Genomic DNA, 72,089 nt, shown 5'->3' with positions numbered 1-72,089 from the left:
ACGTTAAACCGAGGCCCTCTAAGGTTGACATAAAAGATCCCACGGCACTTTAACAGCAGGGGAGTTCTCCCTGGTGTCCTGGCTAACATTTATCCCTGAAACCAACATCGCTAAAGACGGATGGTCTGGTCATCATCACATTGCTGTTTGTGGGATCTTGCTGTGCGCAAATTGGCTGTTGCATTTTCCTACATTACAACAGTGACTACACTTCAAAAAAAGTACTTCATTGGCTGTGAAGCGCCTTTGGGACGTCCCGAGGTTGTGAAAGGCGCTATATGAATGCAAGTTCCTTCTTTTTTTAAAAAAATATTTGAAACCGGTTTGGGGCTTAGCGGGTGTTGCAGGGACATCGGAGGTAAAGGCAAACTGCCGACCTGGGTTATCAGGTACAAGCGGAGAGATCAAAGTTTCCCACCTCCCTTTCAGGAGTGGATCAGAACCTTCCCTTTTAGTTGTGATGAGTGGGGGGGGAAAGAAATTTGCTGAAGCCTTTTACGCTTGCAGTACCAGCTACACCCAGCAGAGGACGATCTGCCACCACGGTAAGGTCTGTGAATAGCCGAGGATAAAGCTTTTTGTTATATGTGTGCAATACATTTATAATGAAGACCTCGGGTTTTTTTTGCTCCAATTTTCTTCCCTTCTTTTTTTTTATTCGTTCACGGGATGTGGGCGTCGCTGGCAAGGCCGGCATTTATTGCCCGTCCCTAATTGGTGGTGAGCCGCATTCTTGAACCGCTGCAGTCCGTGTGGTGACGGTTCTCCCACAGTGCTGTTAGGAAGGGAGTTCCAGGATTTTGACCCAGCGACAATGAAGGAACGGCGATATATTTCCAAGTCGGGATGGTGTGTGACTTGGAGGGGAACGTGCAGGTGGTGTTGTTCCCATGTGCCTGCTGCCCTTGTCCTTCTAGGTGGTAGAGGTCGCGGGTTTGGGAGGTGCTGTCAAAGAAGCCTTGGCGAGTTGCTGCAGTGCATCCTGTGGATGGTACACACTGCAGCCACGGTGCGCCGGTGGTGAAGGGAGTGAATGTTTAGGGTGGTGGATGGGGTGCCAATCAAGCGGGCTGCTTTGTCCTGGATGGTGTCGAGCTTCTTGAGTGTTGTTGGAGCTGCACTCATCCAGGCAAGTGGAGAGTATTCTATCACACTCCTGACTTGTGCCTTGTAGATGGTGGAAAGGCTTTGGGGAGTCAGGAGGTGAGTCACTCGCCGCAGAATACCCAGCCTCTGACCTGCTCTCGTAGCCACAGTATTTATATGGCTGGTCCAGTTAAGTTTCTGGTCAATGGTGACCCCCAGGATGTTGATGGTGGGGGATTCGGCGATGGTAATGCCATTGAATGTCAAGGGGAGGTGGTTAGACTCTCTCTTGTTGGAGATGGTCATTGCCTGGCACTTATCTGGCGCGAATGTTACTTGCCACTTATCAGCCCAATCCTGGATGTTGTCCAGGTCTTGCTGCATGCGGGCACGGACTGCTTCATTATTTGAGGGGTTGCGAATGGAACTGAACACTGTGCAGTCATCAGCGAACATCCCCATTTCTGACCTTATGGTGGAGGGAAGGTCATTGATGAAGCAGCTGAAGATGGTTGGGCCTAGGACATTGCCCTGAGGAACTCCTGCAGCAATGTCCTGGGGCTGAGATGATTGGCCTCCAACAACCATTACCATCTTCCTTTGTGCTAGGTATGACTCCAGCCACTGGAGAGTTTTCCCCCTGATTCCCATGGACTTCAATTTTATTCGGGCTCCTTGGTGACACACTCGGTCAAATGCTGCCTTGATGTCAAGTGCAATTACTCTCACCTCACCTCTGGAATTCAGCTCTTTTGTCCATGTTTGGACCAAGGCTGTAATGAGATCTGGAGGCAGTGACACACACTGAGATATGGTTTCATGGATGGGCAATCCGTAGAAAGAACACTCGGGATCTTTGCCTGCAAAGTCAGGAGTCTTGCATCCCGACCTCAGCAGAGATGGGGATCGAACCTGCGACCTTTTTGGTCTATAGGACTCCGTATCACACCACACTTCTATTTCATTCATGTTTTTAGTCTCCTGTATCGAGTGAAAACTGCCTGACCGCCCCCGCCCCCCATCCCGGGGTAAAATTTGTACGTGTAGTTCACCAGTCGAAAACTCCAATTGCGTCAACCCGTTTAAAGGGACCCTCACTTTTTCCATGACAGTGTTAGGGAATCATGCAGCACAGAAGGAGGTCATTCGGCCCATCGTGCCCGTGCCAGCTCTTGGAAAGAGCTATCCTATTAGTCTCACTCCCCTTTGCTCTTTCCCCAAAGCCCTGGAATTTATTTTTCTTTTCAGATATTTATCCAATTTCCTTCCGGAAGTTGCTATTCCACCATTCTTTCAGGCACCGCGTTCCAGACCATAACAGCTCGATGTGTTAAAAAAAAAAATTCTCCTCATCTCCTCTCCGGTTCTTTTGCCAATTATCTTGAAAGGCGTTGTGCAAATGTTTCTCTCCTGTGCTTGCCAGACACTGCATCTCACAATGGCTCATTCCATTCTGATTCTGAAGTGGTGATATCCTGAGGATCAGGCTGTTCGCCCCTCGTTCGTTCTTCCGTCCCACCCTGGGCACAGATTGGGGAGAACTCTGAATCATAGGATCCTACAGCATAGAAGGAGGCCATTCAGCCCATCGTGCCTGTGCCGGCTCTTTGAAAGCGCTATCCAATTAGTCCCACTCTCCCCCCCTGCTCTTTCCCCGTTGACCTGCAAATTTTTCCCCTTCGAGTATTTATCCAATTAAGAACATAAGAAATAGGAGCAGGAGTAGGCCATTCGGCCCCTCGAGCCTGCTCCGCCATTCAATCTTCGACCTCAACTCCATTTTCCCTCCCGATCCCCATATCCCTTGATTCCCCTGGAGTCCAAAAATCTATCGATCTCAGTCTTGAATATACTCAACGACTGAGCATCCACAGCCCTCTGGGGTCGAGAATTCCAAAGATTCACAACCCTCTGAGTGAAGAAATTTCTCCTCATCTCAGTCCTAAATGGCCGACCCCTTATCCTGAGACTATGCCCCCTAGTTCTAGACTCTCCAGACAGGGGAAACAACCTCTCAGCATCTACCCTGTCAAGCCCCGTCAGAATCTTGTATGATTCAACTCACATTCTTCTAAACTCCAGAGAGAATAGGCCCATTCTACCCAATCTCTCCTCATAGGACAACCCTCTCATTCCAGGAATTAATGTAGTGAACGTTTATTGAACTGCTTACAAGGCAAGTATATCCTTCGTTAGGTAAGGAGACCAAAACTGTACGCAGTACTCCAGGTGTGGTCTCACCAAAGCCCTGTACAGTTGTAGCAAGACTTCATTACTCTTGTACTCCAACCCCCTTGCAATAAAGGCCAACATACCATTTGCTTTCCTAATTGCTTGCTGTACCTGCATGCTAACTTTTTATGTTTCTTGTACGAGGACACCCAAATCCCTCTGAACACCAACATTTAATAGTTTCTCACCATTTAAAAAATATTCTGTTTTTCTATTCTCCTCACATTTCCCCACATTATACTCCATCTGCCACCTTCTTGCCCACTCACTTAACCTGCCTATATCCCTTTGCAGACTCTTTGTGTCCTCCTCACAGCTTAATTTCCCACCGAGCTTTGTATCGTCAGCAAACTTGGATACATTACAATCAGTCCCTTCATCTAAGTCATTAATATAGATTATAAATAGCTGAGGCCCAAGCACTTAACCTTTGTGGCACCCACTAGTTGCAGCCTGAAAATGACACATTTAACCAACCCTCTATCCATGCTAATATATTACCCCAACCACATGAGCCCTAATCTTGTGTAACAACCTTTTATGTGGCATCTTATCGAATGCCTTTTGAAAATCCAAATATTTTGGATCCACTGGTTTCCCTTTATCTACCCTGCTAGTTACATCCTCAAAAAACTCTAATAAATTTGTCAAACATGATTTCCCTTTGATAAAACCATGTTGACTCTGCCTAATCTCAGCCCGAGGCCATTGCTGCAGGAGTTCCTCAGGACAGTGTCCTAGGCCCAACCATCTTCAGCTGCTTCATCAATGACCTTCCCTCCATCATAAGGTCAGAAATGGGGATGTTCGCTGATGATTGCACATTGTTCAGTTCCATTTGCAACCCCTCAGATAATGAAGCAGTCCGAGCCCGCATGCAGCAAGACCTGGACAACATCCAGGCTTGGGCTCATAAGTGGCAAGTAACATTCGCGCCAGACAAGTGCCAGGCAATGACCATCTCCAACAAGAGAGAGTCTAACCATCTCCCCTTGACATTCAACGGCATTACCATCGCCGAATCCCCCACCATCAACATCCTGGGGGTCACCATTGACCAGAAACTTAACTGGACCAGCCATATAAATACTGTGGCTACGAGAGCAGGTCGGAGGCTGGGTATTCTGTGGCGAGTGACTCACCTCCTGACTCCCCAAAGCCTTTCCACCATCTACAAGGCACAAGTCAGGAGTGTGATGGAATACTCTCCACTTGCCTGGATGAGTGCAGCTCCAACAACACTCAAGAAGCTCGACACCATCCATGACAAAGCAGCCCGCTTGATTGGCACCCCATCCACCACCCTAAACATTCATTCCCTTCACCACCGGCGCACCGTGGCTGCAGTGTGTACCATCCACAGGATGCACTGCAGCAACTCGCCAAGGCTTCTTCGACAGCACCTCCCAAACCCGCGACCTCTACCACCTAGAAAGATAAGGGCAGCAGGTACATGGGAACACCACCTGCATGTTCCCCTCCAAGTCACACACTATCCCGACTTGGAAATATATCGGCCGTTCCTTCATCGTCGCTGGGTCAAAATCCTGGAACTCCCTTCGTAACAGCACTGTGGGAGAACTTTCACCACACGGACTGCAGCGGTTCAAGAAGGCGGCTCACCACCACCTTCTCAAGGGCAATTAGGGATGGGCAATAAATGCCGGCCTCGCCAGCGACGTCCACATCCCACGAACGAATAAAAAAAATTCATATTATGATTTTCTAAGTGCCCTGTTACCACTTCCTTAAAAATGGATTCTAGCATTTTCCCAACGACTGATACACCCACACGCACACACTAATGATGAGAAGTCGGATGAGATACCTCTGACAGCTAACTCAGCACAGGAACGGGGATCGAACCAGGGACCTTTCATGGTCGGAATGGTGGGTGCATTACGGTGGTGAGCAGTGACCCTTGAGAGGCCTCTGCGGTGATTTAAGAAACGAGATTAAGAAACAGACAGGACCAGCTACAAGAAAACAGTCTCACGGAGAGATTCGCTCTCAATTTAGTTATCTGAACCAGAGGTCAGTTCCCCCATCATTATTCAAGACAATCTTATAAACTTGAGTTCATGCAAAACTCCGCTGCCCGTATCCTAACCTGCACCGAGTCCCGTTCACCCATTACCCCACTGTGCTCGCTGACCTACATTGGCTCCCGGTCTGGGAACGCCTCAATTTTAAAATTCTCACCCCTGTTTTCAAATCCCTCCATGACCTCTCCCCCCTCTCTATCTCTGTAACCTCCTCCAGCTCTACAACCCTCCGAGATCTCTGCTGTTTTCCAATTCTGGCCTCTTGTGCATCCCCGATTTTCTTCGCTCCGCCATTGGCGGCCGTGCCTTCGGCTGTCCAGGCCCTAAGCTCTGGAATTCTCTCCCTAAATCTCTCCACCTCACTCCCCTCCTTTAAGACGCTCCTTAAAACCTACCTCTTTGACCAGGCTTTTGGTCACCTGTCCGAATACTTCCTTATGTGGCTCGGTGTCAAATTTTGTTTGATAATGTGAAACACTATGGGACGTTTTACTATGTCAAAGGCGCTATATAAATGCAAGTTGTGGTGTTTGTTGTAACGAGCTGGGACCACTTACAGCGCCACCTGTGGAGCAAGTGAGAATAACAGACATTACTGTCACCACGTTACCAAGGGAGGCCATTTTGACTTTAGGCAATGGTGTAAAATGAGTCATACTGAATTGGCCGCCCGTTATACTCAATGCTCAATTCGTCCCTTCCACTGAAGTCAACGGAAGGTAAAATCAGGCTGAGCGTCTAAAGGGCAGCAAATTCGATAGTGCCCGTTTCACAGCATCACCATGACAGTGTTGTGAACTCAAGGATTCTAACATATTATCCACAGATGTTATTATAGTTATATATTCACAGCACTGCCACCTTCATTCACAACAACTCGGCCTGACCCACAGATAGTGTGTGAAAGGTGATATCACGTCAGGGCGGGGGGGTGGGGGTGGGGGAATGGGTGGGTTATCATGGACGAAGGCCAAGTTTCTCCAGCCCTACAACCCCTCCGAGATTTTAAATCGCCCCACCATTGGCGGCCGTGCCTTCAGCTGCCTCGGCCCTGAGCTCTACTTCACTCCCTAAACCTCTCTAACTCTCCTCCTTTAAGTCACTCCTTAAAACCTACCTCTTTGACCAAGCTTTTGGTCCCTTGTCCTAATATATCTTTATGTGCCTCAATATCAAATTTTGTCCAATTATCCTCCTGTGAAGCGATATGGGATGTTTTACTGAGCAACTACTATGTTAAAGGCGCTATATAAATGTACATTGTTGTTATACGGCTTATCAGACGTCCAGATAAGAAGATGCAGGAAAGTACCTACATCAACACAGGACTCGAGGACTAGGGGACTCGAGGACTAGGGGACACGGTCGAAAGTTTAAAGTGTCAGAAGACAAGACGAAATTTAGGCAGAGTTCTTTTTTTTCTATACAGTCCGAGGGCGATAGACTTGTGGATCAGATTAACAGTGGAGCTGGTGGAAACAGAAGGCCATGGCAAGTTTTAAAAAAAGGACCGGGTGAATTCCTAATGGGAAATGGGACACAGGATTACAGGTTCTCGAGTCATGGTAAGGAATCCAAATGGGAGGATCGGAAGGGCAGGGTGGATGGACTAACAGTCTTAAGAAATATTACTGTTACTCTGTCCTATCATATATTTATATTTCTATAGCAATAAATGGCTCACAGTGTTTCCCATGGCTGGTTGACGAATATGAGGATTTTTATGGCTGCATTTCGAGACACCTCAAGTCCCGGCCACAATGGAGATGATTGGGTAATTCCCCTGTCAATCACGCCCCGAGACCGCACTGCTATAGGTGACTGGGAATGATTTTACGTAGATAATTTGAATTATGCAACTATCCCCCACTCACTGCATTTGGGTGGAGAAATAATCCTGCTTTTATTGGGAGACTTTGCTGTAGTTCCGGTCATGAGTTCTGTTTGCGGTAGTTCGTAGGGACTCTGTTTAAATAGACTGTATGCTGTAAGCACCACCCACCCCCCCACCTCCAACTCATTCGCTGAGACAGTAGTGTCAAACGCACTTTGATTTTTTATATACAGATGATGACAGAGTTGAGAGAGAGACTTCAAAAACTTTTCCCATTGCGACACCACCCCTGCTCCACAATTCTATCACCCTCTTACAAAAAAAAATGCTCCCTACATTTCTTTTGACACCCCCCCTAGTGACCGCAGCCTGAAACAACATTGTTACAGGATCTCAATCCAATACGTTGACATAGCCAGTCTCAATGTTGACACGAAGTGTGATCAAAAAGTGTGACAACAGGAAGTGTGCAGACACAAGAATTTTAATACTCTATAAATATATATATGCTAAACCTTTATAAAACACTGGTCAGGCCTCAGCTGGAGCATTGCGTTCAATTCTGGGCACCGCACTTTAGGAAGGATGTCAAAGCCTTGGAGAGGGTGCAGAAGAGATTTACTGGAATGGTACCAGGGATGAGGGACTTCAGTTCCGTGGAGAGACTGGAGAAGCTGGGATTGCTCTCCCTAGAACGCTGAAACTGACCCTATTGACACAAAGGGGGTGATTTTAACCTAACTCGTTGGGCAGGAATCCCACGGGATCGGGTGAAAGGCCAGTTTTACACCCCGCCCGATATTACTCTTTATCGACTTTAATGGGGGGAGAGGGGTCGCTGGTGAGCTCTCGTTGAGGAATTCGGCAAAAAGTAAAGGGTGGATTTGGATTTGCAGCTGGCGTTTGCATGGTGACAGGTGGTCGGTTGGTCAGCAAAGCGAACTGAATGGGTGTCGGCCGTTGGGATCTCTCTTTGGCGGCTTTGCATCCATGGTGGAATGCGGGGTAAAGCCAGCAATTCAGGATCCCACCACCACCGCCAAAAAAAACTCACCACTGGCTGATATATAGGCAAATAGATCAGAAAAAAACCCAAAATAATTTTAACCCTTCCATCGCACAGTCTCCAAACGGCTAATAAAAGAAGTGGGTTTTGCTACCTTCATGTGATTAGGCTCAGTGCGTTTCTAAAATTCCTGTGTGGGGGAGGGGGTGGTTAGATTTGGACAGTGAATGGGCGGTAAATCTAGACCAGTCTGAACTCATAACAACATGTGGTACCATGTGGCACCCATCGGCACTTGGCGGAGTGCGGGGGGGGGAAATCAGGGGAGGTCCCTGAAAGATTTCCTTGTTGGGGGTCCAGTGGGCTTCTCGGGTTCTTTGGTTTTATCTTCATACATCATGATCCTGTGCGAAGAGAGAAAAAGCTATCAGGTTTCTCATCATCTTCGGTTCGTTCAGCACATCCTAAAATCCCCAAAGTATTTCCTTCCTTTATCTCCCGCATCATTTGAAATGAGATTTGTTATTCCCCAGGACGGCGGGTGAAAAAAAGTTTCTCTCTCCAAGCACCCAGTTTCAGCAACAAACACTCCCAGGGTAGATACAGCGTGAGTTAGATACAGAGTAAAGCTCCCTCTACACTGTCCCATCAAACACTCCCAGGGCAGGTACAGCACGGGTTAGATACAGAGTAAAGCTCCCTCTACACTGTCCCATCAAACACTCCCAGGGCAGGTACAGCACGGGTTAGATACAGAGTAAAGCTCCCTCTACACTGTCCCATCAAACACTCCCAGGGCAGGTACAGTATGAGTTAGATACAGAGTAAAGCTCCCTCTACTCTGTCCCATCAAACACTCCCAGGGTAGATACAGCACAGGTTAGATACAGAGTAGAGCTCCATCTACAGTGCCTACCAAGTATTCCAGGCCTGTTTCAGTGCTGCAATAGTCTACGATTGTATTACAGTGTCTGACCCACTGTACCTCCCAGTCCCAGAGGGGGAAAGGACAGTGTCTGACCCACTGCACCACCCAATCCCAGAGGGGGAAAGGACAGTGTCTGACCCACTGCACCACCCAGTCCCAGAGGGGGAAAGGACAGTGTCTGACCCACTGCATCACCCAGTCCCAGAGGGGGAAAGGACAGTGTCTGACCCACTGTATCACCCAGTCCCAGAGGGGGAAAGGACAGTGTCTGACCCACTGCACCACCCAGTCCCAGAGGGGGAAAGGACAGTGTCTGACCCACTGTACCACCCAGTCCCAGAGGGGGACAGGACAGTGTCTGACCCACTGCATCACCCAGTCCCAGAGGGGGACAGGACAGTGTCTGACCCACTGCACCACCCAGTCCCAGAGGGGGAAAGGACAGTGTCTGACCCACTGTACCACCCAGTCCCAGAGGGGGAAAGGACAGTGTCTGACCCACCGCACCACCCAGTCCCAGAGGGGGAAAGGACAGTGTCTGACCCACAACCACTCAGTGCCCTGATAATTTCCCTAACATTGATGAATTCTTTTCCATACACAATATTCCTGTCCTAGAATTCTGCCTGGAATTCATGTGGAAATATTAATTTAAAACTTTCCTGTTATACTTTTGTTCATTTGAGAGTATCATTCCATCCCTTGATTGAAAGATGATACTGTGGAGGACTCGGTGATGTAATTAACAATGCCATGATATCATCACATTCTTGCCTGTTTTTGGGGATTCAACTGTTAATAGAAATGATGAACATTAGGAACAGGAGGAGGCCATTCAGCCCCTCGGGCCTGCTCCACCATTCAATTAGATCATGGCTGATCTGCACCTCAACTCCATTTACCCGCCTTTGATCCATGCCAAGTAACAAAGAGGGTTGATGAGGGTAGTGTGGTAGATGTTGTATATATGGACTGTCAAAATGCATTTGATAAATTATCACATAACAGACATATTCGAAAAGTAGAAGCACATGGGATTAAAGGGACGGTCGTAACTTGGGTACAGAATTGGCTTCGGGATAGGAGGCAGAGAGTCGTGGTGAACGGATGTTTTTCTGACTGGAGAGAATTATGCAGTGGGGTCCCCCAAGGGACATTGCTTTTCTTGTTTTGTATAAATGACCTGGACTTGGGTTTAGGGAGTACAATTTCAATGTTTGCAATTGACACAAAAAACTTGGCAACGTAGTAAGTGGTGAGGAGGGTAGTAGCAGACTTCAGGAGGACTTAGACAGGCTGGTGAAATGGGCAGACACATGGCAGATGCAATTTAATGTGGATAAGTGTGAAGTGATGCACTTTGGGAGGAACAACATGGGGAGACAGTATAATCTAAACAGTATTATTTTGAGGGGGGCACAAGAGTAGAGAGACCTGGGGGTTGCATATTCACAGATCTTTGAAGGTGGCGGGGCAAGTTGATAAGGTGATTAAGAAAGTGTATGGGATACTTGACTTTGTAAATGGGGCATTGCATCTAAAAACTAGGAAGTCGTGCTTTATAAATTACTAGTTCGGCCTCAGCTGGAGCATTGTGTCCAATTCTGGGCACCACACTTTAGGAAGGATGTCAAGGCCTTGGAGAGGGTGCAGAGGAGGTTTACCAGGATGATACCAGGGATGAGGGACTTCAGTTATGTGGAGAGATTGGAGAAGCTGGGGTTGTTCTCCTTGGAGCAGAGATGGTTAAGGGGAGACATAATAGAGGTGAGCAAAATTATGAGGGGTTTTGATAGAGCAAGTAAAGGAGAAGCTGTTTCCTCTGTCAAATGGGTCGGTAACCAGTGGTCACAGATTTAAAATAATTGGCAAAAGAACTAGAGGGGAAATGAGGTGAGTTTTTTAGCGCAGAGGGTTGTTAAAATCTGGAACGCACCACCTGAAATGGTGGTGGAGAAAGATTCCGTAGGAACTTTCAAAAGGCAATTGGACATGAACTTGAAGAGAAAATTTGCAGGGTTACGGGGAAAAAGCTGGGCTGTGGGACTAAACCGGACATCTCTTGCAAAGGGCCTGCATAGTCACGACGGGCCGAATGGCCTCCTCCTGTGCTGGAAGACTCTATGATTCTATCCCTTGATCCCTTTAAAAATCAAAAATCAGCCATGAGAGTACCAATTGACCCAGAATCCGCAGCCTTTTGGGGGAGAGAATTCCAGATTTCCGCTACCCTTTGTGCGAAAAGGTACTTCCCGATTTCACTTCCGAACGGCCTGGCTCTAATTTTAAGGTCACGCCCCCTTGTTCTGGACTTCCCCCCCCCCCCCACCCCCCACCAGAGGAAATAGTTTCTCCGTATCTACCCCATCGAAACCTTTCAACATTTTAAACACCTCGATCAGATCACCTCTCAATCTTCTAAACTCAAGGGAACACAAGCCAGGCTGATGCAGACCGTCCTCATAATGTAACCCTCTACGCCCCGGTTATCATATAAATTGGGCAACTGATTGGTCGTGCCGTGGATGTAATGCAGACTTTCCCAGGGAGCCACCAGGCTGAATTCTTCAGAGAAGGGTGCTTGTGGTGCCCAGGCTGACTTAAAGCTCCTTTAAGTGCAGGCCACGCCTGGCTCTGCTGCTGTGGCCCTGAGTGAATGGTGGAACGATGGTCACATGGCGCGACACTCCCACCAGCTGGCGGGACACAAGTACTGCAGTTGGGAATTGGAGGATGGTGGGGAAAAAAAACCCATGAGATTTAATCAGCACTGATGGAGCAGGAATTTGCATGCCGGCCGTCAGTGGAACACCAGTGAAAAACACAGCCTGCAGCGGTTCAAGAAGGCGGCTCACCACCACCTTCTCAAGGGCAATTAGGGATGGGCAATAAATGCCGGCGACGCCCACATCCCATGAACGAATAATAAAAAAAATGGATCGAGATAGAATATTTTGTATCCCTAACCTGTGCTGGCTTGGTTATTACGCCTCGAATTTAAAATGCTCATTCTTGTTTTCAAATCCCTCCACGGCCTCGCCCCCCCGCCCCCCCCTCCGCTATCTCTGCAACCTCCTCAACCCTCCGAGATCTCTGCGCTCCTCCAATTCCGGCCTCTTGCGCATCCCCCCGATTTCCTTCGCCCCGCCGATGGCGTCCGTGCCTTCAGCTGCCCTACGCTCTGGAATTCCCTCCCTACACCTCTCCGCCTCTCTCTCTCTCCTGCTTTAAGACGCTCCTTAAAACCTGCCTCTTTGACCTTTCACCTGTCGTAATATCTCCTCATGTGGCTCGGTGTCAAATTTTGTTTGACGGTCGCTCCGGTGAAGCGCCTCGGGACGTTACAGGGGCTATATAAATGCAAGTTGTTGTTGTGTAGGGGTCAATGAATCGTTAAAGGGGAAGGAACATTGCGGGGAGGGGGGGGGGGAAGTTGGGGCAGCAGTAGAGCTGACTCAATTGGCCTCAATTGTCACAGGGCTAGAGAGGAGCCCAATCATCCAGGCTTCCTGCTCCTGATCACTGTCCAGTGACTTACGCTGCACAGTTCGCGTTAATGACAAGATTGGGTTTGCTGTGAGGGTCTCCACAGCGCAATATCCCGACGATACAGTCTAGGCTTATACACGGCCACTCACGTGAAATACCATGAGGAACTAGTCAGTGCTTTTAGGAGCTGGGAGGGGGGAGAAAATGGGAGTGAGGAATAACTTGAGGAAAATAACAGGAGTGTATCAAAATAAACAGGATATGCTGTGGGAGGGATGATTTAGGAGAATTTAGCCTCCACTGAATTCAATATTGTACAGAGGGCCGTAAATCCGATCCCATGGGATTCATGCCCAGCGAGGTAGGTTAAAATTGACCCTCAATATCTGGCGCTGTTGCCCATTTTGCCCTACTGCCCGTGATGAATTTCTAACCCCCCCCCCCCCCTAGAATGTGCTCTGAAGCCGCTCCCCCCACCTCCCCTCGCCCGCCCCTCTGCCTCTCTTGCCCGTTGAAGAGGGACTTACATTTTGGCAATGGCAGACCTCTTTCCCAGCATCATCTTCACGAAGGCGCAGTACGAGATGGTCTCGCCCATGTCTCCTGTCACTTCCTTGATCATCTTCTTCAGTTCCAGGTGGGTCTTGGCCGCTCCGAGTTTTTCCAGCATTCTCTTCAGCCCCATGATATCTGAGTGAGAGGAGGGGAAGGTTTGACCAGTGTTGCAATGAGGCGGACCTAACTCGCATCGAGCTCCGACTCCTGGACCTCTTAGGGCTAGGCCCGCTGCTCCTGATCTCGACCCAGTGACTCCCGTTGAAAAGTGCACCACTGTGGGCATTGACCAAGGCTGGAGTTGTGTCTCAGCTGCGATGACCCCATAGTCAAGTAGCCCATTGACACTTACGGCCTACTGTGGGATATGGTAGTGTTGTGGTCATGGTACTGGACTAGAAACTCAAACTTTGCCACGACATGTTGCAAAAATTGATCACATGGGCCGCAAAAGCTGCCAGATTGTTGTAAACACCCAACTGGTTTACTGCTCTCCTTCAGAGAAGATAACACTCCACCCAAGCCCAGTCTGGCCTTGTCCTACAAAATGCGTTAGTAGCACTACCAAGTGGCCTCAATAAACCACCCTTCTGTTAAAGAAGAAGGCCCAGCACCTTCGTCAGGGCAACCAGAGATGGGCAATAAAGGCGGCCTTGCCAGTGTCGCCCACATCCCGAGCAAAGATTGAAAAGTGACTCACAGGTGAGGGGTTTTGATAGAGTAGATAGGGAGAAACCGTTTCCACCTGCAGGAGGGCTGGTAACCAGAGGACACAGATTTAAGATCATCGGCAAAAGAACCAGAGGGGGAGATGAGGAGGAATTTATTTTTTTAACGCAGCGAGTTGTTCTGATCTGGAATGGGCTGCTTGAAAGGGCAGATTCAATAGTAACTTTCAAAAGGGAATTGGATAAATACTTGAAAAGGAAAGATTTGCAGGGCTACGGGGAAAGAGCAGGGGGAGTGGGATTAATTGGATAGCGCTTTGAAAGAGCCAGCACAGGCACGATGGGCCGAATGGCCTCCTTCTGTGCTTCACGATGATTCTACGGCCAAGTGGAGGCTTTCAGTGCCCCGGCAAAAAAGTCAATGGCGGTCATTTTGACTTTGGCCGGCAGTGTAAAATGGACGGGTTGGATTCAGTTATGCAGCTCTCCCGATTTACATTTCTACTGAAGCCAACGGAAATGAAAATCGGAGAGATGTATGAGAGGCGGTTGAATCGATATTATCCGTTTTACACGATTGCCAAAAGTCAACATCGCCCCTCCCATGGTTTCAGCGCAAGTTGTGAGACGAGTCAGAAAATAACCCATCAAACTGGAGCTAAAGGGTGAGCACACTAAACTGGAAGTTGTTCCCGCTTGGAATGGACTGCTGCCAGTCACTGCAAGTTCAATAGAAGTGTTGGGAAGTCAAATGGCTGCTCGTCACCTACGCTCAACTGCAGGAGCTGCTCGGGCCCACCTTTAGCTGTCTCTTTGACCTGTTGCTCGCTCATGGCTTCTTGTTACTGAATGATCATGGGGACCGTGATGCAGGACGCCACCAAGGTTGAAAAGAGTATCCAGGTTTGCTGACGATACAAAGCCAGGTGGGAAAGTAAGCTGTGAGGAGGACACAAAGAGTCTGCAAAAGGGATATAGACAGGTTAAGCGAGTGGGCAAGAAGGTGGCAGATGGAGTATAATGTGGGTAAATGTGAGGTTATTCACTTTTATAGGAAGAATGGAAAAACAGAACATTTTTTAAATGGTGAGAAACTATTAAATGTTGGTGTTCAGAGAGATTTGGATGTCCTTGTAGACGAAACACAAAGTTAATTGGGTAGAATGGGCCTACATTCTCTGGAGTTTGGAAGAATGAGAGGTGATCTCATTGAAACATATAAAATTCTTAGAGGGCTTGACAGGGTAGATGCTGAGAGGCTGTTTCCCCTGACTGGAGAGCCTAGAACTAGGGGGCATAGTCTCAGGATAAGGGGTCGGCCATTTAGGACTAAGATGAGGGGGAATTTCTTCACTCAGAGGGTGGTGAATCTTTGGAATTCTCTACCCCAGAGGGCTGTGGATGCTCAGTCGTTGAGTATATTCAAGGTTGAGATCGACAGATTTTTGGACTCTGAGGGAATCAAGAGATATGGGGATCGGGGCGGGAAAGTGGAGTTGAGGTCGAAGATCAGCCAAGATCTTATTGAATGGTGGAGCAGGCTCGAGGGGCCGTACGACCTACTCCTGCTCCTATTTCTTATGTTCTTATGAATGAAGATGAGGCAAATGAAAAAGAGTTATTGGAGGAAGAGGTAGGTTCAATAGCCCGTGAATAGACTTTAAGATGCAGACAACAACAACAACTTGCATTTATATAGCGCCTTTAACTTAGTGTAAAATGTCCCAAGGCGCTTCACAGGAGCGATTATCAAACAAAATTTGACACCGAGCCACATAAGGAGATATTAGGACAGGTGACCAAAAGCTTGGTCAAAGAGGTGGTTTTTAAGGAGCGTCTCAAAGGAGGTTAACAAGGAAGTTGAAGGGCTGGAGACTTTGGAAAAGGATGTCCCTCATGGACGTGAAGGCTGGTTGGAAAGACAAAAAGGCGAATCAAGCAAGGGCTTCAAAATGGAAAGGAAAGCAATGGAATTGGAATGGGAGCAACCAGTCGGAACGTCTGAGAGATAGTTTCAGATGCTTGGCGGGGGTTGGGGGGGGGGGAATGAAACACTGTTCCTGAAGTGGAGAATTCTCAAAGTTTGAGACGTGCTCACTGAGGCACTTGTGAGGGGAGATATTGAGGAGGGTGCTAGTTAAAGGGAAAGGGAGCTCGGATCACTTTCACTGCGTCTGGTGATTATCGAGAAATGTAAAACCTTACCAATGTCTCCCTGGCCATTGAGGTCAAACTCCATATATTTCTCTGGAAAGCAATGAAAACAAAAGAGCATTTACTGTGACTCAGTGATAATGAAATATTAGGCAGCCAATTTTAATCTAACCCGCCTGGGTTGGGGTTGGTCACCCGATTTAGACCCTGCCCGATGTTACCTAGAATTCATAGCACAGAAACAGGCCATTTGGTCCAACTGGTCTATTCCGCTGTTAATTCTCAACATGAGCCTCCTCCCAGCTGACTCCATCTCACCCTACCAGCGTAACCATTTATTCTGTTCTCCCTCATGTACCTATCTAGCTTCCCTTCTGTTTTTCCATCGACATCAATAGGGTGTAAAATCGAGCGAGGTGTAAAATGATTGTCCGAACTGAAGCTTGGTCAAAGAGGTAGGTTTTAAGGACCGCCTTAAAAGGAGGAGAGAGAGAGGTAGAGAGGTTTAGAGAGTGAATTTCAGACTTTAGGGCAGCTGAAGGCACGGCCGCCAATGGTGGAGCGAAGGAAAATCAGGGATGCACAAGAGGCCAGAATTGGAGGAGCGCAGAGATCTCGGAGGGTTATCGGGCCAGAGAGGGGTTACAGAGATAGGGAAGGGGGCGAGGCCATGGAGGGATTTGAAAATGAGGATGAGAATTTTAAATTTGAGGTGTTGCTGGACCGGGGGCCAATGTAGACCAATGAGCACAGGGATGATGGGTGAATGGGACCTGTTAGGATACGGGCAGCAAGGCTTTGAATGACTCTCTCAAACTTGTCATGAGGGAAACTGCAACAAATGTATATGTGAAGACGCCCATCTGCCTTTCCCTATACCCTCTGGGCAGTATCTTAACAGAACCAACCCCCGCAGATTAAAATCACCCCCCCCACTCCCACCCCGCAGATTAAAATCTCATCTCATTAATCTGAGCAGAAGAGTTACGTTTGAAAGCTCTGAGCTTTTGCTCCAGGTCTCCATCAGTGTTGTACTTAGCATCTTCCAGGAAGCTCTGCAAGAGGAGAAATACCTCAGTTATCATGGGAATCAAAGTTCAAGAGAAAAGCATTTGTACAAGCTTTCCTTAATTTAACACTTGACATTCCAACCCCTGGATTTCAGACAAACATTCAGAGTAAAGCTCCCTCTACACTGTCCCATCAAACACTCCCAGGGCAGGTACAGCATGGGTTAGATACAGAGTAAAGCTCCCTCTACACTGTCCCATCAAACACTCCCAGGGCAGGTACAGCACGGGTTAGATACAGAGTAAAGCTCCCTCTACACTGTCCCATCAAACACTCCCAGGGCAGGTACAGGGTTAGATACAGAGTAAAGCTCCCTCTACACTGTCCCATCAAACACTCCCAGGGCAGGTACAGCACTGGTTAGATACAGAGTAAAGCTCCCTCTACACTGTCCCATCAAACACTTCCAGGGCAGGTACAGCACGGGTTAGATACAGAGTAAAGCTCCCTCTACACTGTCCCATCAAACACTCCCAGGGCAGGTACAGCACTGGTTAGATACAGAGTAAAGCTCCCTCTACACTGTCCCATCAAACACTCCCAGGGCAGGTACAGCACGGGTTAGATACAGAGTAAAGCTCCCTCTACACTGTCCCATCAAACACTCCCAGGGCAGGTACAGGGTTAGATACAGAGTAAAGCTCCCTCTACACTGTCCCATCAAACACTCCCAGGGCAGGTACAGCACTGGTTAGATACAGAGTAAAGCTCCCTCTACACTGTCCCATCAAACACTTCCAGGGCAGGTACAGCACGGGTTAGATACAGAGTAAAGCTCCCTCTACACTGTCCCATCAAACACTCCCAGGGCAGCTACAGCACGGGTTAGATACAGAGTAAAGCTCCCTCTACACTGTCCCATCAAACACTTCCAGGGCAGGTACAGCACGGGTTAGATACAGAGTAAAGCTCCCTCTACACTGTCCCATCAAACACTCCCAGGGCAGGTACAGCACGGGTTAGATACAGAGTAAAGCTCCCTCTACACTGTCCCATCAAACACTCCCAGGGCAGGTACAGCACGGGTTAGATACAGAGTAAAGCTCCCTCTACACTGTCCCATCAAACACTCCCAGGACAGGTACAGCACGGGTTAGATACAGAGTAAAGCTCCCTCTACACCGTCCCATCAAACACTCCCAGGGCAGGTACAGCACGGGTTAGATACAGAGTAAAGCTCCCTCTACACTGTCCCATCAAACACTCCCAGGGCAGGTACAGCACGGGTTAGATACAGAGTAAAGCTCCCTCTACACTGTCCCATCAAACACTCCCAGGGCAGGTACAGCACGGGTTAGATACAGTGTAAAGATGTTAAAGGCATTACATAAATGCAAGTTGCTGTTGTTGTTCTGGTCCTTCACCCTTGGTCTCCTCCTGCACTGTAAACCCTACTTTGCACTTCAGATTTCCCAACAAAGAAAGGCTATTTTTTGGCGGACAGTAACACAGCCATTCACTCTTTCCATTATAAGCAGTTATGTTCAGCTGTGTTTTTAACTTTTGATTCCTCCCACTTCCATGCACTCGGTCATCACATTTAGCAGCAAGCAAGGGGGGTGTCAGATCAGATCGACTGAGAACTCACACACTAACCACACAGGAAACATAGGGCTTGGGGCCAGTGTGGCTGCAGTCATCGCTGTTGCTTGATTTGCAGGCCGGGCATCCTTGGTGTGTGCAACCAGACGAGACAGTACGTGAGGCAGAGGCGGTGGGGCCCTTGTGGCCATCCTCTGGTGTGTCAGCCTTGGTTCAGTGGGTAGCACTCTTTGCCTCTGAGTCACAAAGGTCTGTTGGGCTCACATCCTGCTCCAGAGACTTGAGCACAGAATCTAGGCCGACTCTCCCAGCACCATAGTGAGGGAGTGCTCTTTCCGATGAGACGTTAAACTGAGGCCCCGTCTGCCCTCTGGCGTGGATGCAAAAAGGTCCCCCTACACTATCTCGAAGAAGAGCTGTGGAGTTCTCCCAGTGACCTAGCCAATATTAATCTTACAACCAACACCACTAAGAACAGATGATCTGGTCACTAGCACATTGCTGTTTGAGGGATCTTGCTGTGCGCCAATGGGCTTGTACATTCCCTATATTACAACAGTGACTACACTTCAAAAGTACTTCATTAGCTGTACGGTGCTTTGGGATGTTCTGAGGTTGTGATAGGCGCTATATAAATGCAAGTTCTTTCTTTTAGAACTGAGCAGTTGAGGATCATTCCAGGGCTTGGATACAGATAGTTCGGGTGTGGATTTACACCCACCCAACCCCCTCCCACCCCATCCCGCTACATCAGGCCACTGTCTGATCCTTTCTGGCGATACCTATATAATCACAAGGCACTGAGCCGATCGACTGCGAGTCACAACAACAATCTTCTGTTGTGTAATTGTCATTCGGACCTGCAAAACAAACCTGGGCCGAGTAATGACTCTTAGTGATATCAGTCTGCAAACCCCCGCCGCGGTCATACAAAATGACTTTGTCTGCATTTGCTCATTTATTTCAAGGGACAAAGGACAAAGACCTTTAATATGAATGTTTGGATACTAGAGTCACCCGGCCCATTTTCTAGGTTGTTTTTTTGTCCCCCAGTCACAAACGCAGGTGGAGAGTCACAACTTGCAGGGTCGGACGACACCAAGGTTCAAAGGAATAGGGGAGAAGGCTATCTGTATCTGGGGGCGTCTGTAGCCGCGGTGAGGGGGGGGGGCTATCACATCGCCCTCAGATAGGGCCAACATTGCGCTACAGTCTCACCCTGATTATAACCACCCCAGGGCCATGGTCACCCCGAGATATAGCGACCCTGAGATATAGTGACCCCGAGGTCACCCAGAGATATAGTGATCCCAGGGTCACCCTGAGATATAGTGACCCTGAGATATAGTGCCCCCAAGATATGGTCACCCCGAGATATAGTGACCCCAGGGTCACCCTGAGATATAGTGACCCCAGGGTCACCCTGAGACATAGTCACCCCAAGATGTAGTCACCCTGAGATATAGTGCCCCTGGGGTCACCCCAAGATATAGTGACCCCAGGGTCACCCTGAGATATAGTCACCCTGAGATATCATCACCCTGGGGTCACCCCGTGATATAGTGACCCTGAGATATAGTGACCCCAGGGTCACCCTGAGATATAGTCACCCTGGGGTCACCCCAAGATATAGTGACCCTGAGATATAGTGACCCCAGGGTCACCCTGAGATATAGTCATCCAGAGATATTATAGTGACCCCAAGACATAGTCACCCTGGGGTCACCCCGAGATATAGTGACCCTCAGGGTCACCCTGAGATATAGTCACCCTGGGGTCACCCCGAGATATAGTGACCCTAGGGTCACCCTGAGATATAGTCATCCTGGGGTCAGCCTGAGATATAGTGACCCCAGAGTCACCCCGAGATATAATCACCCCAGGACCATGGTCACCCTCAGATATAGCCACCCTGGGGCCACAGTCTCACCCTGATTGCAACCACCCTGGATCCAAGGTCACCCCAAGATATGGCCACAGTCTCTGGGAGCGAATGTAATCTGGTTTTGACGGTTCCTCTGATTTTGCCTCCCTCCATGTGGCCTCATCTTACTGGGGTACTATTCTATGGTTGGGGGGCGCGGGGGCACCCTCAGGCTATTCAACATGGGGGTGTTGCAGCTAAGCCCCATTCTGTGCCAGTTCAGGTGGGATGGTAACCAGGTGCGGGATCCCTTGCTGATAACCCATCAGGGGCGGTGTGGCTCCTGTTTGAGAGAATCTGACCCCAGAAGTCGGGGGGGGTGGGGTCAGGCACATCTTGATCCCTCCCCCTACCCCCACGCGTGGATGTCAATTAACTACATGTGGCCGTGCTCATGTGCTAGGCCCAGGTCGTGGTAGTAGCAGGGACTACTGCTTCAGGAAAGGCCAGCTTCCTAAAGGTAGGCCACCAGCAGAATTCCCAGCCCCATGGCCTGGTGGAAAGGCGCCACTGTTCAACTCCTGGTCGCCCTTCCCTCACCAGGGCTGCCCAGTGTCTTACTGTATTTAGGATGAGGTGGTTGAGAGGGTTAATCCCCTCCCCACACTGCGAAAGGGCTGCCCAGTGTGTCACTTTGAATGGGAAGAGGTTCAGGTATAAAAAATAATTTAAAAGGCGAATGGAAAGATGGCCTTTATCTCAAAGGGGCTGGAATACAAAGGGTTGGAAGCTTTGTTACAGTTAGACGAAGTTCCAGTTAGACCGTTTCTGGAGCATTACATTCAGTCCCAGGCCCAGCACCTCAGGAAGGATACATTGGCCTTGGAGGGGGTGCAGCGCAGATTGACCAGAATGATACCAGGGCTAAGAGGGTTAAATTATTGAGGACAGGTTGCACAGACTGGGCTTGTATTCCCTCGAGTATAGAAGATTAAGGGGTGATCTAATTGAGGTGTTTAAGATGATTAAAGGATTTGATAGGATAGATAGAAACTATTTCCTGTGGTGGGGGAGTCCAGAACAAGGGGGCATAACCTTAAAATTAGAGCTGGGCCGTTCAGGGGTGATGTCAGGAAGCATTTCTTCACACAAGGGGGAGTGGAAATCTGAAACTCCCCCAAAAAGCCATTGAGGCTGGGGGTCAATTGAAAATTTCAAAACTGAGATTGACAGTTTTTTTCAGGCAAAGGGGATTAAGGGTTAAGGAACCAAGGCGGGTAAATGGAGTTAAGATACAGATCAGCCATGATCTAATTAAATGGCAGAACAGGTTCGAGGGGCTGAATGGCCTCCTCCTGTTCCTATGAGAGGGATTATTTTATTGATACTAAGTCATTAGGGAACTTCCTCAGTTTGAATGGTTTGAATAGTTAACAATATTCATTGTATCATTATGTTACTGCTGACATCAGGAACAAAACATTATCCTGGTAATCGGTTCCTTGTCGAACCATGTTCCTCACATTCAAACACTACCTGACCCTGTATAATTGCAGTGCCTTTCAAATCCTCCGAAAATCCAAAGTGCTTTGTTGCCAAGGTTTTGTTTTGTAGGCAATTAGTGTACAGCAAGGGCCCGCGAACAGTACTGAGATGTATGACCAGTTCACCTTTTTTTTTGGTGATGTAGGTGAAGAGATAAATGTTGACCAGGACACTGGGAGGATTCCACTGCTCTTTTTCAAAGAAAAGTGCCAGGGGATCTTTCACATCCACCCAACGGTGCAGACGGGCCTTAGTTTTACGTCTCATCCGAAAGAACGGCACCTCCGACAGTGCAGCACTCCCTCGGAACCGGAACTGGGAGTGTCAGCCTGGATTATCTGCTCAGAGTCTCTGGAGTGGGACTGGAACCCATGACTTTCTGACTCAGAGGCAAGGATGCTACCCACTGAGCCAAGGTCAACACTCGCATGTAGTTACATTATATCTGAATGGGTATTTAATGTGCCACAATGGGGAAAAAAGCGCAAAAATTTTCCCTTTCCAGTTCCCTTCTTCTTCTCTGAAGGCCCCGCGCTGGAGTCTGTTTCTATGGGTGTCGGTAGCCCTCTGGTACATCACCCAAATGGCCATTATTGTGAGCCCAGACAATGAATGGGTTGAATTCCCTCTGTGTTTATGATGCAGTAACTCCATGTTCAATGGGTTGGTGGGCAAGGGGTGGGGGAGGGGGGCCAGAGGCAGAATTACGCTGGGTCCTACCCCCTTTTACACCTGCCTTAATTTTCTGGTCCATTTGGGGATGGCCATATTATAGGCCCATAAATAGACGGGCACATTATAGACCTGCCCATAAATAGACAGGCACTTTATAGACCTGCCCATAAATAGACAGGCACATTATAGACCTGCCCATAAATAGAGAGGCACATTATAGACCTGCCCATAAATAGATGGGCACATTATAGACCTGCCCATAAATAGACGGGCACTTTATAGACCTGCCCATAAATAGACAGGCACATTATAGACCTGCCCATAAATAGACGGGCACTTTATAGACCTGCCCATAAATAGACAGGCACTTTATAGACCTGCCCATAAATAGACGGGCACATTATAGACCTGCCCATAAATGGACAGGCACTTTATAGACCTGCCCATAAATGGACAGGCACTTTATAGACCTGCCCATAAATAGACAGGCACATTATAGACCTGCCCATAAATAGACAGGCACTTTATAGACCTGCCCATAAATAGACAGCCACATTATAGACCTGCCCATAAATAGAGAGGCACATTATAGACCTGCCCATAAATAGACGGGCACATTATAGACCTGCCCATAAATAGACAGGCACTTTATAGACCTGCCCATAAATAGACAGGCACATTATAGACCTGCCCATAAATAGAGAGGCACATTATAGACCTGCCCATAAATAGAGAGGCACATTATAGACCTGCCCATAAATAGACAGGCACATTATAGACCTGCCCATAAATAGACGGGCACATTATAGACCTGCCCATAAATAGAGAGGCATATTATAGACCTGCCCATAAATAGACAGGCACTTTATAGACCTGCCCATAAATAGACGGGCACATTATAGACCTGCCCATAAATAGAGAGGCACATTATAGACCTGCCCATAAATAGAGAGGCACATTATAGACCTGCCCATAAATAGACAGGCACATTATAGACCTGCCCATAAATAGAGAGGCACATTATAGACCTGCCCATAAATAGAGAGGCACATTATAGACCTGCCCATAAATAGACAGGCACATTATAGACCTGCCCATAAATAGAGAGGCACATTATAGACCTGCCCATAAATAGACGGGCACTTTATAGACCTGCCCATAAATAGACAGGCACTTTATAGACCTGCCCATAAATAGACAGGCACATTATAGACCTGCCCATAAATAGACAGGCACTTTATAGACCTGCCCATAAATAGACAGGCACTTTATAGACCTGCCCATAAATAGACAGGCACTTTATAGACCTGCCCATAAATGGACAGGCACTTTATAGACCTGCCCATAAATGGACAGGCACTTTATAGACCTGCCCATAAATAGACAGGCACATTATAGACCTGCCCATAAATAGACAGGCACTTTATAGACCTGCCCATAAATAGACGGGCACATTATAGACCTGCCCATAAATAGACAGGCACATTATAGACCTGCCCATAAATAGACGGGCACATTATAGACCTGCCCATAAATAGAGAGGCATATTATAGACCTGCCCATAAATAGACAGGCACTTTATAGACCTGCCCATAAATAGACGGGCACATTATAGACCTGCCCATAAATAGAGAGGCACATTATAGACCTGCCCATAAATAGACAGGCACATTATAGACCTGCCCATAAATAGACGGGCACATTATAGACCTGCCCATAAATAGACGGGCACATTATAGACCTGCCCATAAATAGACAGGCACTTTATAGACCTGCCCATAAATAGACAGGCACATTATAGACCTGCCCATAAATAGACGGGCACATTATAGACCTGCCCATAAATAGAGAGGCACATTATAGACCTGCCCATAAATAGACAGGCACATTATAGACCTGCCCATAAATAGAGAGGCACATTATAGACCTGCCCATAAATAGACGGGCACATTATAGACCTGCCCATAAATAGCATGATGCCATCCCAAAGGTAGGGGAGTCTATAACGAGGGGGTATAGATTTAAGGTGAGAGGGGAGAGATACAAAAGGGTCCAGAGGGGCAATTTTTTTTCACTCAAAGGGTGGTGAGTGTCTGGAACGAGCTGCCAGAAGCAGTAGTAGAGGCGGGTACAATTTTGTCTTTTAAAAAGCATTTGGATAGTTACATGGGTAAGATCGGTATAGAGGGATATGGGCCAAGTGCAGGCAGTTGGGAGTAGCTTAGTGGTATAAACTGGGCGACATGGACATGTTGGGCCGAAGGGCCTGTTTCCATGTTGTAAACTTCTATGATTCATTCTCTCATTTGCTGATCGCTAGGCATGCCTGTGCATCTCTTGCGTCCAGTGTTGCTAGGGTGGCAGAGGCAGCTAAAATTGTAAAAGATCTGCAGTCGTTCACCTGACTGAAACCCACTTCTCGAAAAAATGGCCAATGCTTTTTCTTCCAATGTTTACAGGCTGGCACCTTTACGGTGCAGCGAGAGCCCCATGGCGAGGGTTCAGAGGTCGGGTCCTCCAGTTGTGCCATTGACTGGAGGGCATATCTCTCTATCCCACCCCAGATCCGCTCCCAAACGGACTCCCTGGGAAGTTCGGCCTCTGAGTGGGAGCGGAGGCAGAAATCATACGCTTTCCGGCAGAGGCGGCTGAATGGATGGATTTAGCCAAGGAGCGAGGGAGAGACAGTGCAAGGAAGAAAGGGGGTGGGGATCAGAGATAACAGAAAGACAGAAACAGAGTAAGGAAGAGAACGAAGACCTTGCCAGATTATGTCCCTCACTCTCTCTGAGCAACACTGGTGATAGTTGTAGCCTGGGTACCTGGATACCAGCCCGAGCTGAATTCAACTGGTATTTAATGTATTTATTAAAAAACAGCAATGGGACAGTGTAGAGGGAGCTTTATTCTGTATCTAACCCATACTGTATCTAACCTGGGAGGGTTTGATGGAACAGTGTCGAGGGAGCTTTACTCTGTATCTAAGCCATGCTGTACCTGTGCTGGGAGTGTTTAATGGGACAGTGTAGAGGGAGCTTTACTCTGTATCTAAGCCATGCTGTACTTGCCCTGGGAATGTTTAATGGGACAGTGTAGAGGGAGCTTTACTCTGTATCTAACCCATGCCGTACCTGACCTGGGAGTGTTTGATGGGACAGTGTAGAGGGAGCTTTACTCTGTATCTAACCCGTGCTGTACCTCTCCTGGGAGTGTTTGATGGGACAGTGTAGAGGGAGCTTTACTCTGTATCTAACCCATGCCGTACCTGACCTGGGAGTGTTTGATGGGACAGTGTAGAGGGAGCTTTACTCTGTATCTAACCCGTGCTGTACCTTTCCTGGGAGTGTTTGATGGGAACAGTGTAGAGGGAGCTTTACTCTGTATCTAACCCGTGCTGTACCTTTCCTGGGAGTGTTTGATAGGACAGTGTAGAGGGAGCTTTACTCTGTATCTAATCCACCTGTACCTTTCCTGGGAGTGTTTGATGGGGACAGTGTAGAGGGAGCTTTACTCTGTATCAAATCCACCTGTACCTGTCCTGGGAGTGTTTGACGGGGACAGTGTAGAGGGAGCTTTACTCTGTATCTAATCCACTTGTACCTGTCCTGGGAGTACTTCTGCTGATACTGGGTGCCTGAAATGGAAATACTCTCACTTACCAATACCAACAACCCTTACCTTGATGAGCACAGAAATTTACAAAATAAATTTTTATCTCTCGCCCCAGTGTTTTTGAACACATTTCCCTTCCTTGTCTTTCTCCGTACCTTATTGATTTCTTCTAGAAAGTCATCTTGTTGTGCTTTAAGGATTCCGAAGGCTTTACCACCTGAAACAGTCACAAAACAAAAACTAACATTAAGAAGGAACTTTAAACAAGCCAGTGTAGAGGCATCTTTGCTCTGTACCTAATCCATGCTGTATCTGCCCTGGGAGTGTTTCATGGGACAGTGTAGAGGGAGCTTCACTCTGTATCTAACCTGTACTGAACCGGACCTGGGAATGTTCGATGGGAAATGAAGAGAGGGCTTTACTTTATATGCAATGCATGCTGCATGTGAACAGGACTTGGTGCGAGTTAGGATACGGGCAGCAGAGCTTTGGACGAGCTCAAGTTTATGGAGGGTGGAAGATGGGAGGCCGGCCAGGAGAGCATTGGAATGGTCGAACCTAGAGGTAACAGAGCATTGTGACCCGATCAAACAAACTCTTCTGTCCTGGATGGGCTTCTTGAGTATTGTTGCAGCTGCACCCATCAGGCGAGATACGGATATTCCATCACACTCCTAAATTGAGCCTTGTAGATGGCTCAGAGGCTTTGAGGGGCTCAGGAGGTGAGCCACTCATTGCATATTACCCAGCCTCTGCCCTGCTTTTGTAGCCACTGTGTTGATCTGGCTGGTCCAGCTAAGCTTCTGATTAGTTGTGATGCTCAAAGATGGTGACGGTAGGGAACTTAACAATGATGGTGCCATTGAAGGTCAGGTTGAGTTGGCTGGCTTGAATGTTTCCTGCCCAAGCCGGGATGTTCTTCGGGTCCTGACGTAGGCTGGCATGGGCTGCTTCATTATTCAAGGAGTTGTGAATGGAGCAGAATGTGGTGGAATCATCATCAAACAAGCCCACTCCTGACCTTGTGATTGACTTCCTGGACCATCTCTCATCCTTGTTTTCAAATCCCTCCATGGCCTCGCCCTCTCCCGATCTCTGTGACCCTCCTCCAGCCCTACAACCCTCCGAGATCTCTGCGCTCCTCCAATTCTTGCCTCTTGCGCATCCCCGATTTTAATCGCTCCACCATTGGCGGCCGTGCCTTCAGCTGCCTAGGTCCTAAGCTCTGGAATTCCCTCCCTAAATCTCTCCGCCTCTCTCTCCTCCTTTAAGACCCTCCTCTTTGACCAAGCTTTTCGTCAGCTAATATCTCCCTATGTGGCTCAGTGTTAAATTTTGCCTGATAACGCTCCTGTGATGCATCTTTGGATATTTTACTACGTTAAAGGCGCTATATAAATGCGAATTCTTGTTGTTGATGACTCAATATCCACCTCTCCAACAATGGCGCATTGTAGGTGCAATATTTATGATCCAGAGGTAACACTCCCTCCCTGTGGCCTGTACTACCGAGAAGGACAACAGCAGCAATGTTGTGGGAATGCCTGCACCTCCAGGTCCCCCTCCAAGTCGCACACCATGCTGACTTGGACTCACACAGCTGTTCCTTCATCGTCGCTGGGTCAGTATCCGTGGTGGGCTATCCCATCCCCAGGTGGACTGCAGCGGTTCAGGAAGAAGGCCCACCAACACCTTCTCAGGGCAACTAGGAATTGGCCATCAATGTGCCCTTGCTAACGACACCCACATCCCCTGAACAAATATATGGTGTAAGGCAGGCAGTTGATTCAGGTTGACTTTGTTAACTTTTTGTTGCTAATTCTCCGGTCTTTCTCTGCTACTGTTTCAAACTCATTTTTCTGACAAAACAAAGTCCAAACATCATATCTTCAGTGAGGTTATTGGAAGTACTGGTTATTTGTATCAGGGAGAAACCTTCACTCCTAAAGAAACAAACACCTAAGCTAAGTTTCTTTGTGACTGAAGTTTGCTGCTCATAACTGGAAAGAAAGGGAGAGAAAGAGAGGGAGAAAGAGAGGGAGAAAGAAGGAAAGAAAAAGTAGGAACTTGCATTTATATAGCATCTTTCATGACCTCAGGATGTCGCAGAGCACTTTACAGCCAATGAAGTACTTTTGAAGTGTAGTCAGTGTTGTAATGTAGGAAACGCAGCAGCCAATTTGCGCACAGCAGGATCCCACAAACAGCAATGAGATAATGATCAGATCATCTGTTTTTTTTTAGTGATGTTGGTTGAAGAATAAATATTGGCCCAGGACACCAGGGAGAACTCCCCTGCTCTTCTTTGAAATGTGCCATGGGATCTTATATATCCATCATGGCTTAATGTCTCATCTGAAAGATGGCACTTACTGACAGTGTAGCACTCCCTCAGTACTGCACTGGGGAGTGTCAGCTGAGATTTTGCACTTAAGTCTCAGGAGTGGGACTTAAACATACGACCTTCTGACTCAGAGGCAAGAGTGCTGCCCACTGAGCCACGGCTGACACTGCCATAAAGCACCAGAAGCACGATATATAAGGCTCAATTTTAACTCAGCCTGCCCTGCACAAACTGGCAGTTAAACTGGCAGTCGGGGGGGGGAGGGGTGGGGTCCGTGCTGCATTTTCGACACGTTCCCGGTCGCCGCCATTTTGACCAAGGATATTTCAGGCGCCCAACCTGCGCAGGCGAGGGTCTATTTAACATGATGACATTGCTGCCATTGGCGCCGCGATGTGATTGTCACTTGAAAGCAGCACCTAACCCATCATCGAAACCTGGCGGGAGACAGCACACGGGTGAGAAGAAGTCAAGGTAGGTATTTAAAAAAGCAAGTTTTGTGAGGATTCCTTGTGGGCCTGGAGGAGCAGGAGTCAACCCCAGCCTTCCTTCTCCCTCCCACCACCGGCAGCTCTTTGGAGCCCCCCCCCACAAACAAACCCCAGCACCCATCTCATGCCGGGAACCGCTGCCATGGGTCCTCCTGCTCCGCTGGCCTATCCACCAGATTTCCCGCTCCCGCCCACCAGCTCAGACCTCGTTCCCGCCGGCTGCTGGCGGGAGACGGTGCTGACGCGTTTAAATGAGGCCCAGGAGTTCAAATGGCTGGAGCCTCACGCTCAACTCCCCGTGCGAGCACGCCCCGATTTAAAGTCAGGGCTATCGACCACCCCTACGACCCTCCGAGATCTCTGCGCTCCTCCAATTCTTGCCTCTTGCGCATCCCCAGTTTTCATCGCCCCACCATTGGGCGGCCGTGCCTTCAGCTGCCTAGGCCCTAAGCTCTGGAATTCCCTCCCTAAACCTCTCTACCTTTCTCTCTCCTCCTTTAAGATGTTCTTTAGAACTTATCTCTTTGACCAAGCTTTTGGCCACCTGTCCTAATATCTCCTTAAGTGGCTCAGTATCAAATTTCGTTAGATAATCGCTCCTGTGAAGCGTCTTGGGACGTTTTACTATGTAAAAGATGTTATATAAATGCAAGTTTTTGTTAACCATTGACTTTATACTCTGAGCAACAATGGGAGAACGACAGAAAATCATGGATTTATGCAGCCTGTCAGAGAAATAATCAACAGAAACAACCTTTTCGAAATGTTCCAAATCTGTCGAGTTGTTTTCCCTACTGCAATATTTTCGAATAGATTTCCTTCTGCAAGGTTGGCAGTATTTTTGTAGCTTGCACAAAAGTAAACCTGCAACACTCTGTCCTTCAAAAGTATACACAGTGTGGCAAAGAAAATTACAAGTAGCGAGGAGATACTTCTGTTAAACATGAACTGGAGGTTTTTTTTCCCCAAACGTTAACATTTTCATTTCACTTGTGGTAAACATTGAGAAGTCCAAGGCATCAGCGAGGCTCAAAAGCACTGGAAGACTTCTGATATGTTTAATCGTTTCCAGATTACAATTCGCATAATATCATCGGAACAATCCCTGTCACTGGACCGTGCGTCTCCAATGGCTCAGGGCAGCGAGGGCAGGAGCAGCAATTAGAGGCACCTCATCGGAGTTGCCGTCTTTCAGAAGCGATGTTAAACTGAGGCCCCATCTGCCCCTCTTGGATGGACGTAAAAGATCCCATGGCACTATTTCGAAGGAGAACGGGCGTCCTGGCCAATATTTATCCCTCAACCAACATCACTAAAAAACAGATTTATCCGGTCATTATCTCATTGCTGTTGGTGAGACCTTGCTGACTGCAAATTGGCTGCTGCAATTTCTACCATATAACAGTGACTACACTTCAAAAAGTACTTCATTAGCTGTAAAGTGCTTTGGGGCGTCCTGAGGTCGTGAAAGGCGCTATATGAATGCAAGTCCTTTGGAACTAGCGATCTGCAGCATTAACTGCACCTTTCCTTTATTGAAAGGATGGTTCACGGAGGCGAGTATGGCAAGCGGCAGAATTATAAAATAAATAATGACAGAAGCAACTGACCTTTCTTATAAAAAGAATGCTGGGTTATCCAAAGCAAAACCAGAAAATGTCGAAAATACACAGCAGACCAACCAGCATCGGAAAAGGGAAAGGACAAACCAAGAGCTTTGATTTTTCCTACCTTGAGGATTCATTGTCATGCTTTTTATCCCTTCCACTCTCTCTCTAACTCTCTTTGGATAGCAACTGTGTTTTATTTTTAACCATCAGGAAACAATCAGTACAGAGAAAAAGTTTAACTTCCTTCTGGTGATGTCACTGATAGATGCTTACACTTCAAATTTTTTCCACCCCCTTTAGAAAGGCAAAGTTCCTCTCTGAATTTTCACAAGGACAACTCATTTTAAAACAAAAACTGCACTGCCCGAGTGTGCTTTAAGCTACAGCGACCAAAAATAATGAGGAAGATGAGGCGTACACTGAGTTAGCTGATCTCGGCTGAGGGGTGGGGAGGGAGGGGAGGGGGGCGGGAAGATTTCAGTGGTCTTGGCCGGTAACGAGAAATAGGTGGAATTGCTTTTGTTGCCCGTTACGTCAACATTGGCTCAGTGGCCAGCACTCGCGGGGCTTGACCATAAAATCTAGGCTAATAGTGCAGTACTGAGGGAGCGCTGCCCTGCTGGAGGTGCTGTCTTTCGGATGAGACGTTAAACCGAGGTGCCCTCTCAGCTAGTTCCCACGGCCACTATTTCGAAGAAGAGCAGGGGGAGTTCTCCCCGGTGTCCTGGCCAATATTTATCCCTCAACCAACATCACTAAAACAGATTATCTAGTCATTATCACATTGCCGTTCGTGGGAGCTTGCTGTGCGCAAATTGGCTGCCGCATTTCCTACATTGCAATTGTGGCCGCATCATTAGCGGGCAGCAGGCAGCCAGTTGAAAAATGACGGGCGCCATGCCCCTGACTTTCAGTTCCGTTAATGTCTACGGGTGGAAGGTGGCGGGCACTGCCCCTGCAATTGTCTGTTTTTATAACAGGTGGTCGACCCGCAGCATCGGTTTTATGCCCAGGTGGCAAGTTTTATCCTACTGTGTATATGATGATGCCAGCACATGTGGGTCACATTTCATGCTCCCTATCCTGAGCCCTGCCAAGCAATTCATTTCAATTTGTACTTCCAACCAAATGAGGCATGATCTAATTGAATGACAGAACAGGCTCGAGGGGCTGAATGGCCTCCTCCATTTCCTGATGGAGACAGTAAGGGTTTTTGTAGCAGATAATCTGTTTTTTTCCCCTTTGAAAGGGCGGTTCACAAATTCCCAGAATGAGAGGCAGACGCCAAGCAACTCAATTAATTCCAATCATTATTAACATTTCCTTCTGTGCCTCATGAAGGTTTTAGTTTCCATTTTGTGCCCTATTTTTAACACTCTGGCGAATGCATTTGTATTAGATTCCCTCCCAGCACAGTTGCATCACAGATATCACCGAGGTTGAAAAGGGTTGGAGAGAAGTGTGGTAAATCAGGAAGTGTTGGTCACACACACCCGCCAGCCTAGAAAACCAGCAAAAAGCTGGCCGACAGCTTAAAAATAAACCAACATAGCGTGGAATCGTCCAAGGCACTACACCACTGGCAGGACTAGAAGGGGACATATTGGAAAATTGCAGATGTATTGCCTGCAACTTTCTGTCCTTTAAATTTGCCCCCAGTGCGTATGGATTTTCAGAAGATGTCCTCACGGGGAGGTTTATATAAGAGGCAACATATTAGTATAGTTAGAACGTTAAGAACATAAGAAATAGGAGCAGGAGTAGGCCAATCGGCCCCGCGAGCCTGCTCCACCATTCAATAAGATCATGGCTGATCTGATCCTAACCTCAAATCTAAATTCATGTCCAATTTCCTGCCCACTCCCCGTAACCCCGAATTCCCTTTACTTCTAGGAAACTGTCTATTTCTGTTTTAAATTTATTTAATGATGTAGCTAGATAGACAGGGAACAAAGGGGGCAATTTTTATCTAACTCACCCATCGGGAAAGGGACGGGATTGGGTGTAATGCTAACTTTACAGCCCACTCTGATTTTACTCTCCATTGAAGTCAATGTTGGGCGGGGAGCAGAATCGGTGTTCCACCCGATCCTGTGGTACTCCTGCCTGGTGAGTCAGATTAAAATAACCCCCAAAGGGTTAGTGTTAATGGGTGTTTCTTGGATTGGCGGAGGTTTGCAGGTGATGTAACCCCAGGGGTCAATGTTGGGTCCACGTTTATTATGAACTTGGACAGAGGGAACACAATATAGGAATTTGGAGACTCCCCCAAAAAAAGTCTGGCATAGTTAATGGAATGGGCAGGCAAGTGGCAGATGCAGTTTAATGGAGAAAAGTGTGAGTTAATGCATTTTGGCAGGGAAAAAGAAAGAAAAGATCATAGAATGATAGAGCATAGAAGGAGGCCATTAAGCCCATCATGCCTGTGCTGGCTTTTTGGAAGAGCTATCCAATTAGTCCCACTCCCCCCGCTCATTCCCCATGTTTCCTTTCTAAGTATTTATCCAATTCCCTTTCAAAAGTTACTATTGAGTCTGCTTTCACCGCCCTGTCAGGCAGCGCATTCCAGATCATAACAACTTGCCGTGTAAAAAAAATTCTCATGATGGGCAGAATGGCCTCCTTCTGTGCTGTAATCTTCTTTGGTTTTAAGAGAATTTAAGAGAATAAATGAGGAGAACCTTTGAAATTGCGTGTCCATCTCCATATTTAGTAGTTTCTCTTTCTCTTCAATATAGAGATTTATAAAAATACAGATAAAAATAATTTAAAGTATTTACTTGAGGGAAGTATGCTGATTGCCATTTGCAGTGATGCCATAAAGGCATCTTTTATACTCATATACCACCTTGCACCCTCTGTAAACTTCAGCTCATCCAAAATCTGCTGCCCGTCTCCTAACTCGCACCGTGTCCCGTTCACCCATTACCCCTGTGCTCGCTGACCTACGTTGGCTCCCGGTCTGGCTATGCCTCAGTTTTAAAATTTTCATACTTGTTTTCAAATCCCTCCGTGGCCTCGCCCCCCTCCCTATCTCTGTAACCTCCTCCAGTCCTACAACCCTCCAAGATCTCTGCGCTCCTCCAATTCTGGCCTCTGCACATCCCCCGTTTTCATTGCCCCACCATTGACGGCCGTGCCTTCAGCCGCCTAGGCCCTAAGCTCTGGAATTCCCTCCCTAAACTGCTCCGCCTCTCCACCTCTCTCTCCTCCTTTAAGACGCTCCTTAAAACCTATCTCTTTGACCAAGCTTTTGGTCACCTGTTCTAATATCTCCTTATTTTGTATGACAGTCACTCCTGTGAAGCACTTTGGGACGTTTTACTATATTAAAGGCGCTATATAAATGCAAGTTGTTGTGCATAGCGAAGAGAGGAAAAAGAAGGAAAAGGTCATAGAATCATAGAGCACTGAAGGAGGCCATCCAGCCCATCGTGCCTGTGCTGGCTCTTTGAAAGAGCTGTCCAATTAGTCCCATTCCCCCTGCTCTTTCCTCTTAGCCCTGCAAATTTTTCCTTTTGAAGTATTTATCTAATTCCCTTTCAAAAGTTATTACTGAAACTGCTTCCGCCGCCCTTTCAGGCAGTGCGTTCCAGATCACTGCGTAAAAACAAATTCTTGTGATTTCCCCAGAATATACAATACTCCGGGACTGATTGAAACCTCCTTATTGCTTGCAGTTTCTACCGGGCTGCTGATCTGAGATCGGTAGATGCAGAACGTTCAAATGCAGCCAGCAAGACCTGAAAGCTCATGACTCAACCTTTCTCTTTACATAGGCCATGTATTCGCAATGTTTTCTGCTTTTAGTTAAGACCCTCGTTGTGTTGTAGTGGATGGAGTAGGGGGCCGTCTGTAGCCGTGGGTCGCACTTTGTCCTTAGTGGGGTATGAGTCCCGTCACAGCGACTGACAACTGGCACTTAAGAGGTTAACCCCTGTTTTACAGCATCAGGAAGGCTTTGTCTGTGGCGGTTGTATCTTTCGGTAAAGGTCAGATCCCGTACACTGTCATCCTGCAGAGTTGAGAAATTTTCCTATTTATTGGTTATTTCAGTCATTGGTTATTTTTAACCCTGAATTTCCCCACAGGAGCAAATCATCACTACCAGGCCCTCGATGACCACTGACCCACCCAGTCCCAAAGGGGGAAAGGACAGTGTCTGACCCACTGTACCACCCAGTCCCAGAGGGGGAAAGGACAGCGTCTGACCCACTGTACCACCCAGTCCCAGAGGGGGAAAGGTGTCTGACCCACTGTACCACCCAGTCCCAGAGGGGGAAAGGACAGCGTCTGACCCACTGTACCACCCAGTCCCAGAGGGGGAAAGGACAGTGTCTGACCCACTGTACCACCCAGTCCCAGAGGGTGAAAGGACAGTGTTTGACCCACTGCACCACCTGGTCCCAGAGGGGGAAAGGTCAGTGTCTGACCCACTGTACCACCCAGTCCCAGAGGGTGAAAGGTCAGTGTCTGACCCACTGCACCACCAGTTCAGCGCTCGCAGAGATCATGTGGCCATTTTTCGAAGGGATGACAGAGTTGGCCCTTTAACGATGCTGATCTCATATAACCAGCACCCTTGAACTTTATAACACTCCATGCCTGAACTTCATTTGTTTTCAGGAAGTGAAACAATTCCACTGGTCCATTAATCATATCAAACATGCTGTAACTGGGCAGCTTCCAAGTATTTCTGCAGAAACTTGCACTTTCAGTTACAGTCCCAGCTTCCTCATTATTCGCAGTCAGTCCCCAGAGAGGAAACTTGTGGTTTATCGTGGTGTCTTACTTCTCTTTTTTTTTGTTAAAGGCTTGTGCTAAACAGTGCATACCTATTAATAGTTCGAAAGGATTTGTTTCCAACTTAAAGAAAAAGGAAGACTTGCATTTATATCGCGCCTTTCATGACATCAGGATGTCCCAGTGTGCTTTACAGCCAATAAAGGACTTTTTTTTTTGAAGTGTAGTCACTGCTGTAATGTAGGAAAAGCAGCAGCCAATTTGCGCACAGCAAGATCCCACAAACAGCACTGTGATAATGACCAGATCGTCTGCTTTAATGATATTGGTTGAGTGAGAAATATTGGCCAGGACACTGGGATAACACCCCTGCTCTTCTTCGAATAGTGCCATGGGATCTTTTACGTCCACCCGAGTGGGCAGACGGGGCCTCGGTTTAAAGTCTCATTCTAAAGACAGCACCTCCGACAGCGCAGCACTCCCTCAGTACTGCCGTTCCGACGGTACAGCACTCCCTCAGTACTGCCCCTCCGACAGTGCAGCACTCCCTCAGTACTGCCCCTCCGACAGTGCAGCACTCCCTCAGTACTGCCCCTCCGACAGTGCAGCACTCCCTCAGTACTGCCCCTCCGACAGTGCAGCACTCCCTCAGTACTGCCCCTCCGACAGCGCAGCACTCCCTCAGTACTGCCCTTCCGACGGTACAGCACTCCCTCAGTACTGCCCCTCCGACAGTGCAGCACTCCCTCAGTACTGCACCTCCGACAGCGCAGCACTCCCTCAGTACTGCCGTTCCGACGGTACAGCACTCCCTCAGTACTGCCCCTCCGACAGTGCAGCACTCCCTCAGTACTGCCCCTCCGACAGTGCAGCACTCCCTCAGTACTGCCCCTCCGACAGTACAGCACTCCCTCAGTACTGCCCCTCCGACGGTACAGCACTCCCTCAGTACTGTCCCTCCGACAGTGCAGCACTCCCTCAGTACTGCCATTCCGACGGTACAGCACTCCCTCAGTACTGCCCCTCCGACAGTGCAGCACTCCCTCAGTACTGCCCCTCCGACAGTGCAGCACTCCCTCAGTACTGCCCTTCCAACAGTGCAGCACACCCTCAGTACTGCCCCTCCGACAGTGCAGCGCTCCCTCAGTACTGACCCTCCGACGGTACAGCACTCCCTCAGTACTGCCCCTCCGACAGTGCAGCACTCCCTCAGTACTGCCCCTCCGACAGTGCAGCACTCCCTCAGTACTGCCCCTCCGACAGTGCAGCACACCCTCAGTACTGCCCCTCCGACAGTGCAGCACTCCCTCAGTACTGCCCCTCCGACAGTGCAGCACTCCCTCAGTACTGCCCCTCCGACAGTACAGCACTCCCTCAGTACTGCCCCTCCGACAGTACAGCACTCCCTCAGTACTGCCCCTCCGACAGTGCAGCACTCCCTCAGTACTGCCCCTCCGACAGTGCAGCACTCCCTCAGTACTGCCCCTCCGACAGTGCAGCACTCCCTCAGTACTGCCCCTCCGACAGTACAGCACTCCCTCAGTACTGCCCCTCCGACAGTGCAGCACACCCTCAGTACTGCATTGAAGTGTCAGGCTAGATTTTGTGCTCAAACAAAATTAAGTACTTTAATTAAGTGCTCATGCAATTATCATTGGAAGCCTATCTCTGATGGAAAACGTTAGTTGGTCAGAACTGCCTGCAGTAATGTTTAATTCTGATAGGTGAAAATACTTAAAGGGGAGGTTTCTTCCTTATTTCTCAGAAGAAGTAAAAAGCAAGGGGAGAAGCTTGGAGAACATCCAAGGATTGTCGGATATTATAGCAGTGTAAAGGATGTTTTGATAGCGTGTAGGAGTATGAACCAGAGTAATTCAAGGCCTAACTTAACAAGAAAGAAAGAAAGAACTTGGATTTCTATAGCACCTCTCACATTCTCAGACTGATTCCAGTGCACTTTGAAATTAATGAAGTACTTTTTGAAATGTAGTCACTGATGGTATGAAGGCAAATGCACAGCTAATATTTGCACAGCAAGGTCCAACAAACAGATAAATAACCGGTTAATCTGTTTTTGGTGGTGCTGGCTGAGGGAGGAACGTTGGCCAGGACACAGGGAGAACTCCCTGCACTTCTGCCAACAGTGCCATTGGGGTCAATTTTCGGATGGCCGAGCAGGTGCGTTCGTGGCGGGGGGTGCTCCTAAAATTGGGGATTCCCGGAGCGGGTCTGGAGCCCGGCTCCAACCCGCCCACTTCCGGGTTCCTCAATGATGCGAATCGGAGAGCACGCAGCCCCCGCATGCGGGACTCCCACTGGCAATCAAAGCCGGAGGGATCCCACTTCAGATCATTATCTGGGTCATTTACAGACCTCATTAGTTGGAGATTTTAGGAGGATTCGGATTTTAGACTACCCAGAGCGGGTTTCCCATGCTGGGGGAAACGCTCCCTGTTTAAACAGACATGTTGCAGCCAGTGGCAGCTGCAAAGGTCCGTTTAACAGGTGCGGGGTAAACCCTCATTCATTGCAGCAGGGCACTCTGTCACCTCAGACAAAGTTTTGCCTGCCACACCGTTGTCTCCACACTCCAAATTATTAAATCATACCCTAAACTCTGCTGTCCAAACACATTTACCTATTTTGCGGACCCCCTCGCACTCACACCGTCAGGATGGGAGGGGTGGGGGTCCATTGCTGCATTCATCACTCCATTAGAGGACGAGCAACATCACCAGCCTCCCCAGGCATGCCGTCCACCTCCGACACGTGGAGCTACACAACACAGTGCTGTGCAACAGGCACCTGCACAAAGTAATCGTGCAACTATACATACACCCACTGTAGGGTGACCCAATGGGTGTCATCAAAGGGTGTTCATGGAGAACCTCATGAAAGGGCATTATTGCACAAGCCAGTCAAGAATGGCCAAGACATGGCAGTAGTGGTGCCAATATAATATGTAATGTGAGTTGATCAGAAATCAAATATAAGTAAAAACCATGACAAACCCTCAAACACCCTTGTGCATCCCCTTCATGCTCACGACACGTTTGCCTTACGCTGCCTACTGCACATATGTGATGCATGCCCTGTGGCTGCAGCACAGGTAGTGGCAGGTTGGGTGAGGCTGACCGTGAAAGAGATGCGTGAGAGGGTGAGTATGAGACAGAGCCATGAGATTGTATGAGGATTGGGTTGAGTGGTAGTGGTGGGATGAGTACTGGCGAGGTGAGTAAGTGCAGGTAAGATGAGGATGAGGTTTGAGTGGGTGTGGGGAGTGATGTGATAGAGTAGTGTTGGCAGTGCAGAAGGAGATGTGGGCTGGGGGCAGTGATGTGGCAGACGGAGTGTAGGGGAATGAGTAAGTGTACTCACTTTGGCTGACCTACTCAGGTCATTGAAGTGCCCCCTGCACTGTATGCAGGTGGGCGATATGTTGGTGGTGCAGGTGACCTCCTCTGCCACCTCAAGCCAGGCCCTCGTGGTGGCAGAGGCAGGCCAGTTCCTCCCGCCCGCCGGTTGGAAGATCTCTGTCCTCCCCCTCCTCCTCACCCCATCCAGTAAGACCTGGAGTGAGGCATCATTAAACCTGGGAGCAGCCTTCCCCCTGGGCTGCTCCATGCTGTAATTTTGCCGATTTTCTGCAGCAATCAGTGGAGGACTGCCCCTTTAAGTAGAGCTCCTCCAGCTGACAGCCTATGATGCGGGTGCGCAGTCCGCCCACTGCGCAGCTTTCCAGCGCGAAACCCGGAAGCAAAGTGGCTTCAATTTACTTACGATCGTGTGGGAAGCCCACCGATTTCACCGGGCGGGTTACCCACGTGCTCAGTCGACCCCCCGCTGCCAACCCGCCTCCCTCCTAATATCGGGCCCATTGGATCTTTTACATCCACCCGAGAGTGTAGTATATTATGTAAGTGACAGCGCCGCTGACAGTGCAGCACTCCCTCAGTACTGCACTGATGTGTCAGCCTAAAAATTACACAGTCAAGTCCTAGAGTGGGACTTGAACCCATAAACTTCAGCCTCAGAGTCAAGAGTGCTACCATTAAGCCATGCAGGTGTTATTGGTGAGCCGTAAGGTAATGTAACTAAGTAGAAGCAGAAGAAAAATAGGAGGTGAAATTTATCTTGTGGGTTACAATAGCGAATCAGCCGTCCGTTTCATGTCCCACCTGACTTTCTTTTCCATTGATTCCAATGGGAATCAATGGAAAAGATTCCATTCACTTTGCATTTCCACCTAAGGTGAATTTCACACTCAAAGGCCCTGAAATGACGACAAGGGATATCAGTGGAGAAATAGGCCCAGAAATTAAAGTGAGTGCTGTAACACACTGGAGACCATTATAACAAGGAGCTGCTGTGTTTCAGTCTAAGATCCCAGATGCCCCTAAAGTAATTACGCACTGGAGCAGGCTTGGTGCTGTGCCTGTTACGTATATCCTGAACCAGCTGACTCTGGACCTGAATCACAAGATAATTACGGAAGAGGAAGACCATTCATCTCAATTCAAGCACACAGAGAGATCTGAACCCCACCGCACCCTCATTGTTCCATCCAGTTGTGTATTAAATACAATACTTGTCTTGGCCACTGTGAAGTTTGTTCACTGCGATGGTCACTCGTTGGGGGTAATTTTCATCTCCACTGGGGTGGTGAACTGGCGGAGCGGATCAAAATCTTGGGGATGAAAACCAAGTGCTTGGGGTTGGTTTATTACCCACATGGTGAAGGTGGAAATGACCCTCTTTGTGTGAAGAGGAATCTCCTGATAACCATCCTAAAATTACCTTTTAGTAGTTTGAACCCATGTCCCTTAGTTCTACTCCTGGCTAATGTTCATCACTCAACCAGCATCATTAGAACAGGTTGTCTGGTCACATTGCAGTTTGCGGGATCTTGCTGTGCGCAAATTAGCTGCTGTGTTCCCCTACATTACAACAGTGACTATACGTCAAAAGAACTATAAAGCGCTTTGGGATGTCCTGATGCCGTGAAAGGTGCTATATAAATGCAAGTCTTTCTTTCTTTACTCACACAGTTTCATGGACTTTTTCTTAGCCTTAATTATTTTATATACAGTCACGTCTCAGACACCTTGAGGTAGAAATTTGTCTCGGGCGGGTGGTATCGCATCGGGCGCCTGTTATATGCCCCAGCCCGAGACAGATTTCTACCCCGTCCTTTCCAGGCTGAGTAGCTCACGTCTCGCCAGTCTTTCCTCATAGATCCCGAACTCCTCATTTCATTCAGTTACAGCTATGCTCCTGGGCGGGATGATTTTCTCTGTGCATTATGAGTAACTAAAGGTTATAACCGTTCTTTACAAACGGGTTCAAGCTTTCAATTACAGGTAAAGATTGTCGTCACAAAAGGGGGTGATTTTAACCCCCAAGAACGGGTGGGTTGGGGACGGGTGGGAGTTGAAAATAATTGTTTTTTTGGGTCGCAACTGCAAAATTTTTGGACTTTGCATTCGCTGACGTTGAACCCGGAAATAAAGCTGGGTTGCGGTCGCAACCCAAAAAACAACTATTTTCAACTCCCACCCGCCCTCAGCCCACCTGTTCTTGGGGGTTAAAATCACCCCCCAAAAGGTCTGTTGCACCCAACATAATATGATGCACCCAACAGCTCCCTCTGCTGTGAATGCATCATATGGCAGAAGCCAACTGGAGTTGCTGGAACCAAATGTGTCACATAACTGCATTAAAATTGAATAGACAGGAAGTTAACACAAAGGCATTAAGCAGCACATGGAGGAAGCTAAACTCAACAGAGTTTATGGTCAATACTACCTAATTTATTCTTATGTTGTCCCCTGTACTATCTCCAGCATGACTCAGATACATTCATCTAAACTACTATTGTACTGATGTGTTCAAGTATTTGTGTGCTGAAATGTGTAATAATTTGATTCAGTATAAAAGACATTAAATACTAAGTACACAAACAAATAGCTTCTTTCTCCTACAGATGAAGGGATTTTAAGACACCAGACGCACACCAGGAGATCTTTCATACCGGCTGCAAATAATTACAGAAAAAAATGATCCCGCCCCCCTCCCCCATCACAGTAATGTGGGTCTCCCATAGACAGAAATATAGGCTGTCAAAAGACAGAACTCCAGTGCCTCCATCTTTAAAAGTATGAGCCTTTTGCAGACAGAGAAAAAAACAAGTGCCAAAAAATCAGACTCCTATAAATAAAACACCTGAGCTCTGATACACATAAATGTGACGTTCCATATCAAAAATTTCAAATCCCCTCACACAGAAAAACCAAACCCACAGAAACACAAACACAAAAAATCAAACCCAATCTCACGAAAAATCAAACCCAATCACACCCAAAAAAATCAAACCCAATCACACCCAAAAAAAATCAAACCCAATCACACCCAAAAAAATCAAACCCAATCACACCCAAAAAATCAAACCCAAACCCAAAAAATCAAACCCAAACCCAAAAAATCAAACCCAATCACAATTAAAAAATCAAACCCAATCACAACCAAAAAATCAAACCCAATCACAACTAAAAAATCAAACCCAATCACAACCAAAAAATCAAACCCAATCACACCCAAAAAATCAAACCCAATCACACCAAAAAATCAAACCCAAACCCAAAAAATCAAACCCAAACACAACCAAAAAAATCAAACCCAATCACACCCAAAAAATCAAACCCAAACCAAAAAAATCAAACCCAAACACAACCAAAAAAATCAAACCCAATCACACCCAAAAAATCAAACCCAAACCCAAAAAATCAAACCCAAACACAACCAAAAAAATCAAACCCAATCACACCCAAAAAATCAAACCCAAACCCAAAAAATCAAACCCAAACACAACCAAAAAAATCAAACCCAATCACACCCAAAAAATCAAACCCAAACCCAAAAAATCAAACCCAAACACAACCAAAAAAATCAAACCCAAACACAACCAAAAAAATCAAACCCAATCACACCCAAAAAATCAAAACCAATCACAACCAAAAAATCAAACCCAATCACACCCCAAAAAAATCAAACCCAAACCCAAAAAATCAAACCCAATCACAACCAAAAAATCAAACCCAATCACAACCAAAAAATCAAACCCAATCACACCCAAAAAATCAAACCCAAACCCAAAAAATCAAACCCAAACACAACCAAAAAAATCAAACCCAATCACACCCAAAAAATCAAACCCAAACCCAAAAAATCAAACCCAAACACAACCAAAAAAATCAAACCCAATCACACCCAAAAAATCAAACCCAAACCCAAAAAATCAAACCCAAACACAACCAAAAAAATCAAACCCAAACACAACCAAAAAAATCAAACCCAATCACACCCAAAAAATCAAAACCAATCACAACCAAAAAATCAAACCCAATCACACCCCAAAAAAATCAAACCCAAACCCAAAAAATCAAACCCAATCACAACCAAAAAATCAAACCCAATCACAACCAAAAAATCAAACCCAATCACACCCAAAAAATCAAATCCAAACCCAAAAAATCAAACCCAATCACACCCCAAAAAAATCAAACCCAAACCCAAAAAATCAAACCCAATCACAACCAAAAAATCAAACCCAATCACAACCAAAAAATCAAACTCAATCGCAACCAAAAAATCAAACCCAATCTGAACCAAAAAAATCAAACCCAATCACACCCAAAAAATCAAACCCAATCACAACCAAAAAATCAAACACAATCACAACCAAAAAATCAAACCCAAATCACAACCAAAAAAATCAAACCCAAACCCAAAAAATCAAACCCAATCACACCCAAAAAATCAAACCCAAACCCAAAAAATCAAACCCAATCACACCCAAAAAATCAAACCCAATCACAAACAAAAAATCAAACCCAATCACACCCAAAAAAATCAAACCCAATCACACCCAAAAAAATCAAACCCAATCACACCCAAAAAAATCAAACCTAATCGCAACCAAAAAAATCAAACCCAATCACAACCAAAAAATCAAACCCAAATCACACCCAAAAAATCAAACCCAATCACAACCAAAAAAATCAAACCCAATCACACCCAAAAAAATCAAACCCAATCACACCAAAAAATCAAACCCAAACCCAAAAAAATCAAACCCAATCGCAACCAAAAAAATCAAACCCAATCAATCACAAAAAAAATCAAACCCCATCAAACTAAAAAATCAAACCCCATCAAACAAAAAATCATACCCATATGCAGAATAACTTGAGTTTATATAGCACCTTTAATGTAGGAAAATATCTCGAGGCGCAGGGGCGGAGATGGGTGATATTGTGGGAGTGGAATTAGGCAGCCTATGCGATGGAGCGGATAAGTGGTTGGAAGCTCAGCTCAGGGTCAAATAGTAGGCTGAGGTTGTGAATAATCTGGTTCTGCCTCAGATAGAGGTCAGGGTGGGGGATGGAATCGGTGGCGAGGGAATGGAGTTTATGGCGGGGGATTGAAGACTTTCCGGTGTTCACTTGGAGGAAATTTCGGCTCATCCAGGACTGGATTCGGACAAGCAGTGTGACAAATCAGAGACAGTGGAGGGTCGAGAGAGGTGGTGGTGAGGTAGAGCTGGGTGTTCTTAGTGCAAATGTGGAACCCGATGTCATGTCTTTGGATGATGTCACTGAGGGGCAGCATGTAGACGAGAAACAGGAGGGGGCCAAGGATAGATCCTTGGGGGGCTCCAGAGGTAAAGGTGCGTGGGCAGGAAGAGAACCCATTGCAGGAAACTCTCTGGCTACAACTAGATAGGTAAGAGTGGAACCAGGTGAGTGCAGTCCCACTCAGCAGGACAACGGAGGCGAGGCGTTGGAGAAGGATGGTGTGGTCGATGATATCAAAAGGTCGAGAAGGATGAGGAGGGATACATAAAAAAACACAAACACCACCCACAAAACATCAAACCCTCCACACACAAAATAATCAAAGCACCCTATGGACAGCAAACTCAAACCTGTCTACACACAAAAAAAGAAAACCCCATTTATTATTAAAAAATCAAACTCGCATACATACAAAAATCACTCCTTACACAAAAAATCAAACCACCCCTTGGAGTGCAAACTCAAACATGTCTACACACACACACACACAAAACCCCATGCACCACATACCCAATTATTTAAAAATAAAGGTCAAACCTGCATAGGTACACCAATCTCTCCTTACACAAAACATCAATTGCCCATATACCAAAAAACAAACGCAGAAAATTAATCCAAATCGGATTTGACATATTGGTTAACACGTGCATCCTGTTCATGGACACACAACAACCAATGCAAAAAAATGATGTCTGGTCCACTAATAATTATATTAAAAAAATAATTCGAACCATTGGTTGAATTCAAACGCAAGGCCGAATCCAATTGAAAATGAGGCCAGTTATTAGTTGCGAAATGTCGCATTTAGGAAAGGACACAACAACACAAGTTATTACAAGAAAGCGAAAATAAACCCACAAGTCTAAAGAAATATGTTTTCAAACTGACCAGTAAATTTATGGCGATGGTTAAAGTTATAGAAAATAACATAAACAGGATGTGGCCTTGCTGGCAGCACTGTGATGGAAGTTTCGCTGTGTGAGAGAGCGCACCACTGTCATGTCAACGTGCAATTATCTTACTATCAACTGGTCACAAGCGGGCTCTGAAACTGGTAAGGTGGTCTTAAAATGTTCTCTGTATGTTGCTGACTGTAGTCGAGGTACAGTTCCACTGGCGACGCGAAAGTAACTCGTCCAATTGGCATTGGGTATTTGCATGCCTAAGTCGGTGTGTGTTGGGCGGGCTATTTGAGCCCATGGAGAGCTGAGCCCCCTCGTGTACACTCACTTTCCAGCGGGACATCATTGGATAGTGATCAGGGGACAGGACCGCCGGTGAATTTTCCTTCTCCTCCCAGCCGAAGGGAGGTGAAAACAAATTGGCGCCCTCTAAAAGCTACTGGTCCCTATCGCTCGATTCACATCAGCTAAATCAGTCCTGATCGGGATCAAACCAGAAACCATTCTGTTCTCATTGAGGTAAGGTCACACCGGGGGTGCACCGAGCCACTGGCTGAGAAAATTGCAATTTTACTGGCAACTGCAAATATGGGAGGCGGGGAAAATATAAACATCCCTTACTTGGGCTCGGACTTGTTTGCAGTTTAAAGTCATAGCAATTGTGAATATTTTATAAATACGAATTGTAAATATTTTATAAATAGCAATTGTGAATATTTTATCAATAGCATTTGTGAATATTTTATAAATAGCAATTGTCAATATTTTATAAATAGCATTTGTGAATATTTTATAAATAGCAATTGTGAATATTTTATAAATAGCAATTGTGAATATTTTATAAATAGCATTTGTGAATATTTTATAAATAGCAATTGTGAATATTTTATAAATAGCAATTGTGAATATTTTATAATATTTTACATTGTCCTTTCCACATCCCAATCTATGGGGAGTTAAAACGTTCTGAGGGAGGGGAAATTATGACTCAGGAGCTATATTATTATATATATTTAGATATAAAGTTTTACCAGTAGAAAGTATGTAAATCTCACTGACTGGATGCTGACCGATAAATTTGCACTCAGATTTTTTTCACATCGTTCTGTGCAGAGATTTCGTGGTTGTAGATGGTGATTTTAAACTATGCTCCAGTTTCCCTCCCCCTCTCCTCCCACATAGACTTTCCGGCTAGAATTGATCTACCTCATGACTGCGGGTTGCTTCTGTTTGTTTGATTGTTGCTTCACTCTGCAGGACTCTGCCGCTTTTAACAGTCCAATGCTTGACTACAATTCAGATACTGCTAATGGTTGTACTACTGATGACCCTGCCGCTCTGGTTTCTTTTCTGCCGACTTTTAAAAATAAAGCAACGTGACGAGATTTTAATTACACCGAAATATCCGAATTTTCTCATTATTTTCGAGCTGGCGGTTAATTACTTTAATGTACCACTAAAGTGGGTCATCTCGATGGGTTGGAGGCGGGGGGCGTGCGGGGTGGGAGGGCAATAATAGCTGCAAATCAAATTCTCCCTTGCAGCAATCAGCTTTGCCTCTGATATGGAATCATATTACAGATTCTATATCTGTAGTTATAGCACAGAAGGAGGCCAATCGTGCCGATGCCGTCTCTTTGAAAGAACTATCCAATTAGCTCTCCCCACTGCTGTTTCGACTCTCTCTCCCCCCTCTCCCTCTCCCACTCTCTCAGTAGAAAGTAAATGGTTAATGTAAAGGAGAACAGGTACAGAGCTCCAGAAAGGGACACCGCGCGTTTGTTACCAACCTGCCCCTGGCTTAAACCCGTTGTGGGATGGATCCAACTAAAGTTAGTGGGTGATGAACTCTTGCTGCTTGTTATTACACCACACATTACAGAATAGAAACTGCTACAGGCAACATGAGCGGATCAACGCTTTAAGTGTTTATATGTCCACTATTGTAGTTGAGTCGTTAACCTATTGAAAGGGGTTAACACCCGTGTTAAAACTGCCAGTAGAGGAATATCATGGGAATACGTTAAGAACCTGTTTACTAATGCAGCAACTGTAATTTCTGGGCAGGGAAGTTTGAATTTAATATATATATTAATAAAACGTTATTTTTGGATGCATTTTGTGCTCATCAAAATGAAGTGAGGAATTGAATACTTTTCGTTTCAGGAACGCAATGTTGCATCAAGCATCCCTAGGCCAGGTACAGCATGATTAGATGCATAGCAAAGCTCTCTCTGCTCTTGACCTAAAAGGTTTCTCATGGTGATTTATTTTCTGCTGTTCACTGACCATCACATGAAGTCTATGCGTGAGATCTAGTGCTAAATCAGTGGAAGTTTTGGGCCGTGGGCGTACGTCTACTAAGAACTGACTTATTTTATTTGTATTTGTGGGCAAGGTCGGCAAGGTCGAGTTTATTGCCTATCCCTAGTTGCCCTGAGAAGGTAGTGGTGGTGGGCCTTCTCATTGAACCACCGCAGCCCTTGTTTTTTTTATTCGTTCATGGGATGTGGGCATCGCTGGCGAGGCCAGCATTTATTGCCCATCCCTAATTGCCCTTGAGAAGGTGGTGGTGAGCCGCCTTCTTGAACCACTGCAGTCCATGTGGTAAAGGTTCTCCCACAGTGCTGTTAGGAAGGGAGTTTCAGGATTTTGACCCAGCGACGATGAAGGAACGGCGATATATTTCCGATTCGGGATGGTGTGTGACTTGGAGGGGAACGTGCAGGCGGTGTTGTTCCCATGTGCCTGCTGCTCTTGTCCTTCTAGGTGGTAGAGGTCGAGGGTTTGGGAGGTGCTGTCGAAGAAGCCTTGGTGAGTAGATAGGGAATTCCAGATATTGGTTTGATGATGAAAGAACAGAGATCTAAGTCCGAGTCAGATCGATGTGAGACTTGGATGTATTGGTGCTCCCGGTGAACCTGTGCAATGCATCCTGTCAATCATACATACTGCCGCCACAGTGTGACCTAGTGGAAGGGGGTGGATGCTGAGTCCAATGGCACGGGCACCCATCAAGTGAATTGCCCTGTCCTGGATGATATTGTCAGCCCAAGCCCGGTTGCTACATTGGTCCTAATGTTGTTCTGTGATTTATAAATGCGAGAGGTTCGAGGATTTCTTGACATTCACCTGAGGAAGGAGGAAGCCTCCGAAAGCTTGTGAATTTTAAAATAAAATTGTTGGACCATAACTTGGTGTTGTAAAATTGTTTACTAATGTAGGCTAGCATGAGCTGCTTCATAATTGGAGGAGTTTTGAATGCAGCTCAACACTGGAATCATCAGCGAATGATGGTGAATAAGTCATTGATGAAACAACTGAAGATAGTTGGGCCAAGGACATTTGCCTGAGGAATTTCTGCAGTGATACTGGGGCTGCAATGAGCGGCCTCCAACCACCATGACATCTTCCTTTGCATCAGGTCTGACTCCAGCCACTGGAGCATTTTCCTTTTGACTCCCATTGACTTCAGTTTTGCTAGGGTTCCTTGGTGCCAGGCTGGGTTATGTGCTGCCTTGATATCCAGGGAAGCTACTCTCATCTCTTTGACGACATTCAGCCATTGAATCCATGTCTGAATTAAGGCTATAATAAGGTCTAAAGTTGAATCGTTCTGGTGAAACCTGGGCATGATTTTAAATGGGGAAAAATCGGTGGGTTTGGGGCGATGGGGCTGTAAAAATTTTAAAAGTCTAAAACCCGCCTCCAACCCACCTCCCCCCTGCCCATTTCCGGTTTCCGCAGAGGTGGGACAAGGGGCAGGTGACCAACCCGCTCTTAGGAGGTAGGTCGGTCATTAAAAAACTTTCAAGGAGGTGGCGGGCCTCCATTTTGACAGATTTTTTTGTTTTTAACCCCTGGGGGCCGGGATTCCCGGGCCTTCTGCTTCACGCCACGTGAGAGGAGGCGAAAGGCCCAAAACTGCAGGTAAGTGTCTTTATAGCTCGGCTTGTGGTCCCAGAGAAGCAGGAGTGCTTCCCCCAGGTCCAACAAGCCAACCTGTAATGACCCTACAAACACGATAGACCCCCCCAACGATCTCCGACCCCCCCACAATCTCCAACCTCCCATGATCTCCGACCCCTGTGATGACCTCCCCTCTGATGACTGAGCCCTCCGATGGCTGAGCCCCCCTGAGCCGCCTCTCCGATCACTGAGCCCTTTGATGACTGACCCCCCAATGACCTCCATAACTGACCCCCCAGTGACCCTTCAGTAACTGACCCCTCACCGCCCCCGGTGACACCCAACGACTGAGCCCCCCCCTCAGTGACTCCCGACCCCCCCCCTCTGATGACACCCCCCATCTAACACTTACCTATTCACGTCTTCTTCCTTCCTCTTCTGCTTCCGGGTTTCCCAACAGGATTTCCCCCGCCACACTCCCAAAATATCATGACCCTGAACTTAGTGTTGGCAAGCAGGTTATTCCTGAGTAGGTGCTGCTTGATGGTATTATTGATGACATCCGTCCATTACTTGCTGAAGATTGGGCTTGGACTGAACTGGCTGGGTTAGACTTTCCTGTTTTGTGAAGAGGACACGCTTAGGCAATCTTCCACTTTATTGGTTCATAGCTGTACTGCAGCAGCTTGGCCAGCGTAGCAGCTAGCTCGAGTAGACAGTTGGGATATTGTCAGGACCCATAGCCTTTGTTGTTCATAGTGCAATCTGCCATTCTCTATTGTCATGTGGAGTGAACCGAATTAGATGGTCACTGGTACCTATGCTAGTGAGGACTTTGGAAGGGTGCACCTGGCACTTTTGGTTGAAACACAGCAGGCTTGTCTCTTGCAGCAGCTTGCTGGCTCCGCCATGGTTGGGTATGGTAATGTTAATGAGGCCATCCTCCTCCTATTAGTTGACTGGTTGTCCAACTCTATTCTAGACTGGATGTGGCAGGGCTACACAGCTATGTTCTGATCTGTAGATTATGGGACTGCTTTACTCTGTCTTTAGTCTACTGCTGGTGAAGAGATACCTAGCATGCAGTTATCTCTTCACTAGGTTCATAGGTCTTTCTAAGGTCCACCTGATGCTGATGCTGGCACATCCTTGTGCACTCCATATTGAAGCAGGAGTCGTCTTCTGGCTTGATGACAATGAAGGAAGGAAGGATGTTCTGGGTATACAATTATGCTCCTGCTGATTACTCATTGTGCCTCCTGGTTGCTCATTTTGGGCTGTTAGATTTGTCCTTAGTCTGTGCCACTTAGCACGGTATCAGTGCCACACGACATGATGGAGAATGTCCTCATTGTAAAGATAAGGCTTTGTATTCACAAGGATTGTTTCATGGACATCTCTACATCTCTATCAGTACTATCATGGGCAGATGTGTCTGAAACAGATAGGTGGGTGAGGATGAGACCAAGCAGGTTACTTCCTTGTGTCGGTTCCATCTCTACCTGATACAGGCCCAGTCAAGAGTGACATCCCTCAGGACTAAGCCAGCTTGGTCAGTGGTGGCATTACCAAACTAATCTTGGTGGTGTACATTAAAATCCCCCACCCAGAGTGCATTCTGTGCCGTTGCTCATCTCAGAGTTCCCCCAAGGCGATGTTCAACATGGAGAGGTACTGATTAGTCAGTGGGGAGGGCAGTAAGTCGTGAGCACCAATGGTTTCCTTGAGCTTTGGCTTGAAGCTATGACACTTCAAGAGGTCTGGAGTCAAAATCCACACAGGACCCGAATAGCTAACAGGTACAAAATACCTAACTAAATACATGGAATTCAATTCTACGAGGTAAAAGGCCACTGTGTCGTCCAGTTCCACATACTGTATGTATCTAATTGCCTCACATAGACCAGACACCCAATCAATTGTGTTCATTATAGAACAAAGTAAATGCAGCGTGTGTTTAACATTATGCAGTCAAAACATCGATTGTAATTTAGTCTCGATTCTATCTTCATGCAATAAATAGTGGTCTAGAAAGTGTACCTCCTATTGCATGGAAGATACGTGTGCACAAATGTATCCTTCCCGATCTGGTGTATGTAACAGGCCTCCAAAGCACACCAGCCAGTTGAACAAACAATGCAACTTAACTATGTTGAATAATAGTTAACACTTCACAGTCTTAATACATTTCGAGTCAATGTGGACAAGAAAGGAGTCTACATGCACACCAGTTCGAGCGTGTAGCATTCTGGGTGTAACCTCCAAAAGGTTTATTTATATCTCGATTTTGAACGAACGCTGACAACTAATGTGATAAATGTCAAAACCAGCTAATAAACAGGATGCACGCCCCCTCAAAAACTGAAAGGCGGCCGGTGTAGTCTAATTGCTGACCACATGAACGAGATGGCATTTTAAGTGCGAAAGGTACAGAAAAAAATAATTTGCAGTTATTCAGATCCTCTGGCGTTCTCAGAGAGGTTCCAAACCAATGAATTACCTTTGAAGAGCAGTCACTGCGATGTCGCTAAACGGGACAACCAATTTGGGCAAAGTGGGACTCATAGAACGATAGAGCACCGAAGGAGGCCATTCATCCCATCGTGCCTTTCCCAGCTCTTTGAAAGAGCTATACAATTAGTGCCACTCCCCTGCTCTTTCTCCATAGCTTTTCAATTCCCCCCCCTTCAAGTTTTGAAAGTTATTATTGAATCTGCTTCCACCGCCCTTTCAGGCAGTGCGTTCCAGATCATAACAACTCGCTGTTTAATTCCACCCACCCCCACCTCATATCGCCTCTGACTCTTTTGCCAATTACCTTAACATTGGCAAATTGTTCCTGGAACATTGTTCCTGAAAAACATCCCAAGTAACAGATGACCAGATAATTTATTTTTTGGAAAGTTGGCTGGGAACACCAAGAGAACTCCTTGTTTTTCTTTAAATTGTATCATGGATCATCTAGGTCACCCACACAGGCAGACAGTGTATAAGAAAAGACGATACCTCTGACAGTGACACCCCCTCAGTACCATACTCAAATTCCAGCATAGATTATGTGCTGAAATGGGGCTTGAACCCATGACCTTCTCACTGAGAGGCCAGAGTGCAACTAAAGGATAGTTATCTAAATACACTCCAAAAAAAGTGTAGTCTTTTAGCCCATATATGACAAAATGGATAGTAAAAGGCTACACTTTAAGGAGCTAAGATGCATAGACAATGCTAAGTTCTATAAGAATGCTCCACTATCTTAGGATAATTGCCAGACTCTGCTTTCCTCTCCCTTATCCACGCCTTCCATTTCATACTTGAAGTCACTGGCTAGGACATTATTTTCCATTGTCCCAAACTTGTTCCCTACTTGTCCTGTTCTTATTTTCAAAACTGCAGAGCTCCTTATTTCATTCAATCTTTCCTTCATTCTGCAGTCTCTTGAAATCCAAGCTTTGCTTTACATAAGCACTATTAATTTATCTTTTTTTAGCCCCCTAGTCCTTTCGATATTGAGGGGCTGTAGCCCAGCCTTTAGGGTTCTGACTCAACACATGATCTGTAATGGATATTATATCAAACAGATTTGAGAAGCCTTGGTCCATTTTATAATGGGCATGGCTTCATGCCACCAAAACGGCCCCTAATTTGCACAACGTTGTCATTCTCAAGAGAAGTGAAAAGGATGCCTGGTGTGGAGAATAGAAAATGATCACATTAGTCCATTTGAGGCTGCTGCTTCTGATATTGAGGCAAAGACACAATGGGGGTGATTTTAACCCCTAAGAGCGGGTGGGTTGGGGGCAGGTGGGAGTTGAAAAGGATTGTTTTTTTGGGTTGCAACTGCAAAATTTTTGGACTTTGCATTTCCAGTGGGAAGCCTGGACATTCACACGCCCAAGTTAAACCCGGTTGCGGTTGCGCCCCAAAAAAACAACTATTTTCAACTCCCACCCGCCCCCAACCCATCTATTCTTGGGAGTTAAAATCACCCCCAATTTCTAACTGGCCGGTTAGGAAACTCACGGGTGGAACGCCGTTTTTACACCCCGCCGGTGTTACCTCCGTTGACTTCAGTGGAAAGTGAAATCGGGCGGGGTGTACATTGCACCCGATCCTGTCAGTTTCCCGACGGAGCAGTTGGGTTAAAATTGCCCCCACAAATGTGGAGAAGTAGGGAATGCTTTACTTTGCAAGTCGGCGTGCCATACCTGATCCGGGAGTGTTTAATAAGGACACCGGGTGCACAAAGTTGAAACTGTCCCATCCCACGGCATCAACACCGTCACTTTAATGACCCATAAATGCAGAAAAAAGGCGCCCATTCATTGACACTTCCGCTGAATTTCAGAGCTCACTCGCATCTCGCTTGGTACAAACATAAATTTCACTTTGTGACCTTCATCCGTTATGTTTTTTTTGTATATTCTCGCAGTTTGGACCAAATGTGACAATTCCTTGTTGATTTTAATGCTAAAATTACCTTAAAATAACTTGCAATAAATAAATATTTAGAATTTGATGAACAAAACGCCTGTCTATGGCCTCACGGGAGTTTATCTTGTTTCTTGTGACTAAAGTTTGGACGTTTCACTGGAATCCTTTTTAAACTGCAGTAAGTTTGAAGGGTCTTGCCTCAAATCTGGCAATGGATGGATATTTTGCTATGGCAAATGCAGCGAGCTGTAGCACCAGAATATAAGGCCAGAGTATAAGCACCAGAAGATAGAGGAGGTTAGATACTTAAAGCTAAGACTGTGAAGAGGATATAGAAGGGGTTTTCTTCATCATCAACAACAACTTGCATTTAAATGGCGCCTTTAACGTAGTAAAACGCCCCAAGAGGCTTCACATGAGTGTAACCGGACAAAAACTGAGATTCAACCAAATAAAACAAGCCAATTTAAAAGAAGCCCTATCAGATGTAAAGCTTTGCATTTTATTTTAAATCTATGCCCTTTTGGCAAAGTATTTTCGAAAGTTTGGAAAGTTGCTTTCTCACATGGTGTCATATTGAGATCATATTTGGGAAGTTGCCTTCTCGCATCCTGTCATCTGTTTCCTGTTCTATATCTAGCGGTCCCATCGTGCGATTAACATTAGCCTGCACTGTATGTGATTATTTGCTTCGCTCAGGCTGGTTATATACCCTGATCTCAGCTGTCTGCCTTTACTGTGAATAGATGACCAGTGACTGAAAAATGACAATAGATTTTTGTTCTACTCCCGCCTTTATTCTAATGTTGTGTCTCTTCGCCAGTGGTAAGTCTAGGTTTATATTCAAAAATTTCTGTTAATTGGATGGAAACAGATATGTGATGGATAGAGTATTCGGAACTGAGCTACATAAAGGTTTACAATCGCCTATATAAACTTTAGAAGAGCGGGGACATGTTAACTTATTAATGGAGTCCTAACGCCCCATTGAAAGGTTAGTTGGAGAAATGTATTGCAGAGTATTACAGAGCAGGAAAGTCCCAGGTTTGGTCAACAGTCCAGTACGTTTGTGGGCCCGAGCCGGTGCAGGATGGGTGCTACCGTTGGACTTTTCCTCTCTGAACCAAGCGAGGGAAAATTGGGATAGCGATCACTTTATTCCCTAGGAAACACGGGCCTGTATATAAGGGAGGAATTAGCTGAGACTGGATTGTAAAACTCAGGTGCCGTTTGCCCACACTGTCCAAGGACAAAGATAGGTTCAAGAAGAGGTTCCACCACCTTCTCAAGGGGCAATCAAGGACGGGCAATAGCCGGAGACACCCACACGCTGAGAATGAAATCAAACAAAATATTCAAACTAGGGTTCCCGAACTCCAGCGCGTTTAGCCGGAGATTCCAGGGAGTCCCTGAGTTCATTCCATTTCTCATAGAGTCATAGAGTTATACAGCACGGATAGAGGCCCTTCGGCCCATCGTGTCCGCGCCGGCCATCAGCCCTGTCTACTCTAATCCCATATTCCAGCATTTGGTCCGTAGCCTTGTATGCTATGGCATTTCAAGTGCTCATCCAAATGCTTCTTGAATGTTGTGAGGGTTCCTGCCTCCACAACCCTTTCAGGCAGTGAGTTCCAGACTCCAACCACCCTCTGGGTGAAAAAGTTCCTTCTCAAATCCCCTCTAAACCTCCCGCCTTTTACCTTGAATCTATGTCCCCTTGTTATAGAACCCTCAACGAAGGGAAAAAGCTCCTTAGTATCCATGGAAAAAGCTCCTTAGTATCCATTTCTGTCCGCATGTCCTCAGATTGTTGCATTTTTCTTGACATGAGTTCCATTGGTCCTACGCTATTTTTGCATCGACCTTTCCATGGAGAGCACCGCTTTCCTTTGGCTCGCTGACACTAAGGTAGAATCCTGAACGCTGGTGCAAATCGAGCATAACGCATGGGCCTCCATTGAAGTCATTGGAGCTTAGTATCGGCGGGGAGTGTAACGGGCGGCTGATGTGATGCCGTCTGTTTGCATTACCGCCCAACGCGAATTTTAACTTAGAAGTTATAACGGCTGCGTCCAAGGTGTACATTTCTATTTTCAGGACCCCCCTTACAGAAAAGTTTAGAAAAACCAGTAGTCCGGCACCAAACATGAAGGACGGCCGTGGTGCCAGGAGAGGGAGAGGTGCTGGTGCCACTCCAGTTTGACTTAGTACCTTCAGGAGAAGAAAAAAAATGAAAGGAAGAGACGAGTTAAATAAAAAAAAATCTTGATAAGGTCAATTAGTATATGGAAGTGTCACGGAAGAGTAACGAATTATGACACTGAAAGCTTTATTCTGTTTTATTTGTAACAGGAGTTTACTCAAATAATCTCCATGTACAGCAGACACCTCTTTCAGTGGCGCTCGTTGAAGGTCAGAATGTGACTATTAATTGTACCATCGATTTCGTTGGGCCTAAAGTCTATGAGTGGCTAAAATTTGACATACACATATCAAAAATCATATCAATGTACAGCGAAAGAGTAAATGTAATCCAAAGAGACGCCAAAAACAAGCAAATATTGAAGCTATCTCTGCGGATCAAGGACCTTACAGAATGTGATTCTGGGACGTATTATTGCGTACTGGATGTAATGGACAGAAAGACAAAGGGTCAAGGGACGATCGTTACCGTGATGCGTAAGAACATTGGATTAATTTTGATTGAGCATTCCCGTGTGTGTCTGTGTGTGTGCCCTGCTGCTCTACCATTGGCGGCCGTGCCTTCAGCCGTCTAGGCCCTAAGGTCTGGAATTCCCTCCCTAAACCTCTCTACTTCACCCTTCTGCTTTAAGACCTAACTCTTTGATCACCTGTCCTAATATCTCCTTATGTGGCTCGGTGTCAAATTTAGTTTGATAGCACACCCGTGAAGCGCCTTGGGTCGTTTTACTACGTTAAAGCTGCTATATGTGTGCAAGTTGTTGTTGTCTCTGTGTGTGTATCTCTTCATGTGTGTGCCTTTGTGTCTGTGTGACAGTGTGTGTCTGTGCGTGTACGTGTCTGTGTGTGTCCCTATGTGTGTGTGTTTGTGTGAGTGTGTCTGTGTGCCCTGTCACAGATACACGAAGAGGAAGCTCACTTTCAATTCCTCTCCCTTTTCGTATTTCACCCTTCAGTGGTAAAAGATGGCTCTATCTATAAAATCCTAACGTTTGGGGAAAAAAAAGCCGGAGAGACTGTGGTCTCAGTGCAGTGATATGATAAAGGTGTTCAGATTTCAGTGCAGCAGCACTGAGCAAAGCTCCCCCACCCTCCCTCAGTTTACCATTTCGCTAGAAATGCCAATCTAAGGAAATCTTCAGAAACCCATTTCGGATGTAGCTACACAGGGGGACAGAGCAGGGACAGGCGATCCTGTTCCTGTGCCTAGGGCTATTGGGTAGCTTGGATCCATCAAAACAGGATAATCAAACTGGAAGGAACGTAAGTCCCTAAGGGAGACCGGCCTGATTTCCCATCCATTGATTTAAATGTACGGCGTATCGGACGGGCTTCCTTAATGGCCTGGGATCCCCTCCGAGTTTTCCTTTATTTCCCGTGCCCAAGTAATCTAAAAGCGGCAGGTGTAGGAATAGAAAAATTACCCCCTTATGTTTCTCCCACTGGGCTGGAAATTCGTCTCAGGCCTCATCGAATCAGCCGCCCATTATAAGCACCGTCCGATATTCAGTGTCCCATTGAAGTGAATGGGACTGAATATCGAGCAAGGCCTATAACGGGCGGTCGATTCGATACCGCCTGCTTTGCTCTACCGCCTAAGACTAATTTTCCACCCAACCATCTTTTCAATCGCTCTCCAGCTCTGTAGTAAATCGGCGTAAATACACCAATAAAGACCATTGCTCCTTACTTACTAATCCCTCTCCATTATTATAAAACAGCCACCTTTATTTTAATGGCATGTACACAGAAAGAGTAGGTCTTCGTTTGCTGAGGCACCAATGCTTGTCTGACTTTTCTTCCGATTATCATATCAGGTGCTTCTCAAACAGGAAAAACTTGCAGCTCCATTAGCATCAGATTCATTGGAGTGGCGGCTGGAGTGATAGCACTGCTTTGCATTTCATTAATTATAGTGTCCGTGCGTCTCGTCCAACGAAATAAAGGTATTTTTATATATTTTATCTATTATTATTGCTACTACTATTGCAATTGGTCTATTGTCTCTGTTAAGGTTTAAATGCATGGCTTTCCTCCTCCTGATATCCCCATTGTTTTCAAATGAAGATATTTGCTGTCCTGTCCTTCTCCAACTCATCTTGTTTCCGAGGACTTAAAAACCAATGGACTCCACCTCATTCAGTCTTCCTATCCATCTGCAATCTCCAGACTTTTATAACCTTTATTTATTTATTTACCCCCCCCCCTTTAAACCTTAGTAGTGTCCTGAACTCTGGGGGGTAATTTTATGCTAACCCATCCGTTGGGAAACTGATGGGATCGGATGCAACGCTGGTTTTATACCCCGCGCCATTTCACCCTCCAATACCTTTACATTGCTTGCCAAACCTCAACAGAATGACCCAAATGACCTTGAAAAAGTCGTGTTCAATTGTATCCACTCCCCCCTCCACCAGCTCACCGTGGCTGCAGTGTGTACTATCTACAGGATGCACTGCAGCAACTTGCCAAGGCGTCTTGGGCAACTCCTCCCAAACCCGCAACCTAGAAGGACAAGGTCAGCAGGTGCGTGGGATCACCATCACCTCCAAGTTCTCCTACAAGTCACACACCGTCCAGACTTGGACATGGATCGCTGTTCCTTCATCATGGCTGGGTCAAAATGCAGGAACTTCCTACCTGCCTAACACCATTGTGGGAGTACCTTCCCCACAAGGATTGCAGTGGCTCACAGAGAAGGCTCATCTCCACCTTCTCAACGGCAACTAGGGACGATCAACAAATGCCAGGCTTGCCAGCAACGCCCACATCCCAAGAATGAATAAATCAAATTGATTACTAGCATTGACATGTTCACCAGTTCAGGTCGATCATTCCCAATCCCATTTGATATCCATTGCCAATTTTAGGTAGTGGCAATGAAATTAAAAAGGGTTGATTACTGAGGGAATGGGTTATGAACTTCAGTTTATAATTTTTATTCATTGAATTGAGCCAGGTTTGCCTATTTTCTTTGGTCGCAATATATTGGTGTGGAGATGCCGGTGATGGACTGGGGTTGACAATTGTAAACAATTTTACAACACCAAGTTATAGTCCAGCAATTTTATTTTAAATTCACAAGCTTTCGGAGGCTTCCTCCTTCCTCAGGTAAATGTTCAGGATGCGTAGGCTTCAAGGAGCTCCTGAACATTTACCTGAGGAAGGAGGAAGCCTCCGAAAGCTTGTGAATTTAAAATAAAATTGCTGGACTATAACTTGGTGTTGTAAAATTGTTTGCAATATATTGGGTGATGCTTTCAGATGCCTACACTATGTATATTATAGTTATGTTCATTGTGGTAGCTCTGTCGGTTGTCGGGGGCAACCTGTTGAGAGGCTCATATCGAGCAGAAAAAGTGGATCAGAGTTTGTTTGGACTTTTGGGTAGGCGATTGCGATTGGCACTTTAAGGGGCAGAAAAAAAACGAGGGTGGAGGCGGCGAGCACAGAGCAAAATACCCCGAGGTGTCAGCGAGGTTTGGGCAACACATTGCCCATGTGGGCGATTAGATTGGCAGTAGGGGCCCTGTGGTTTCCTTGTTCATCTAGGATCCAATCAGCTGTGGGGCGGGTGGGGGTGGGGTGGTTGTAAGATGTCCATATAGGAGGTGGATGGGTGGAATGGGTTATTAATAACAAATGTTTTAGCCTGAAATTGGAAAGTATGAAGAACCGTGATTGGTACCTCTTTAGGACAATGGCATGTTTGCCAGTATATGCCATGTTCATGTTTATTACTGATTATGCTGTTTTATGGCACACATTTTTGGCAAATTATACTTCCATAGAAACACCATAGATGGTAATTATCAGGGTATGAAATTGCAAACGAAATCATCATTATGCATTCAGATATAATCATTTCATGATTGTGTGTTTTGCCCTTTTTTACAGCTTGTATTGCTCTTCAGAGGTAAGTTCGTGTGTTACTTTCATTACATTCCCCCTTCCTTCCTCTTAAATTGCAAATGCACCACCCTGCTCGTTTTTCCCATGTCACTGCATTCTACCTGCATTGAAATGAAGACTTATCGCATTGTAAGCTTCTCCATCTATCTCCCTGCGGTAAATTTTCCTCTTCACTTGCAGATTTTCATTTCCATTGATTTCAATGGGATGAAAATCTGGTGGGTTTTATAATGGGCCGATAATCCTCTTTGCCATTTTCATGCCTTGGTGACAAATTGAAAAAGAGCCCTTGTCTTCTCTTTTTAGCGGTTGATATCGGACTTGGGCGTGGACACAAAACAAGTGGTATCGCACTGATCGTCCATTACACGCCGGCTCCATATTCAGTCCCTTTGACTTCAATAGAAATGAATATCGGGCGTGTGGTATAATGAGCAGAAAATGTGACTCCACCTGTTTTGCGTCCCTGCCCAAGTCCAATTTCACCCCATGATTATTTTCAACGTTAGTGGTGTCCTGCACAATGATCTTTGATCTTTCATTCGGGTTGCTCTACAAAAAATAATACAACGTTGTACGACATTTGCTGAATCTATTTGCTAACAATTTGTTTTCTGCTTCCACAGACAGTTCGTTGCATTCATCACCGAAAAGTCAACAGGTAATTGATTTCTAAATTGCAAAAGGGAACTCATAAGATCACTTATCGGTCCAAATGAAAAAAGCCCCTTCGGCCCATTCAAGCTCATCATTTCAGAACATCAGTTCTACTGTCTTCAGCATCTAGTTATTGCTAAAGTGAGTCCAGTGTCCTGTCCTCCATCCACTCTTCCCGGAACTCTTTCTCTTTCAATTTGCCACTTGGCATGTTCTGTTCCACCTTTAAAGTAAATGGGCCTCCTACTTTTACTTGCAGTACACAGTGACTTGCATTAATATTCACTGAACTTTGATAGATGGGGAGAAACTGTTTCCACTGGCAGGAGGGTCGGTAACCAAAGGACACAGATTTAGGATAATTGGCGAGGGAACCAGAGGAGATGCATGTTTAAACAGTGAGTTGTTATGATCTGAAATGCACTGCTTGAAAGGGCGGTGGAAGCAGATTCAATAATAACTTTCAAATGGGAATTGGATATACACTTGAAAAGGAACATTTTGCAAGGCTTTGGGGAAAGAGCAGGGGAGTGGGACTCATTGGATCGCTCATTCACAGGGCTGGCACAGGCACGATGTGCCGAATGGCCTCCTTCTGTGCTGTATGATTCTATTTGCTTCTTTCCGGTCTTTCCGCATCTACCTGGGCCTCTCAAAAAGTGTTTCACAAACCTCGGTCTCTCCAAGTAGCATGAATTATTGTTCAAGCATCGTGGGCGATTCATTAGTTTTTCCTCTCAAGTCTCCTGCTTCACTAAATATCAAAGTCTTGGAACATACATGACCTGTTTGATCTTAGTTGGCAAGTTTGCTTCATCGTGAAACGCTGTGAGAAGTACTCATCTAGCATGCTAACTACTTATCTTCATGTTTAATTCGTTTTAGGGCTTGAGGCTTCTCTCTGGCCACTCTCTCTTACCTTTGTATTATTGGAACACATTTTTGGCATAAAGTTTTATAGCAGTTACAATATAACTTTCCAGTTTTCTTTTGGCACCGTCAATCTTGTTGATCTAATTTATGTCATTTTATACACCACACAAGGGTCACCATTTCCCTTCTCTCAGCAAGCTTTTTTATTTCTTCCTCCTTAATTTCTCTTTTAATTGTTTTGGTGCATTAGGGTTGGGTTTAGGGTTATCTTTATTGTTCCCTCTGCTGCACCGAGGCTTATGCGTTTCCTACATATCCTCATATTGTTTCTGAAAGATTTTCATTCCTCATAAACTGATTTTCTCCAGACTTTATCAAGGTCAGATGTCATATCGCTGTAGTTTGCCCAGCGATATGATTCCATATTTGTGAAAGCTTTCGATGCGGTAAATAAGGAGAAACTGTTGCCACTGGTAGGGAGGTCGGTAATCAGACGACACAGATTTAAGATAACTGACAAAACAAAGGGGGTGTGGTGTGGTGGTGGGAGGGGGCAGGGATAAGGAGAATTTTTTTAACGCAGCGTGTTATGATCTGGAACGCACTGCCTGAAAGGGCGGTGGAAGCAGATTCAATAGTAACTTTCAAAAGGGAATTGGATAAATACTTGAAAAGGAAAAAAAAAATGCAAGGCTATGGGGAAAGCGGGTGAGTGAGACTGATTGGATAGATTGGTAAAGAGCTGGCACAGGCACGATGGGCTGAATGGCCTTCTTCTGTGCCGTATGATTCTATCTTAGGCAGGTCTTAAAGCTTCTGTTGCTTACTTGTACCACAATTGTTCTCCTTTTGAAAACACAAGGTTGCATTCTATAACATTAGTGACAAACGATGCACATGTATACGATACTTTATATAAGGAGTAAAAAAAAATTCTGATCTTGGAAACGTGAACTAAAGACCGACACTGTTGCAATTGCATAGCAGGACGAGCATTGTCAGAAAGAGAAGGAAAACGGACTCTTTTGAATGAGGCTGATGAAGGATTACACCGGAATTATTTTACCTTTTGTTTTAGATGCAGCTGGCCCAACTTTGTAATTCCAACATTTTCTGTCTTTGCAGAAAACAAATTTACATTTCAGTAACCGAAAAACTAGGCTGCGATGTCAGAGAGATTTATGCATTTTACAATTTACACTGTATTCTCGTCTAGTTCAAAATATTAAAAAAGCCCGTCTGCTTAACATTCAGATGGCAATCTAAACCACTCTCATATTTGGGATACCCATTTATAGGAACGAAATCATCCGGATTTAAACGCTACTCGCACTTCCAACGATGTAAGAAGATATGTTAGCAAAGCAGGAAAAAGCCTTGTTCCATAAAACGATGAAAATGAATAGCATCGCGTTTCCAAGAGACCAGTAATATGCATTGTCCTAATAATACATTTTCCAAATGTGAAACATGCAGAAATTATTGCATGTTAATCGAGGGCTGAAATGTACATTTAGCCAGACAAGCTGGCAGGTAGTATTAGTTCAATAAATAGATGGAACGTTAAATGTGTGAGTTTTTGCTTTTTAATCCTCTTGTTAATTGTTAAATATTTGGAACGGTTTGCTAACCAAAATGTTGTTTCTTTCCAATAGAAAGTGTCCCGTCAAATCAGAAGGGGATGCACAAGGTAAGCAGGACCGTGCTAGAATTTTCTACGATTAATATACCTATCCATTCATTTAACAACGAATCAATAGAAAACTCAATTAAAACTTTCAGAAAACAATGTATGCGCATTTATACAATGCCGTCTTGGATTATGCATGTGGGAAAATGCCTAATCGACACGGATCTTCATGAATCTGTGAATATTAAAGCTTCAACCACTTTAAAAATGCATGTATTCGCATCTTATTAAATGCATCCTTAGACTGATGGTGCATTTTATGCTTGCGTAAAAAAGTTAATTAACCTCAGTGGTTAAATCGCAGTTTGCGCGCCTCTTTATACTGGACACAAACGATCAGCTCCCCAAAGTGTGCTGCTGTCTACGAAATTGGATAATTGGTTGGCAGTGATTCGCAAATCTAACAGTCACCATATATATTTATAACTCTTATGCTTGAATTGGAATTTTACGTGTAATGAAAGAGGAATTATATAATATAGTATAACAAAATCTGTACAATGATTGTGATTGTAAAAGAGCTTAGTACGCTTGGATAGCATGAGGGAATGCGAACTGGTTTGGAACACAGGTTATTTACAATGCGAATAAATTACAATTCGTTTAACTAGCTGGAATTTTGTTCATTCGGGAATTAATGGCAAACCTTTGCAGTATTAAGATTCTGTACACTGGAAGCGAATGGAAAGGGGTGCGGAGCATTGGATTCTATACAATATGAATCAAGGAGATGCGGTTTGATCAGATGTAATTGTATTCAGTGGGGGCGAATGGGATGCAATTTGGAGTGATCTGGAATTGGTGATGGTAGATTGTAAATCTGCGCAATGAGAGTTGGTGTTTGATGTTCTACACAATTGGAGTGAATGGGGAATAGTTCAGTGAATTGGAAATCTTCGCTTGGATGCGTCTTACGTAAATCTGTTATCAATTATGTGTCAACAAAGGGGATAAAATTCAACCACGTGGGAGGCACAAAACGAGCGGCAGAAAAATCTGGCGGGTATTTCACGGACAGCTGATCCATTTCCGCCCGTTTTGCGACCCCCTACCAGATCTCGAAAAATTGACAAGTGACCAAGTGAGGAACAGACTGATCCAAAACTGCACTTTACATAGAGACAGAGAGAAACAAAATATTTCGTAATAATTTGTGTTAGCAGCACAGACCGAGCAATGTGAGTTTTAAAGCAAACACATTTTGACCACAAAATGTTTCCAGTGGATAATCAAAGAGCTCTTTAACTTCCTGTGTTCAATGTCAGTTGACAATGTTGCAATTTATTTGAATGGTCAGAATGTAACCTGATTTTGGATGTTATAAGAATGCAAGAGAAATTTAAAGAAGACTGATCCAGTTATTTGAAATATTTTATATTATTTGACAATATCTTATTTCACCTGAAAAGTATCAAAAATCAAACAAGAACAGTGCAGAAAATGAAATCTGTGTACGGTAGCTGGCCATAATAATGCCGTCATGTCCTGTCATCCATCCTATTTCCAGAGCATTTAACCTCAGCTATGAGACTCAGTATTTTAAATACATTAATATCATGATTACTAGCAGCTCCCGTTCAGCTGATTGAGGCAAGCCAGGGAATGTGTTGCTTAATAAAGATAGAGCATTATCATAGAATCATAGAACGATACAGCACAGAAGGAGGCCATTCGGCCCATCGAGCCTGTGTCGGCTCTTTGAAAGAGCTGTCCAATTAGTCCCATTCCCCTGCCCTTTCCCCATAGCCCTGTAATTTTTTCCCCTTCAAGTATTTATCCAATTTCCTTTTGAAAGTTATTATTGAATCTGTTTCCACCACCTTTTCCGACAGTGCATTCTAGATTATTACAACTCGCTACATTAAAAAAGTCTCCTCATCTCGCCTCTGGTTCTTTTGCCGATTACCTTAAATCTGTGTCCTCTGTTTATGGACCCTTCTGCCACTGGAAACAATTTCTCCTTTTTTACTCTATCAAAACCCTTCACGATTTTGAGCTCCTCTAATAAATCCCCTCAGAAACTTCTCTGCTCTAAGGAGAACAACCCCAGCTTTTCTAGTGTCTCCACATAACTGAAGTCCCGTCCCTTGTACCATTCTAATAAATCTCATCTGCGCCCTCTCTCAGGCCTTGATATCCTTCCTACTATGCGGTGCCCAGAATTGGACACAATACTCCAGTTGGGGCCTAACCAGTGACTTATAAAGGTCTAGCCTAACTTCCTTGCTTTTGTACTCTATGCCTCTGTTTATGAAGCCAAGAATCCCGTTTGCTTTTTTAACAGCCTTCTCAACTTTGTTCTGCCACCTTCAAAGATATGTGTGCAAACACCCCAGGTCCCTGTTCCTGCACCCCCTTTCAAATTGTACCATATAGTTTTTATTGCCTCTCCTCATTCTTCCTACCAAAATGTATGACTTCATTCTTCTCTGCATTAAATTGCATCCGCCTATGTCCTCCTGAAGTCTGTTACTACCCTCCTCACTGTTTATCACATTTCCGAGTATATACTATGTAACTTATATCATGTTTATTCTGCAGCTAACGTGCAGTTCCCTGTCCCTTTAAGGCAAAACGTGAATTTGTGCTGCATTCTTGAAAACAATTATCTGGTGAATTAGAGATCAGACCAACTTTCATTGTCTTCTTAAGTGTGTTTGCGAAGACCAATTAAAAGGCATTCTGGCTGCTGGGTCAGTAAGGTGATCACCGTGGTTAGGGCGTTTCTCTGTACTTTGCAAATAATTCGCTTCCTTGCTATTTTTCGAATTATGGTGCAGATTTTTATTTGGAAAAATGACACAAGTGAGCGTCATGCACAAGTTGCATTGCCTATTAACATGTAAACAAAATATCTATCTATCTATCTATCTATCTTTCTATCTATCTACCTATCAATCTATTACCTATCTTTCTATCTATCTATCTTGGCGTTTGATTCCTTAATCTTATTTTATCCATCAATCAATCAAACAATCAATCTACTCATTGAATTGAATGACTTGATGAGAACAATTCATCTAAATAACTGCAACTCCTCGCGAAGACGCTGACCATTTACTGTGTTCTCTATGTTTTCATAGCGGAGCGAGGGTAATGCTTCGAGCTCCCACCAACAGGGGAAGAAGAAAAGAAAACCTAAACAGCGCAACAAGATGGATAACGCGGAATATGTGCACTTCGGTCAACCCCAGGCGACGCTGCCCTAACAGCAAGAAGACAGCCGATTGTCAACTGCTTCTCGAGCAGACACTATTTAAATATCTAAGTCATTCTTCAGTCTCTCCCAAAGGGTAGAGGTGATTCCCTCTTTTTATATTGTTGTAACATTCTCACCTGTTTGTTCACAGTAACATATAATGAGTAGCAAAATGGCTAGGCCAAGAATATTTTCCCAGAGCGTTTTTATGACCATGTTTTATTCACTACTGTCACTGATTAAACGAGGCGGGGATGATGTACAGTGAAATTGTTTAAATTTGAAATTTATAAGTTATATTTTGGGGCAATGTGAGTAAATTATCAGACAGAAGCCAAAACTGCAATTTCATATTTACTGCACTCTATTCCGTCTCTCCTGAAGGCGGGGTAATTCTTTCAACACGGACAGATCCCAGGTACTTGTACCAAATTTTAACCTAACTAGCCGGGTGAGAAACTCACGGGATAGGGTGGGACACCGGTTTGACACCCCGTGCAATATTACTCTCCACAGACTTCAATGGAGAGTAAAATCGGGCGACATGTAAAACCAGCGTTGCACCCGATTCTGTCAGTTTCCCCACCGGCGGGTTAGGTTAAAATTGCCTCTTGGGTGGTGACAATCCACGATTTATTCTACCATGGGACCTTCAGACTGATGCTGTTTACATCAGACGATCACACATGCACACTTGTCACTGGATAGCGATCAGGAGTCAGATGGAAGAGAGGACCATAGGAACAGGAGGAGGCCATTCAGCCCCTTGAGCCAGTTCCACCATTCATTGTCTTGGCTTCATTATGCCTTAATACCCTCTTCTAGCAAAAATCTATCGATCTCAGATTTAAAATTATTAATTGAGCTAGCATCTACTGCTGTTTGTGGGAGAGAGTTCCAAATTTCTACCAACTTTTGCATGAAGAAATATTTTCTAACTTCTCTCCTGAATGGCCTGGCTCTGATTTTAAGGTTATGTCCCCCACCAGTGGAAAAAGTTTCTCTCTATCTACCCTATAAATTCCTTTCAAAATCCTAAAAATCCCTTATCAAATCACCCCTTAATCTTCTATATTCCAGGGAATACAGGCCTTGTTTATGTAATCTCGCCTCATAATTTAACCCTTGGAGCCCTGGTAACATTCTGGTGAATCTGCACTGCACTCCTTCCAAGGTCAATATATCCTTTCTAAGGTGTGATGCCCAGAACTGTACACAGTACTCCAGATGTGGTCTAACCAGAGATTAACTGACAGCACAGGGGAGGGATGGAATCTGGAAGCTTACTAATCAACTAGTATTATATTCATCTCTCTCAGGAGCTCCAACACAGTAATGTTTTGCCAGTAATGCTTGTTTATGAAATAAATGAACCAAACATTATCTCGATGGCTTTCGAATCACTAAATTCTGAAGACACTTTGAACAAGTGCCAAATGTCGTTAATATGGTTCAACAAAGCTATTTAAAGCTTTAAAGAAAAAAATTGCTGTTGGCGATTTTATGCCACAAAGACTTATGCGCTCATGTCAAATTCCCCTCTCTGCTATTTTAAAGGAGGTGTTACCCCATTTATTAACACCTTACTTAAATAGCAGAAAGCTGAATTTGGTATGAAGACTTTAAGCGTCCGCGGGAATACATTACTGACAGCAGTGTCTATCTTTAAATGTAACAGAATGGAAAGAGAAAGGTTCCCATGAAACAACGTCAAACTGGCTAGAATGAGTGATCCAGCATGATTTTATACTGAAAAAAAGACCCTTTAGATAATAAAAAGATTAGATTATCATCGAATTCTGTTTGAAACCTGCTAATTCACTCATTGGGACTATTAGGACAAACGGAAAATGTACTAAGACAAAACAAATAGTCTTTACATAGAACCTTGCATTCAGCTCAGAGTTTACAGAAATAATCACATCCACCAGTTGGAACTCACACATTTTGAATGTGTTTATGTTAGGGGAGGGGGGATGTTGGAGGGTCAGGTTTATCTGCATTTTCGGCTGCACAGTTTGCTTTCTTTTCATGCTCGCTTTTTAACACTCTTTCTGTTGTTTTTGCAGCTACTAGTGTGATTGTGCAATATTTGGCACTGTTGTAGTCTCATCGTTTTACTGCTCCAGTACAAGAACAGTGGAAACTCTGACGCGAAATGTTGATTATTTTTAGCTTGTCACGTACAAACCCAATCTTTCATCTTAACCATTTGAGTCACTATGGCCTGTTGCAAAATGCTACATGCAGTGCTGAACGGCGGTCATTTTTTCCAATTTGACCTGACGCCACTTTAATAAAAAATCGAAACTCGCAGTGGGCAGGTCAATATATGAAGGCGAAAGATGTTTGATCAGACTGTAATGATTCACTAACATTTGACAGGTATAATACACGGGACACCACTACATTCTACATCAGATAATATGAACCAAACCATCTTATACTGGCAGAATTTGCCAATAAGGAGCCGCTGTCAAATCTGGTTGGAAAAAGGAATGTCACACCGATGCAGCAGGGGGGCGCTCTTCTTAGGTGGTGGCCAAGGCATGTTAGGGTAGAACAGAAGGAGCATTAGCCGGCCCCTTTGGGTATGTCTGGTTTTTGTTAGTGAGCATTTCTAATTACGGGTCTGCAGTAAAAATCAGGTGACAAACATGGGGAAGAGCTCCATTTCCAAAGCTGATATAGGAACCGCAGTAGGCCATTCAGTCCCTCGAGCGTGCTGCACCATTCAATTAGATCAAGGCTGATCTTCACCTCAACTTAATTTACCCGTCTTAGCTTCATATCCGATGATACACTTATCTAACCAAAAAAGCTATCAATCTCAGATCCATCACTTTGATGAACAGGAAAAAATAATTCAAAAGGAAAAAATCCAGCTGCATTTAGATGAAAGCAGCTGTTGTATTCAAATAGAGAAATTAACTTTAATTGATATTGGTACAAGAGCAGCATAATTTCCTTTGCTATCTGCTCCATTGTTACTATCTACACCCCACAATTGTGAAATGCAAGAATCAGCTGTAGCGGGATCCGGTGGAACGCCGGTTTTATACCCCGCTCAATATTACTCTCCATTGACTTCAATGGAGAATAAAATCGGGTGCGTGCAAAACCAGAGTCGCGTTTGCAGGAATTGCACTGAAACAGCTGAAACTTATTTTACTTTGAGAAGTGGAACAGCCTCGAGAGAGCCGCGAAAAGCGAGTTCATATACAGACCATATAATCAGAAGGAAATTCGGTCTAATAATCAATGGGACGGGCTTCTTCCTGGAAGTTTGTAACCACATCCCTGGGACTGCACCCGTTGATGGAGGCGTGAGGCGCAGGGACGGCTGTTGATACAGTAACTGGGGGCAATTTTAACCTAACCCACCCGTCGGGAAACTGACGGGATCGGGTGTAACTCTGGTTTTACACCCGCCCGATTTTATTCTCCATTTGAAGTCAATGGACAGTAATATTGGGGGTGATTTTAACCCCCAAGAACGGGTGGGTTGGGGGCGGGTGGGAGTTGAAAATAGTTGTTTTTTGGGGGTTCCGCCAGGACCACTCGGCTCCAGACCTCATTACAGCCTTGGTCCAAACATGGACAAAAGAACTGAATTCCAGAGGTGAGGTGAGAGTGGCTGCCCTTGACATCAAGGCAGCATTTGACCAAGTGTGGCACCAAGGAGCCCTAGTAAAATTGAAGTCAATAGGAATCAGGGGGAAAACTCTCTGCTCGTTCTTGGGGGTTAAAATCACCCCCATTGAGCAGGGTATAAAAACGATCCCGCGGGTTTCCCAACCGGCGGGTTAGTTTAAAAGTGCCCCAGTACCTGACCCTGAAAACAGGATCCCGCTTTCCATTGCCAATACACATGTATGTTTTATGGATAAAATCTTCCAACGTTGGTGGTAGAGAAATTCTGGTCACCACTCCACACTGGAAATACTGCAAATTAGTGTGAGAGAGAAATAATGGCTGTGTGAATGAGGAACAAAAAAAGAATACCGGGAGTGTGTGGCAGAGAAAGAATGGAGAGATATGGAGCCGAGGCGGATAAATGGATTTCAGATACAGATCAGCAATGATTTAATTCAAAGTTCGAGTGGCTGAATGACCATTTCCTGTTCATATGAAGAGTCATCGACTCTGTTTCTCCACAGATACTGCCTGGCCTGCTGAATATCTCCAACAACTTCTCTTCTCATTTTCCACAACATTTTCAGACTTTGCATTTCCAGTGGGAAGCCTGTAGTTTTACGCGCCCACGTTAAACCCGAAAATAAAGCCTGATCGCTGTCGCGACCCAAAAAACAATTATTTTTTAACTCCCACCCGCCCTCAACCCACCAGTTCTTGGGGTTTAAAATCACCCCCCACCTCCCCCACGATGGTTTTTGCAATGCTTTTATCATTGCCGATCAGCCCCCTCACAATTATAATGCACTTTAATTCCTCACAATTATAATTCCTCACAGCATTCAATGTCTGCAGTCAGCCTGCAATGGAAATGATCTGTACCGCTAGCGCCCACGAGCAGGTCATTGGCAAGTTAAGCTGAGTCCCTCCTACACGCTGGTCAGAATAAATATAAAAAAAACACATTGCTGCTTCCTGGAAAAAAAAACACGATGGTGAAAGATTGTGAAACACTTAGGCGGCGCACAGCTTTAGGTTCGAGGGTCTTTCAGCCGTTTCCCTTCCAGTTGAAGGTAATAGTGTTTCAGTGACGGACCTGAACTTTTTTTTTATTCGTTCATGGGATTTTGGGCGAAGCTGGCGAGGCCAGCATTTATTGCCCATCCCTAATTGCCCTTGAGAAGGTGGTGGTGAGCCGCCTTCTTGAACCACTGCAGTCTGTGTGGTGAAGGTTCTCCCACAGTGCTATTAGGAAGGGAGTTCCAGGATTTTGACCCAGCGACGATGAAGGAACGGCGGTATATTTCCAAGTCGGGATGGTGTGTGACTTGGAGGGGAACGTGCAGGTGGTGTTGTTCCCATGCGCCTGCAGCCCTTGTCCTTCTAGGTGGTAGAGGTCGCGGGTTTGGGAGGTGCTGTCGAAGAAGCCTTGGCGAGTTGCTGCAGTGCATCCTGTGGTGCGCCGGTGGTGCAGGGAGTGAATGTTTAGGGTGGTGGATGGGGTGCCAGTCAAGCGGGCTGCTTTGTCCTGGATGGTGTCGAGCTTCTTGAGTGTTGTTGGAGCTGCACTCATCCAGGCAAGTGGAGAGTATTCCATCACACTCCTGACCTGTGCTTTGTAGATGATGGAAAGGCTTTGGGGAGTCAGGAGGTGAGTCATTCGCCACACAATACCCAGCCTCTCATCTGCCCTTGTAGCCACATTATTTAAGTGGCTGGTCCAGTTAAGTTTCAGGTCAATGGTGACCCCCAGGATGTTGATGGTGGGGGATTCGGCGATGGTAATTCCGTTGAATGTCAAGGGGAGGTGGTTAGACTTCTCTTGTTGGAGATGGTCATTGCCTGGCACTTGTCTGGCGCAAATGTTACTTGCCACTTAGCCCAAGCCTGGATGTTGTCCAGGTCTTGCTGCATGTGGGCACGGAATGCTTCATTATCTGGGGGATGCGAATGGAACTGAACATTGTGCAATCATCAGCAAACATCCCCATTTCTGACCTTATGAAAGAGGGAAGGTCATTGATGAAGCAGCTGAAGATGGTTGGGCCTAATACACTGCCCTGAGGAACTCATGCAGCAATGTTCTGGGGCTGAGATGATTGGCCTCCAACAACCACTACCATCTTCCTTTGTGCTAGGTATGACTCCAGCCACTGGAGAGTTTTCTCCCTGATTCCCATTGACTTCAATTTTACTAGGGCTCCTTGGTGCCACACTCGGTCAAATGCTGCCTTGATGTCAAGGGCAGTCACTCTCACCTCACCTCTGGAATTCAGCTCTTTTGTCCATGTTTGGACCAAGGCTGTAATGAGGTCTGGAGCTGAGTGGTCCTGGCGGAACCCAAACTGAGCATCAGTGAGCATGTTATTGGTGAGTAAGTGCTGCTTGATAGCACTGTCGACGACACCTTCCATCACTTTGCTGATGATTGAGAGTAGACTGATGGGGCGGTAATTAGCCGGATTGGATTTGTCCTGCTTTTTGTGGACAGGACATACCTGGGCAATTTTCCACATTGTCGGGTAGATTGTATATGAGAGAACTCAATCTC

General features: G+C 45.8%; 2 protein-coding genes across 4 annotated transcripts; one reads left to right on the top strand and one right to left on the bottom strand.

The window, feature by feature from the left end:
- Positions 1–7,665: 7,665 nt before the first annotated feature.
- On the bottom strand, positions 7,666–30,980 carry LOC137305163 (allograft inflammatory factor 1-like). 2 transcript variants are annotated; one of them, XM_067973969.1, is made up of 6 exons: positions 30,873–30,980; positions 26,462–26,523; positions 16,986–17,052; positions 16,049–16,090; positions 13,148–13,310; positions 7,666–8,607 (listed from the first exon to the last, which is right to left on the bottom strand). In XM_067973969.1, exons 1-6 carry the CDS (start codon positions 30,889–30,891, stop codon positions 8,523–8,525), a joined length of 438 nt encoding a protein of 145 aa, XP_067830070.1. In that variant the 5' UTR covers positions 30,892–30,980; the 3' UTR covers positions 7,666–8,522. The 2 variants fall into 2 exon arrangements, with proteins under 2 accessions (XP_067830070.1, XP_067830071.1); XM_067973970.1 differs by lacking the exon at positions 16,049–16,090.
- Positions 30,981–45,098: 14,118 nt separating this feature from the next.
- On the top strand, positions 45,099–67,285 carry LOC137305161 (uncharacterized). 2 transcript variants are annotated; one of them, XM_067973968.1, is made up of 7 exons: positions 45,099–45,181; positions 55,722–56,048; positions 57,389–57,517; positions 59,469–59,487; positions 60,110–60,144; positions 62,669–62,703; positions 65,787–67,285. In XM_067973968.1, exons 1-7 carry the CDS (start codon positions 45,127–45,129, stop codon positions 65,910–65,912), a joined length of 726 nt encoding a protein of 241 aa, XP_067830069.1. In that variant the 5' UTR covers positions 45,099–45,126; the 3' UTR covers positions 65,913–67,285. The 2 variants fall into 2 exon arrangements, with proteins under 2 accessions (XP_067830069.1, XP_067830068.1); XM_067973967.1 differs by lacking the exon at positions 45,099–45,181 and adding an exon at positions 54,025–54,194.
- Positions 67,286–72,089: the final 4,804 nt, after the last annotated feature.

This window comes from Heptranchias perlo, chromosome 39, assembly GCF_035084215.1.
Source record: "Heptranchias perlo isolate sHepPer1 chromosome 39, sHepPer1.hap1, whole genome shotgun sequence".
NCBI classification, from domain to species: Eukaryota; Metazoa; Chordata; class Chondrichthyes; order Hexanchiformes; family Hexanchidae; genus Heptranchias; species Heptranchias perlo.
Note: the sequence above shows the minus strand (reverse complement) of the source record. Positions and strands in the feature narration are given on the sequence as shown.

Coding starts and splice junctions, on each gene's coding strand:
- LOC137305163 (XM_067973969.1), bottom strand. Junction 16,091..16,985: donor AAAGCTCAGAGCTTTCAAAC/GTAACTCTTCTG, acceptor ATTGCTTTCCAG/AGAAATATATGGAGTTTGAC. Junction 8,608..13,147: donor AGGTCTGCCATTGCCAAAAT/GTAAGTCCCTCT, acceptor CTCTTCGCACAG/GATCATGATGTATGAAGATA.
- LOC137305161 (XM_067973967.1), top strand. CDS start 54,134: ATGACAATAGATTTTTGTTCTACTCCCGCCTTTATTCTAATGTTGTGT. Junction 54,195..55,721: donor GTTGTGTCTCTTCGCCAGTG/GTAAGTCTAGGT, acceptor TATTTGTAACAG/GAGTTTACTCAAATAATCTC. Junction 62,704..65,786: donor ATCAGAAGGGGATGCACAAG/GTAAGCAGGACC, acceptor ATGTTTTCATAG/CGGAGCGAGGGTAATGCTTC.